Source organism: Symsagittifera roscoffensis, chromosome 10 (genome assembly GCF_963678635.1).
Source record: "Symsagittifera roscoffensis chromosome 10, txSymRosc1.1, whole genome shotgun sequence".
In the NCBI taxonomy this organism is placed as follows: Eukaryota; Metazoa; Xenacoelomorpha; order Acoela; family Convolutidae; genus Symsagittifera; species Symsagittifera roscoffensis.
Window position 1 is genome coordinate 23,547,874 of NC_087071.1, and position 71,060 is coordinate 23,618,933.

A 71,060-nucleotide genomic window follows, 5' to 3' on the forward strand; every position below is an offset into this window, starting at 1 on the left:
TATGTTTTTCTCGAATTGGTCAATAGTCTGATTCAGATTTTCGATTGAAGCAAGCCGCGTTATGTCAAAAAAACACAACGATGGCTTTTGATAAGTCTTTTGAAGCTATTACAATTAACTACAGCAAGGTTAAAGGTTGATGTGGTTACGTCTCCACCTTTCAACCGAATTATTGGACGTTTGAGGTCCACCAGGGTTCGTGCTCCTTGCTTTAGTGTGAGGCCAGCCCTGAAAATTACCCAAAAATTGCATGATATTCTTAATCAGGAGCACAACAACGGTTCTCCTGGAAGAACTGAACAGCTCAAATGTTGGTCTTTTCCCTATTGTAGATGAATCGTCTCAACTTGATAGTTTCGACTATTTTGAGGATAATTTGGTTGGGTCTGGAAACTAAAACTAGTTAGTTCAGTCTTCGAAAAAGCAACTTTGGATTTTTTTGAACGAAAATTTTATGTTAGTGAATTAACTTACGTGGTAATATGCTAATAAGTTAAGCTGTCTGCTGAATTTGATTTAAAATTTCTAGTTGTAGCCAAATTACTGGAACAGGAAATCAAGGGACTCAATCATTCAGCCATCACAGTCGCAGCCGAACTCAATATAAAAATAGCCTATTGAAGTTCGACTGATTTATACAATATATTTAAAGATTGACAAGTTGTGGTGTTTAAGAGAGTAAGAATTTCGAGTTGAGTTCCAGAGGAAACCAGATCTTTTTCAAGTGGTATTCGTAAAAAGAACTTCACTTTCATCAGAAGTTCACCGATAAAAAGTACAAAAATATGCAAGCCGATAGCGCTTTGACTGATCGCGTTCGAAGACCTATAAAAGAAACAATCAATTAGCACGAATAGCGAGTGGTATCTTATAGTTCAACCCGAGAGGTGACAAAATGTTGTCAATGACAATTAGGGTTATAATTGACAAAAGACGACAATCATACTTTCAGGGAAATATAGCTGGTTACTGTGCAAAAAAAAATTAGCACAGGGCTCGTTCCACAGCCTCTGCAGCAAAAGAAAAAAATCTTTTGTAAATGACAAATCTTTTTGAAACTTCGATTTAGAGTTTTTGCAGATGTTTTTGTTGTTTTGCGCGCATTCAGCCCGTTTTTCTAAAGCTGAGCAGGCAAGGAGAATATATAGGAGAATGAAATTGCAATCAATATCAAAGTGTGAACGCTGTGCAAAAAGAAAAATTTAGCTGCGGCGGTTTTATAAAATCGAGAAAACATAATTGACTAGGTTTTGAGTTCCAGATGAACTCAAGATGCTCACTGGGCGAAACTATTTTCTTTTTGCTAAATTCAGGCAAAATATCTGAAACTCAACTTTTTGATTTCCGAAGCTCTTGAAATACATGTTTGTTTTAACCGCGTAAGGCAAAATTTTTTTTAAAAAAAATGTCATTTCATATCTATTGGCTATGGTTTTTTTTTCCAATGAAAATTTGTCTAACAAGTTTTTATGATATGAATTACTTTAGTCAGTTGAGTTCTTTCATCTGTCTTATATGCCCAAGAAAATGTCTGCACAAAGTGTTTCGAACATGCTTCTTCAGTGTAAAAGAACGGAGTAGTTTTTACTGATATAGGTCTTGATGTTGTTTGTTAGTTTTTTTTCAGGAAAAGTCTTAAAATGCACTTAAATTTATAAATGCACTTAGACATAAATGCAAAATTTGAATTCAGTTTTAGTTTCCCAGCGAAAAAGTTGATCCAGTTTTCTTAAATTTGGTTAATTTTATCAAAAAAGTGTCGTCTTAATTTAATCTTAAAATTAAAAAACTTAAATCTGATCAAATTTTTCTTCGAAATTCGAGAAATAAAAATTGTTCAAAAAATTCAAACACAGTAGAGAATCGGAGGTTCGCATCACTTGCCAAAAAAATTGAATGACTATGATTACCAGCTAATGAAAAGCAATTCAAAAATTGAAGAAAAAAAAACCTTCATTCAAAAGTTTTTTTTTTGTAAAACAAAAATATAATATAAATGGCAAAAAATAACAAAAAATGCCTGAACCAAATATTTCTGCACCATAAAAAAATTTACAAAAAGCTTTCAAAGTGATAAAAAGAAACCGAACGTCTCTTCGAGACCTAGGCCGATAAAAATTAACAAACTCGAAAGTCTAAAATATTCGAAATTTTTCAGTTTCCGCAAAAAAAGTTCCCACTGGAAATAAACTTTTGAGATTAATCGTCTCAACCATGTATGTTTCTACTGCACCAAAAGATCAAAACACTACTTAAGTTTAGTTTATAAAGAAAACAATGTCCAAAAAGCTTTCAATGAAAAGCATCAAAAAATCAAAAAACAGCAAAAACAACATGGCAAACCTTCTTGGAAACCAAATAGTTGAGAAAAAAGGAAAGTGCTTTTTAAAATTGAGTAAAAAAAGCCCAAATTCTAGGTAAATTTGGTGCTGCGGGAACTAAGCTGACAAAAAAGTAGACAAACAAATGTCGGACAAATTTTTTTGACGCGCGGACAATTTTCCGCTGACAAAAAAAGGTCCAGGCCGGATTCGAATCATTGACAATTGTCTTCATAGACAGGCGCGTTTGTTCTTCTGTGCATGTGCCAATTAACATTGGTCTTTTCATTTCATATAAGCCAAATGTAAAATACTTATATTGATTCTGTTAAACTAGTTGTTAACACAAAAAGTCAATATTCCGGTTTGATAACGCTTGCTAACCGCAAACTTGATATATATTTTTTCAATTTTCTTGTTGTTTTTAATCTTCTGTTGTCTATGAATTATTTGACTTGTTTTTGAAAAGTGAATGAAATTTTCAGCAACTTTTTTTCAATCATACTGAAACACTTGTTTTCAGTCTGTTACTGTTGATTTATAAAAACAGTTTTTTTGAATTTAACATAATTCAACTTTGAAATTTTTTCCTGATAAAATTTAATTATAACAAATTTAATCATACCCAGGGGCGGATTTAGGGGGAGGGCTTCTTCAGGGTCCCCTTTTTTAAAACTATTTTGAGATATCCATTTTTGGTGACAGACCCTAAAATTTTTCTAAAAGCACCATCGGCGCCAATACCGTCGGCGCCTTCCCTCTCGAGAAAATCCTAGATCCGCCTCTGATTATACACATAGTTTTTCTATGCCAACATGAAGGTGAAAACTTGAAACAAAAATTCCGAAGTTTAATTTGAAGCTTTAATTTTCAGAAAATACTCAGCGTACCTGTGTAGAAATTATTCTCAATATTTCCATTGAAGCGTTGTAAGCACTCTTTCACATCCAAAATGATGAATAGAATTATTCAAAAGCAATTAAAGAGCTCTTACAGAGTGAATGTTATCAATACTGGTTTTACATTCTAACTGTCTTTTTATCAGCTAACAGTCTCTCGTTGTTCTCTGAAAGTTCCATCAATTGAGTCGGAAACTTACCATAATTTTAATTCAGCCCGCAAGCGTGAAATGAATTGCTAACGAAGGTAGAAGGGAGGAGCTGTAAATTAAACAAACAACATTCACGCTCTATTTTCTAAATTTTTAAGATTTTAGGTCAAAAAAAATTTGTGATGGGCATTGAATAGCCCAATTTCAAAGACTATGATTGACGCTATAAAAGATTGAAAATAATTAATTCTCTCTAAGTTGTGGAAAATCTGCAAATTTATACGGTTTGGCAAAAAGAAATAATTTTTGAGTTTTTTTTCCTAGATACCAAAAAGTATTTTTAATATCCGCATTTCCGCAGATTAGTTTCTACTAGTGTGAAATATTTGAAAAATTTTAGCAGCATCTGACATTAAATTCTAACCTGCCCTTATGTGAAACTAACAATTTAAACTGAGGATTTTTGAATTCATTCAATTTTTCAATAAACCAATTACACTTGTTTCCATAATTTTAATGGTTTTTCCAACTTGTAACTTATAAATTTTTGGTACTTCTGTTGAAACTACAAAAGAGGATCTATTAATTCTGAATTGGGGAGATTAAATTTGAGGCCAAGTGTAACAATAAGGCAAGCGATATCGGCTACCCAAGGTGGTAAAATGATAAAAGGCTGGAAAATTAATCTGTCTTCATGTTGGGGATTAAAAAGCAATTCTAGTTGCCTTTTGCCCGTTCTTCGATTACAACCCCAGACGAAGTTGCAATTGCTCTGATTAGCAGAAATTTTACAATCGTCAAATAACCCGATTTGTAGCGTATTATGAGAATCCAGGGCATCTTATTTGTGCGCGAATCACATACAGTTTATGGACAACACCCTTTAATTTTTTGTTTTATATTGAGTCGGAAGTAAAAAATTTAGATTAGAAAAACTAAATTAAATATGCTTAAGACTTTAAATAATTTGAAATCCTTAAAAATAAGCCATTGCAATTTCGGTTCATGAAATAAACTTCTAAATTGATTTTTAATAGGATGACTTTTGTAGGTTCATTTGCCATTAATCAGTTGCTAAAGCGGAATTTAAATATATCCGGACCTTAATAATATTAAGTGTCAGTTTTATATTCAGGATTAAAACATGAAATCACTCATTTTATATATAGCAATCACAAGTTCAAATTTAAGACTGCAAAGTTGCGAGAAAAATTATAATTGCTAATCTTTTGAAAGAACCTGAGGTTGAGCTCTTGTTTTATGAATATTTTTGTAATTGTTTTTTCATTTGTTAAATTTGAGCAATTTCCGTTTTCACAAATTTTACCCTATAAAACTGCCCTTCCTTTGATCTTTCTAATATCCCTGATCACTGGCGCCTACTACTGATTGTCCAGCCTAATAAATTGAGCATAATCGATTATTGAACCACTTTTTGCAACTAGGAAGTGGAGTTCGAGACAGATTCATCGGCTATTTTCTAAATTCGTCTAACAAAACAATGTCCATCTTCAGGTATCTAAATCGGTGGTCCCAGGGGTGTTGCCAGTTGCCGATGGAGGGACGGCAAATTTCAGGTAGAATCATTCACGCCCTAATGAGTTGCTTCTGTATGATCAAACAACACCATTTCACATCAAACCAGCACAGATCCTCCTAAGTCATGATGGATTCTATCACGGTTTAAATCCCATTGTTCACACCGGACTTGAAAGCTTGACCATTATCCAATTTGACATTATGTTGAACCGTAAAGTGATTAACTTCGAGGCACAAGTCAATTTTTTCATTTGAGAAACCCTATGCAGACTTCTCATGTTAATGGTAGCCATTAAGAAAGTAAAATTTAGGTTAGCAACATTCTGAATTTTTCCCTTAAGAAATGGTCAAAAAATTGAGGTTCTATTTGTATAAAAAACATTCAAAGTCAGTTTTTTGGGTCAGCATGGGGTCGAATCCCTGAGGGTGTGCGTCCGCCCCCCGCCCCCTAATTTTACTGGTGATTACAATAACAAGATCTTTAATGGCAACGGAAAATTCTCAAACACATTGTTTTTTTTGATGCGGAGGGAGTATCTCAGATAATTCCGAAAATGAAGATTTAATTTAAAAAATTTTATGAAAATTTTTTTTGTTCTTTTCAAGTGTTTTTTTAATGCGTGTTCTCGCTAGAATTCATAGCGAGAAAAACCTAGTCAGGGCGCGAGGCGCAATCAGGGTTCTTCGCTTTTTTCTATTTGTACGCTTTGCTTAACCTCCTCAAAATTTCATTGTATGAATATAAAACTAATCTACCAAATACCCACCTGGATTCGAACCCTGACATACATCTCTCCAACGCTACAAACTGTTGCGAGAGAATTACAATAGTTTAAACAATAGTTATATTTTAAATACTGATCCACATGAACAATTGAACAATTGACGATAGTGCCTTTGATGAAAAATTTTCTGTAGGGCTGTTTCGCTCAAGCCTTTGCGGTGAAGCTAAACAATTTGATATACTAGTGCAAACTTAAGCACTTGAGAGACCTTACAGGCCTTTTTATTCATAATATTTCAATAGTCTCAAAGCGATCAAAAAGAAATAGTGTAGAAAAAGGTCAGATTTGGCTTATCTTGGACTAAAACTGACTCCTTTGGTATATTGGACCATTGCTTTAAACTTTCACTATCAATTACTGGTATAGCCACAGCTCGTGGCAGTGAAGACAAGAAAAAGGATATATTATAAAAGCATATCAAATCAAATAAATAACAGAAAAAAATAAACAGGGAAAAAATCAATTTCTAAAAATCAAACTTAGCAGCCTCCAATTGAGTCTTATTCGAAACAACAGATGAAACATATGATACCGCTGAAAACCGCAGGTGTTTATCTTTTTTAGTTTAGGAGATATGATATGTATGTTTAAATTCTGACCAAACTGAATATACGTTAAGTGTCCCGCATTCGGATTTCAACCTGACTACTCAGGTCAGTTTGAGAGTGCACGGCATATCCACTCGACCGCCGACCTTTTTTGATAAGACAACAAAGAATTTTTGAATTATTTCAATTCTACTGAATATGCTAGTTGAGAGAATGAAATGTCAGTTTTTTTTGTCTCCGATCAGGATTTGAACCTGTTCATCCGGCGTGGGGGACCAAAACATATATGCTCGGCTTTGGAGTGAGCTAAAATAAAAACGAATCGGTTTTCCTTTTGATTCCCCACCTTTGTCGGGAAAAATTAGGATTTCTCCCAGGGAAATGAATGGGAACTGAACTTCCAATTTTGACTTTTCCCTATCTTGGGAAGCAATTCACAATGGAAAAAAAACAGAGGAAAAAATTACAGTTACTTTGCGAGATCGTCATTTTCCATGCCAAGGGCGTAACGTTAAAAACTCGCGTTTGTTCATTTAGAGTGTCTGAGTTCGCGCGCTTCCGCGCGCTCGTATGGATAGTTGGCAGGAAAACGCTGACCACCACGTGGGGTAGGGCGCGAGGCCCAATCAGGGCTCTCCACTTTTTACTGTTTGCACAATCGAGTTAAACAATCAGTAAACATCTCCAGTCAGTATTTTTCTTGCCGCTCATCACATTCAACTTGACGACAAAATTTGACGACAGCATTTGACGACAGAATCTCAAATCAAAAATTGTCTGTCAGATTGTTCCTCTTAAGCCTCTGCGGGGAATAGGGCAAATTCAATCATTTGAAAAGACATTGCAGAAAGTTTTGTTCAAGAAATTTCAATAAGCTCAAATCGATCAAAGTAAAGTGTAAAAAAAACTTAAACTGGCTTATCTGGGACTCGAATTGGCTCCTCTGGCGTATTCTTCAATTGCATTACCATTTTACTATCAATACTAGTGTAGACACAGCTAATGGCACTGAGGACAAGAGAAGAGATATATTATGAAAGGATATAAAATCATTTAAATAAGAGAGAGGATTAAAATGAAAAAAAAAAAAATTCTAAAAATCAAACTGAGCAGCTCCCAACTGAGTCCTTTTTGATTAAACTAAAAAAAATAAATTCTACCGCTGAAAACTGCAAGTGTTTATCTTTTCTAATTTCGAAGACAAGTAGGTTTAATTTCTAATCAAACTGAACATATGTTCGATAACAAATGATAAAGCTCAAAAACAAATTTTGCCACGGATGGAGATTTGAATTCGACTACTCAGTTTGGGAATGCACCACAGATACACTCGACCAACGAACATTTTAAATCAGAGATCAAGAGATTTTTCAGTATTTTAATTCTGCTGAATAGGCATTTGTCTCCAGCCGGGGTTTGCGTGTGGGATCAAAATATATACAATCGGCTATGGTAGAAGTTAAAGAAAAATCAAAAAATATATATTCAAAAGTTATCCGTTTTTCCTTTCAATTACTATTTTTCCCAGAAAAAAGTGAATTTTCTCCCGGGGACTCGTTTCCACAGACAACTTCCACTTAGGACTTTTCCCTATCTTGGGCACACAGGCAGCATGGAGAAAAACGCATCCAAAAATTATGATCAGTTTAAAATCTGGCTCCACCAGGAGAACTTAGTGATAAAAACCCTCCTCGCCTGTTGCTCGGAGAATGATAAATGTGCTCGCGCTTGCTTCGCGAGCGGCTCGACCTGCCCCATGTGGCGAAAAAATGCCGACAACCAAAGTGGTAGCTAATGAATTTGCTGGTGAACAAAGAACAGTGTCTAAAAAAATCAATAAACTGAAAGATCGACTCAAAGTTCACATGTTGCTCAGGCGCTGTTTTAAAATTGATTGATTGATGTTTTTTTTTTAAATTTTTTGACTTTGGATTCTGGTTTTAAAAACCGAGATTTATGTCAGTTCGATAGCACTTTGTTGACTAGTAATTTCCGATAATTACTGTTAGTTTAGGTATGAAATGAAATGTTGTCGATCAACCAGCTACCCGAAACTGATCTAGACCTCAGAACCGAAACGAGGCAGAAATAATGCGATTGAAAAAGGAGAAAAAAATGAATTTTTGAAAAGAAAAAACCTCTGATTTAGACATGTGAATTAAATGCTCAACGCCGGAATCTTCTGGGATAATTTGCACATCAACCAGTTTTTAAGTAGTTCTGGCAATTTTTCATTTTTTTCCGACAATTTTGCTCCAAATGTCGAGGTTCTCTCTATTTTATAAGTATTTTTGGAATTTTCAACGCATTTTCAAAAATTTTAAAATTGCCTGCAAATTTCTGAGATATTCTTCTTTGTCTAGAAAGGAAATACTGCATTGTTTCATATTAATTATTACAAGGTAAGTTTTAAAAAATAAGCACAACAAATTCATCCATACAATGTCGTCGCACTTTCGAATCATAAAAATTCAATTGACATGCTCATTATAAATGCAAAAACCATGTGTGATAGAGGGTGAAAGTTTCCACGAAAGTTGAGTCATATAATTAAAAAATCTATATCTCATTACAAAAAATCAGCTCAGTTTGTAGGGACTCAATCAATTGCATCCAAACAGGTAAATCAAAATAGTAAAAACGCTTCAATTAAAGAAAAAAATTAGCACTGTGAAAACAAGGCCGACAAAAAAAAACAGTCAACCGATATCCCAACAAAAGATTTTGTATGAAGAACATTTTCAGTTTTAAGTTAAGACTCCTGATTGGGCTCAAGTTCTGACTTTTTTCGTTCCAGGCACGAGCGTCTTTACCTCTGCCAAACCGACAAAATTAGTAGCAGGAACTTGATATGCAAACAAAGAAAGCTGCTGCATTCCGGGATTGGAATTTTTGCCGGGCAAAAAGTCTAACAGCCGGTTGCGTTACCTATGAAAATAAAAAAAATAGTTATCGGTCAAATCAAGAGCGTAGTAGCAGCGAACCATAGAAACCAACTTAGATTTTTCAATGAAAAAAAAATTATCTGAAAGCTTTTTACGATTCAAAAAGTTTTTTAAGATCGAAATTTTGCTAAATAAAGCTACCGTATTGCAACCTAAGATTAAGCTACATTTTCTGCGCCGTATTTAGCAGTTAATTTTTTGATCGAAATCGCATCTACTTAACAACCGCCCTCCCTTTAGTATCTACTTAAGAATTGCCACTCCTATTAATAAAAGCAGTAAATTAGCGCAAGAACTTTGTAATGAGATTTCTAATTTTGCTGCAATCTGATTGGTCAAAAATGCGTTACTTTAATCTACTTAACAATTGCCCCTCCTTTCTTAAAAGGGGGCAATTGTTAAGTAGATCCTAGAAATCAAATGTCAAACATCCAAAAGTGAGCGCGGCCTAGTCCACTCATTTCTTACATTAAACTTGAAAGAAACAATTTTAATTACAACTGAAAACATAGCCCAAGAGAGTTGGAAAGGAGTCAATGAACGCAAGAAAACAAAAAACTGACTTATTTTTCAAAAAAAAACTCAATTTTCAAAACTCGAAGAACAATTTTATGCCTTAAATGCATTTGAGTTTCAAGAACAGTTTTTGATTGACGTTTTTTTAAAAAAAAAAAAACCAATATCAGAAATTTAGATCAAATTGTAAATTTCAGATACCGCTAATTCTACGACTTTTCCTTAGAAAAAATCAACGACCTATATTAGATTCTTCACTAGGTTCAAATACTCTTAAAGAAACAATTTAACGAAAAAAACAATGCTTTATTAGATATTATCTCTATTTAAAAAATAGGTGAAGGTGAGAAAATGTAAAAAAAACCAGTAATTTACACAGAAGCTGCAGCTTTGCAAACCAAGCGCGAAAGCAGCAAAAGATTTGAGCAAGTTTTAAAAAGCCTAAAAACACAAATTGTGCATGTAAAATTTTGGAATGTAATTAACTAAAAGCAACCACACAATATATGCACGCAATGTTTAGGAAAAAACAAGGCTAATCTTTGTATCAACTATGCATTTCAATAACTTTGCAAAAATACTGAGATGAAGTTTTAATGATTGTTTTGTTGCGTGAAACAAATAATTTTTCTCGCTTCAATTGAAGAAATAAAAAAGCATCAACTGTGTAAACTCATTAGTCAAAATTCAAATTGCATAATATTACCGTTCTAATGCAGCCTCTTGATTCAAAGGAGCGACCTCAAAAGCACTTATGAGCCGTTAATTGTAGCATACTGCTTGCAAAAATAGCGCATCATTTTATCGTAAAACGCTTTGCTTTTGTAAAGACGTTCAATTTTAGCATACGAAAAATCAAAGCCCAAATTAATCTAGCCACATTTTTTTTAATGTTACCTTAATTTTTTACGTACGCTTCTCACAGAAATTGTACAATAGCATTTTTAGACCCACTTCTCAGCGCGAAAACAAAAAACTCGCTCTCAAGTTGTTCAGATAAGTAAAACAATTGCTACTTTTAACCCCCCTGAACATAGTCAATAGTCAGTCGTCTGAAACGAGAAAATGAATGCAAGTAAACAGAAAGAAAATGACAAATGGTTTTGAAACATTCTCAAACTTCGCAATTTAGAGAAAAAAAAATGACTTTAAAACTCACTGCAATTCTAAAAAAAATTATGATTTACAATTTTTTGATAAAATGAACTCAATTTTAGAAAATCGGATTAGTAGATTAATTTTTTACTTTACTGGGAAATTGAAAAACAAACTCTTCTTTAGAAACTAGAACTCGATCGCGTTTTTCGTGATCTTTAGGTTTTTGTAATTGGATAACGCAAACTGTCTAACGTTTAGCAGGAATCTGCGAAATGATTGAACTCAATTAGTGTTTATTAAACTACAAACTTCCACAAACGCAGTACCAAATGACATTTTAGAAGAGTCTTTTCATTAAAAAAAAACTATCACTACCTAAGTCTGCACTATGTTCATCGACTCTTAAAAACACCATTCAAAATTTTGAGTCATTTACGTTTTTTTGGATAGTTTACACTTGAGTTAGAAAAATGTGTATTGGTTTTTACAAGCAACTGAATTTGGATTTAAGGTTAAATAAAAATCAAAAGTCATAAAAACACCAAAGTCATGAGATCTTACTAAAGTAATTTTTCTGAAAAATTAAATACAAACTGTCTTTATTTCATTCATGGACACAAAAAACAACTACCACATTCATTTAAAAATGCTACTGACAAAAGACTGGATTCATTTTTTGTGTGAGGGGGAGCAAATTCCAACAGAATTAACGGTTGCGTTAAGCACACGAAAGAACTTCAGGGAGGGATCAATCCGCGAAAATTCAAGACAAACTATATCAATGTTACGGACAACGTCCGTTACCAACACATATTCACGCGGTAGTTTTCAGGATTATTTTAAAATTAGCGTTAAAATGTATCTTAAACGCCTGAAAACTGCAAAAGTTTTTGCCCAACATTGATCACAAAAATTCCTAGGCATCCTAAATAATTTATGCGTTCTGGCAATAAATCTGTATTGTTTCGAATTTTTGTAGATATCAAGCTTTCGGTTTATAATTGATAATATTGCAATTGAAAAAATAGCAAATACCGGCTCTTTTTCCTTTCCCTCCACCTCACTCAAACATGAACTTTATGGTCTAACGAGTGGTTTTGCAAGGTTATTTATGAAGACCAAATTTTTTTTTCATGGCCTAATTAGTCTGCATGTAAATTTTCATGACAATCGGACAAACTTTTTTTTCGAATTACAAAGAAAAAATTAGATAGCCTTTACGCTCTTTGAATTTCAAGAACAGTTTATGTTTGATAAATACCCAATTTGAAAAAAAAACTGAGTCGATAAGTAAATTTTTACTTTGCCAGGAAATCCAAACAAAAAATTCCACTTTCTTAACTAGGAGTCGATCACGTATTTCGTGACCTTTATATTTTTGCTCTTCGATAGTAAAGGATATTATTAACTATTAGAGAAATCAAAATTCAAATCACAAAAAGTAAATTTTAAGACTTCCTGAAAAAAAAGAAAAAAACATCACGACATATATTAGTCTGAACTACGTTCATCGACTCCAAATGAAGATCTGCATTTTTGGGATGAGAAATGTTCACTCGTCCCAGCAAACAAAAAGCTCATACCTAGATTCACTGAGCTTCGATTGAGAAGCGGAAAACATTACGGCTGCTCCCCATGCCGTTTAAAAAAAAACATTTGATATTGAATGATGCATTGGCTTAATTTGCCAAAATTATTTGATTTGATTAAGCAAAAATATATTGAAGCCTAAATAAGTGTAAGCCAAAAACACCCTGTTAATGACAAAAAAAACTGAAATATTACTGAAATTTCCTGCTACATTTATGCTTTTGATTGAACACTTGATTACATTTCTTTTAAAATGGCTTCCAAAAGAACTTCTTCCAACATCTTCATTATACACATCGAGTAAAATGTATGTCAAAAAGCAATGAACATAATTCTTATTTTAAGCAAAAGTATTCATTTCTCATATTTAACTGAATTATACTTTCAGGATTTACACGGTTGATAAAATAGTGCGAATTGAACTTTATTAATAGCAATTTAAATTTATACAACAAAAATCTATGTCAATGGAAACTAAATTAATTAAAAAGTGAGTTTTGCGCACAAATTCGCTTATGCATGTCAAAATAATGTTTGCAGTCCATTTACAATTAAGTTCACTTGTTCGCGCACTTCGTCATTTATGAGTCTATTCACATATCAGTTCATTCACTTCTTTTGCACTCTGATCATTTGAATTCTATAGTTTGATTTCTTCTTCGTTCACGGAACTTTTGCTTGTTCAGGGAATCAGGGAAAAAGAGCCAAGAAGGTGATGCCGCCCATGAACTGTGACAATAAAATGAGTGGAGTGAGTAGTCCGAACACAGGCCACAGTGCCATGTTGAGGAAGAGGGAAAAGAGGAGGAAGGTGGCTGTTGCAATTGGGATGCCAGGCGGGAAGTGTTTCTCCCAATTGTCACTCGACACCTGAAACAATGTATTGCACAACTTCTATACACTTTTCATTTATAACATAAAACAACCCAGAAACCAGGAAAAATCAGAAACTTTCACAATCATGTTTTGATAATCAAGTTTCCAAGTATATCGAAAAAGTGACACTTTTCCATCCAGTTTTATATCTTAATGACAGAATGAACATTTCTAAGCTGGTTACTCAATTACACAGGGTTGAACAAGTGTTTAGATCAACCATCAAGAAGTGTTGATATTTTAGCTTAACTTGAGCACTTTTCAACACTGCTTTCTTAGGTATCAAATGGAGGTTACTTTGTTGATCCAAGAGAGGAAGACGATGAAGTAGGATGCCTGGAGGAGACAGACTGTCAACATGAGGCCACTGAGACTCAGCCAGAACCAGTCCACTCTCTCGTCTGCCTAAACAACCCACCATCTATCTCAAGCTGAAGAGTGAAATCAAACACCACAACGTCCAATCAAAAGGATTTAAAATGACCTCTAGTTGATTCTGAAATGTCGACACAGAAAAAATTGAATCGACTTCAGACTGGGATTTGAACGCCAGTGGAATAATTTAGACTCTCATTTAGATTCTGCTTTAGATTTGTACCAAAACAGAAAATATGCATAAATTACAGAAGTTTCGTTTGAAAAACAGGGGAATTGGTATTATTGAAGACCATAGTATAATAGTATAATCGTCTAAATAGCATAATAACTGATTAGCAACTGTCTACCTTTATGACTATTGGAAGCTGTGTGTAGTAGAGTACATATATGCTGCACACCATCCAGAACACTCCACCCACTGTGAAAGCACCAGACGAAGAACCAATTTGTGATCTAAACAAACAAAACATCATACACAATAGTCTAAGTACCATTTCGGATACCCAAGCCAAAAAAGGACTAATATGTCACAAGAAAATTAAAACTAATAATTTGAAAAGACAAATCTTCGCAATATCGGGTACAGACACTCGGCAGCTAGAAAAATGCTAGGGGTCATCAACAAGTGGACAATGAGCATGAATACTTTTAAGCCTTGTCAACCGAAAAAACTACAAGTGGTTGATTACTGAAATATTACTTCGCTCATTCATTCATTCTTCTTTCATTTTTTTAAACAAAATTCGTCAAAACAAACCAAACTGTCGCATCGAGAGATTGAATCAAAATTTTTTAAAACCTTGAGAACAACTTGATTAAAGTTTGCTCACTCATCTGTCCTTCTAATGAGTTGAATCACAGCCGATGACAAAAAGTGAGCGGAAGAAAACTTTAACCTGTAAAGTGAGAGTTTCTCGAACTCTTCGTCTGTGATATCAAAAGGATCCTTCCTCTTAGCGAGCTCCTCAATGGTAATCGTGTCACTTGTTGTTGGATTCTTAAACCTCACAGATCTTTTTCTGGGTGCTTGTTGGTCCTGGTTAGTATCTCTAGTTATAACTGTTTCTGAAGGGTTATTCGTTTCTCGTTCCAGAAGTGGCACGTTGTCGAACTCTGTCGAATCCATAATGAATCTGAAAGTTAGTTACCAATAGCTGTATTTGTAACTTAGATGCTCTATTTGCGCAGCATTCTTTCAATCCATGTCTTCACATGTCAACACACTGAGTTAATACTGGCGTGGATAAAAATTTGGGTGAACACAAGCAAGCCGAAAATACTGCGCTAAAACGTAGGATCTCCGCAGATAAGTTTTCTACATAAAATACGGTACCACAAATAATCATCGGAATGGTTCGAGTGATGTATCATAATGAAGCCCTTTTAGTCGCGATTAGACATTTAAAAATTTCGAAAAAAAATTTGGTCTCGAGAAAAAATCGGTTTGAAATTTATGATTTTTGGTTTGATTTTGATTTAATAAGCTTAAAGCGGAGTCTTACAAGAGCTTATTTATGATTAAGTTAGCCGTGAAAACTTAGTTTTACTCGAGTAAAGTTAGTTTTACTCGAGTAGAGTTAATTTTTGGGAGTTTGTAAGCGCCATTTTGTGAATCAAAAAAAAATCTGAAAACAATTGAAAAAAGTTTTGAAATTAAAAAAAATTTTATTTTTCGTTTTTCCAGCCTTTTTTCTAAAAAAAAACGGATTTCCAATCGGCCTAATTTACTAAGACTGTCGAATATGCCTTAGTTCTCTGCTCAGATCATTTTACCACAGCGCGCAGAAAAACTACACTAATTTGAAAAAATTGTGTTGTTTTTTAAGATTATGGTCGGAACAATTTGAGCTACTTGCATAGTAACCGGTTACCCATTTTCATTATTTCCCCACATTCCAGGTTGAGTTAGTTTGTTGAGCGAAGGCAGTTTTTTGCGTCTAAAATTTTCACGTGGTACCACTATAGCAGCCGAAACCGGTAGTACGGTAAACCTGAAACGCTTAAGCTCAAATAACAGCTGGTCTTCAATTTTACAGAGAGGCCAAGCTGCGCTTTGCAAACACTAGAAAAAGACAAAAACAGCTCAAGTTATTTTTAAAAAGATAGCAATAAGCCTCGATTTAGTGTGTCACATTCGAATCTACGACCTACAAATGAGGAGACCCACGTTCCCGCATCTGCACCGCGGGCTATTGCAAATTTACTAACACTTGCTACCAATGATGAAGCTATAGATGATACTAACTTGCCAATGCTATGCATCGAATATAAATTTTAAAAAAAGTGCGGCGTTGAACCTCAAACAAGCAGCTTAGGAATCTCACGTCTTTCCCTCTGAGCCACGGACGCTTGACTTACGGCAAACAATAACGACCAATTAAGCAGCGAAGAGAAGCTTGGATAATTTCAATGCTACAGATCGTGATTATAGCAAAAACGCCTCTAATGAGCACTGTTATTTTCTAGAAAAAATCGTATCATACTAATACACTACGCCTGGTAGTGTAAAGAGTTTTTTATCTAAATTGACAGCTTATTTTTTTTTCCAAAGAAGCGTGACTGAATTTAGGCAAAAAACGAGAACTGGTAATAGGCAAAATCTCGCAAGCGTAACCATTGCCGTTGCCATGACAAGAGATCGAACACTCGATCTGACGTTCGCAAAGTGAATGCCTCTCAATATGCCAAAAGCCGCTAAATGATTCTGGCTCCTAACCCAAAATTTCTTTACCTAAAGGACACCCACAAAACATTAAGCAACATAAGTTTTTTTATACTTTCTCTTATACAAAGAACCAAAAATATTACAAATTCAGTAGTTTTGGGCAAATTTAAAGGATAAATCTAATCTAATTTAAAATCGAACAATGCTTAAAATCGAATTTTCCACTTATACTCTCTCTGTCCTGTCAAGAATGAAACGCGTCATCACTGTGTAATTTAATCACACCTACACCGCCGCCTAATCGTCTGTAATTCATAGAACCACACAGTTTCCACGAATTAGATTGGGGATCGTATTCTTCGACAGTTTTTAGATAAGTAGTTCCATCGAAACCTCCAACTGCCATTAGAACGTCATTCACAATTGCGAGCCCGACCCCGCTGCGACGCGACGTCATAGCCACAACATTTGACCACAACTTTGTGAGAGGATTGTATCGTTCGACACTCGATAGTTCGGCAACATCATCTCGGCCTCCGACTGCGTATATCATATCATTATAAACTGCGCATCCAAGGTGTTTCCGCTTCGTGTGCATTGGGGTTTGGGTTGTCCATCTGTTCGATTTCGGGTCGTATTTCTCCACTGAAAAAAAATTAGATCATTAACAAGAGCAACATGAATTCATAAAAAAACTAAACAAGAGCGAATACATATACTTTTTCAAAACTAACTCCTTTCATTTGATTTCTAGCTGATAGCTATGGCTTAAAATTTCATTATCGAAATTGTAATTATTAAATCATCTTCAGGTACTTCGAAGCCAAACTTTCGAGAAAAAAATCGTGCCATTATCTTCTTCATTTTAAAATTTGAAGCTATTCCATGCATATCTTTACTATGTCATCTAATTAGGAAATTGCAACAAAGTAAAACATAGCCAACAGAAAATTGGAAAAATTTGAAAAAAAAGGAAACCGAAAAAAAACTGATTAAAAATTCTTAACGATTTTGTTATCTATCGAACTTCGAGCGCAATAATATATATCAGGTTAGAGCACTTTGAATTCGAGAATAATTTAAAATTGATTTTTTTTGATAAAATTTACCAATTTTAAGAAAACTGGATCAGTGGGTTATTTTTTATTCCGCTGAGAAACCCAAAAATTAAAATCCTTTTTCGGAACTAGAAATCATTTACGTTTGTTCCCGCCATTTCCGCTTTTCGTTATTGGAGAGCACACTTTACGTAATTTTTAGATGAATTTGAATTGAAATCACAGTGCATATATAACTAAATGCATTAATTAATATGTATGAATGCACTTCTGTTATTAGAGCATTTAAGACTTTCCTGAAACAGAAAAAATCACTTCGTTCTGGTACACTTTAAAAAAGCTTTTATGTTGGAGTTAGTACTGACTTGAATCCAAGGGTACTTGTCCTTCGGATCCCCCAACTGCATACATGTGTCCCCCCAGTACAGCCAGTGCCACACCCAGTCTGTTGGTGGCCATGGGGGCACACTTGGTCCATCTGTTCCCATGTGGCTCATACTTCTCCACTATATTTAGACACGAGATGCCGTCTTGGCCACCAACTAAAAACAAATATCTATTTTCAGCTATCTGTTGTTTGCTCTTTTGAGGATAGAAAAATGCACTTAGTTTGGCATATTTAATGCCAAACTGGCGACAATATATTTTTCAAACAGGGTGGGGGTTTGAAACGTTGTCTTAAACAATTATACAATAAAAGCATATTTTAAACGTAGAAAAAAAAGGGGTTTTTGTTTTTTTAAAGCCCTTCTTCTGCTTCTTTCTTCATATTAACAACTTATAAGCATAACATGAAAAAATTGATATCGTTTAACAATCAATTCAAGTAAGTTGTTTATGCAAAAAAAAAATTTTTCACGCTTTTTCTTCATCCAGTTGGTTTCGCAAGGACCTCTAGGTCATCCCAAGAGTCGAATACTGTCGCTCTAAGCCACAAAACTGGTAAAACGTTGTTATTTTTCTCATTTTGTTTTCAATATGTTTTTTTACTCTGTTTCAAACTTTTTTACTCTATTTGTTTTGAACAGTTTAAAATAAAGTCCCCCACCCTGTTTTCAAATATTTAAGTATATATTTTTTGTCACCTGATGTCTTCCCTTTTGGTACAATTAAAAAATCTAATTTTGGCTGAACGACCTGAAAATTTTTCTGAAGTCGCCAATTTATACTAACTTTGAGGGGGTAGCGCGCGCTGAAAAAAGGGATTTTCTAGTCATAATTTTCAGTGTTGAAAAACGCCTTTTTGACCTGTTTTTTTTCTCAAAAACTAGCCAGCAGTGCAGAAAAATTCGTCAGAAAAAAGTAGGGTCTTTATAGCGGCTTGGAAAGCTAGAAAATCAATTTACTCGATCGACAAAAAAAGAGTTTTTGAAAATTCCCAACCCCCTCCCACTTCGCGAAAATCCTAGATCCACCCTTGTTTCAGGTAAACAAAGACGCGCTTAGTTATGGTCTAAAAAATCTGAACGAAGTGAATTATCATACAACTGCTTATTTTAACGTCGGAAACCAATTTCGCACTCATGTCAATGTAGAAACCGTGCCGAAAAGTTAATTTGCTGTGAACATTTTTTCCTGTTTGATAAAGATGCACAATATGACCAATATTGCCGACAACTTCGCATGAACTATAAGATGTATTTCAAGTCATCTGGTTTTTGACAGTCGGGGAAATAAAAACGCGCTTAATTTAAAATAAAAACCATGAAGACCGCCTATAAACTGTCACAAATACAGTTAGTTTTCAAGTTTCAAACTTTTATACTACAGTCACTACAGTCATCCCAAGAGTCGAATACTGTCGCTCTAAGCCACAAAACTGGTAAAACGTTGTTATTTTTCTCATTTTGTTTTCAATATGTTTTTTTACTCTGTTTCAAACTTTTTTACTCTATTTGTTTTGAACAGTTTAAAATAAAGTCCCCCACCCTGTTTTCAAATATTTAAGTATATATTTTTTGTCACCTGATGTCTTCCCTTTTGGTACAATTAAAAAATCTAATTTTGGCTGAACGACCTGAAAATTTTTCTGAAGTCGCCAATTTATACTAACTTTGAGGGGGTAGCGCGCGTTGAAAAAAGGGATTTTCTAGTCATAATTTTCAGTGTTGAAAAACGCCTTTTTGACCTGTTTTTTTTTCTCAAAAACTAGCCAGCAGTGCAGAAAAATTCGTCAGAAAAAAGTAGGGTCTTTATAGCGGCTTGGAAAGCTAGAAAATCAATTTACTCGATCGACAAAAAAAGAGTTTTTGAAAATTCCCAACCCCCTCCCACTTCGCGAAAATCCTAGATCCACCCTTGTTTCAGGTAAACAAAGACGCGCTTAGTTATGGTCTAAAAAATCTGAACGAAGTGAATTATCATACAACTGCTTATTTTAACGTCGGAAACCAATTTCGCACTCATGTCAATGTAGAAACCGTGCCGAAAAGTTAATTTGCTGTGAACATTTTTTCCTGGTTGATAAAGATGCACAATATGACCAATATTGCCGACAACTTCGCATGAACTATAAGATGTATTTCAAGTCATCTGGTTTTTGACAGTCGGGGAAATAAAAACGCGCTTAATTTAAAATAAAAAGCATGAAGACCGCCTATAAACTGTCACAAATACAGTTAGTTTTCAAGTTTCAAACTTTTATACTGCAGTCACTGAAGTTTTGAACACTTTGAGGAACGACATCAGGACTTTCGAATCAGGACCAGTCATGAGTATGAGTAAAGTTCAGTGCACAAATAGTGTGTAATATAATGACAGGAACGGCAACTCACCAGCATACAGATATCCATCTAGAACTGCTACTCCCACACTTGTTCTACATGTGCTAGTAGGGGCCACATCTTGACTCCAAGAGTTAGTGTGAGGGTCGTATCTGGAACAAATTAAAACATTTCGATTTGCAGAAAACTACAATTTGAGCTGGTTACACTGATTGGTAGCTTTCAAATTGTAACCAAATTTAGGAATTAAACAATAACCTAAATTTATCTGAGATAATTTTGAGAAACGAGTTTTATGAGAAACCACCCAAACTAATAAAATGTCACACGTCTAGTTAGAAAAGAGCGCAGAAAATGCAGACTTTTTTTGCTATAAAAACAACACACAATCTAAGAAGTGAAATTGACTTCCTAAGCTAACGCTAAGTTTGAAAATAAAGCGGCAAAAAAACAAACAAACCGATTCATGCATTTCTATATCTCATTACAACTTACCGCTCTATACTGTTAAGATAGCTGGCTCCATCGTGTCCCCCCACGGCATAGAGTAGTCCATCCAGCACTGCCACCCCCACCCCACACCTCCTTTTACACATGGATGTCTTCATCCTCCACTCTTTGGTGACTGGGTCATATCCCTCCACTGAGGAGATCGCATCCCCACTACACCAGCCGCCCACTACAAGTGGCAAAAGTGTGATTAGAAAACGATACAAAAGATACTTCTGCTTATAAAAAAGTACGTTGAGATCTACTGACCCCAGATAAGTATCCAAAAAATATAGATTTAACCCAACCAGTAGCATATGAGGGGTAATCTCTTGATAAATTGACTCAATAAAAGCGACCAGATCTCCCAAATAATTTGATACATATAGATCCGATTAACGAATCCCAAAAAGTGGTATAAAACACACACAAAAAATAGTTTCAAAGAAAAAAATATACCGCATTAAAAGTTGAGATTCAACTACGAGTTTCAACACAGGCGAAGCTGCGCCTCGTAAACACTTGCCAGAACACGACTAAAAAGCAGCTCTATCAAGTGAAATGAGAAAAAGTAGAAATAAGCCTCGAATTAGCAAAAACTCGGCTACGTGTCGGATTCGAATCTGCAACCTAGCAGATTTGAGTCTCACGCACTAACCACTCCGCCACGGATGCTTGAATCTCCAACAAGTAGCCACCAATAACAAGGCTACATATGCTTATAAATTGCCAATTAAATGCATTGAAATAAAGTCGAACGCAAAAAGCCAAATTATGTAGAAAATTTTCTGAAATCGAGCTTTTTATCATTGTACTACTGTTTGAAACAAATAAATTTTTTCGGTTCATTTGATGAATTGAAAATGCATCAGCTGTGTTAACTTTTACTAATCAAGTGTCAATGCACATCATATTATACTGCTACCGCAGCATACCGATTCAAAAATGCCACCAAAAGTAGCACTTTTACTCGCGACTTAGGTTGGAAAAATCGTACTAATACACTTTGTTTCGCAAATGTAATAATCGCCTGTGGTTGAAGTATTTTTGATAAAAACAATCAAATTCGAAAACACCGAAAACCGGAGTTGGTAAATTTACATCTTCAAACAAAAAATTGAGAACACTGGTTAAATTCAACAGACAACTTTTATATTCCGCGGCTTCTTAGACTAAAAGTCATCCCAAAATTGATCAAATCTGAGTTGGTAAAAAATTTGAAACCAACATTATTTACAATTTTCAAATTAAATGGGTATCTAGAACTCCTCAATATATGTCTGTTGACTAAAAAGTTATCGACGAATAAACTCATCAATAATGATGTTAAGACAAACTTGTTAACCTGAAATAGTCTATGTTCCAATTTCGCATGTTTGAAAATAAGCCAAAAAATATCAGCCCAAAAAGATACGAGACTCCGAGATGCGGACCTAGGAGTTGCAGATCAAGAATCACCTGCGTTAGCTGTTTAGTTGCGAATACTTGGAGTTGGCTTTAATTGCGCGGATACGGATATGCTATTTTCCTACGCGAAGCTGCATTTCGAAATTTCATGCAAAAAATCGGCCAAGAAAACTTTATAAAACCATGATAAAAGAAAATGAGAAAAAAATACTGTAAAAGTCTCAAAATAAACCATTTAAAAACAAAATTCGCATACTGGAGATCGCACGCACGACCTGCGCATTCCTGTAAAAAAATATACGACTAGAGGACTTATATAGATCTTATAAACAAAGACCTTCAAAAATGACAACTTATATAAATCTTATACACAAAGACCTTCACACATGCTGTAGTAGTAAAAACCAAAGGTGCCCAATATGTACTTTTTATATAACTAGACAAAATTGAAAAAAAGGGGCCCAAGTATAATTTATAAAAAAAAATCTGAACATGAATACCCACATATTGCAAAAATAGCGCTAAAAACCTCAAAAAACATTTTCACTGGAAAAAAATTGAAGTTTCAAAACTTATCCTTCTATACTAAGCCTGCTAGCTAGCTTTACTTGCTCGAAATTAACCTAACCCAAAAAATTTCAAACCGTTTATTCTCGATACTGGGACAACTTTTTGAAAAATTTTAAATGTGGTTCGAATCACGACTAAAAGTCCTTTAATATAATAAACCACTCCACCCATTACGATGATTATTTGTGGTGAATTCTCGCTCACCTTATTCGCTCGATATTCGACCAAAAACCAAAAATTTCACACGGACTTTTCTCGACACTGAGGAAATGAAATGTTCTCAAAAGTTCACGACTGAAAGGGCTTTAATAGGATATATCACTCAACCCATTCCAATGATTATTTGTGGGACCTGATTTTGCGTGGAAGGAAAAGAAAAAATTAAAACACAACCGAATACAAAATTCAATGGTCGAAACAATGGTCTGAATTTTTAATGGTCGGAACAAGAAATCAAATTATTGTGGTAAAATAGCATTCACTTTTCCAAAAAAAATCCAATAGAAGACTGCAAACCAGTAGGATCTTGCTCAGGGCGCAGCTCTGATTTTGCCTAATTTGATCTCGGATATTAAACTATGTTCATAAAGATACTTGTTGAAACTCACGAGTTCCTAAATTTCCTTTTTCTTTACTCAACGAACAACGATTTTCTATCTTTCTACGGGTCTAACTCTTGCTCAGTATTTCCTTGTGTTATTTCAAGTTGACTAATCTTTTGCTCTTCTTTTATTGAAAAACTCAAAGTCTTCATGGGTGCTTCATCGTCTTTTATCATAACTCCTTCCAGCGATTCCAGCACGGAAGTATTTTATTCTGTTGGTCTCAACTTTAACTCAACATAGCAAATCTAGAAAAACTAGCAAATTCTTTGAGCCGGTCATAATTTTTTAATTAGATTGAAAACAAAAGCCATATCGGTTTCGAAAGAAAATCAACAAAAATTACCGCAATCATTTGACAATCAAGACAAACACCCTCTTGAAAATTTTCCAAGATATTTCATATCTAATTTTAAGCTAACAAACTAAAATCTAAGCAAAACTCGCAGCGCAAAACTCATAACTAGGAACTAAATTGAAGTCTTTCACATTCATTTTTTCATCTGTTCAATCCCCATCAACTTAAAGTCTTCTGAATGAAAACGCCTAATCTCTACTGCAAGACCTCAACACGCTGTACTATGATGTATGCTTGCTCTACTAATCTAGCAGTCTAGTTTAACTCTTCAACTGATTTTTCATCATCATCGATATCATAAGGCTGCACAAAGACTATACTTGAGAAACTTTGCCGACCTTGAGTGAAACCACGATCGTGAACTACATTTCTCTGCACAAAACTATTTTGACCTTGAACTACACTCTGGTTTTGTGCATAATTGTGACCTTCAATTGCACTGTGACCTTGAACTCTGTTTTGAGCCTGTCCGTAATTGTGACCCTCGGCCACGTTGTGCCCTTCAGCTTGAACATAATTAGTACTTTCACTTTCCGGCACCAGGCTTTTTTTAGCGGCCGGTGCACATGAATGGTCTGAAATTTGCGAATTTGACGTACCAGCAAACAAAACTTCTCCTCGCTTCACCGGCTTTCTCGGTCTTGTTCGGGGACCTTCCATCTGAGCTCGTTCGTTCGGCAACAAAAGATAATTCTTCGCTTCGTCCACCAAATCCCGACAGGACTCGTCGTTTTTCACGAGGTGATCCGAACTCACACTGACGAGGAACTTGGGGGACATCAAACAAAACCTGTTGGTAGAATGATATAATTAATGGCGTTTATTCCTTTCTTGATGACAAAACTTAAAATGATTCAATATAATCAAATAATTGTTCATACTACAACGATGATCGTAATTACATTAAGTGATATTTCATTTTAACGGATACAAGCAAATTAAAACCAATTCAGGGTTTTTTTTAATTCAAGGTGTTTTTCATTTTTCAAAAGTAGAAGTTTTAACATCTTTTACATGGAAATCAAATGCTCCAAATATTTGTTCATATCATTTCACACCAACCTGACATTTCCGAGAACTTGTGACAAAAATACCCTTCGGTTTGTCAAGTCATACTTGACCCATTGCATGACGGCATTGAACACTTGCTCTTCATTTCGCACATTGATTTCGTCGCTCGATATTATTCCGATTAATTGTTCTTTGGAGAGAAGAAGAAACTCATCGCTTTGCATGACCTGAAAGAAAAACGAGTTAAACACAGGCGAAGTTGCACTTCGCATACACAAGCAAAAATATGACCGATAACGTTACTGGGAAAAACTGAATGAGTAAAACTTTGAGTCTTCAAAAATTCTTAGGCGACGCAAGCCAATTATGACGCATAAGCAGTACCAGTCAATTTGAAAAAAAAAGAAATTTATCAACTAACATGTCTCCATTTATAGAGCAGTCTATGGAGCAGTAATAACATGAAAAAAGTAAATGTAATAAAAATGAAATGATTTTTTTTAATTGGAGATTTTTTCTAAAAAATCATACCCCATACGCCATATCAAGTACAAAGTGATAAATTTCGCTCCTAGTAACCAATCAATTATGGCAAATAAGCTTCCTTCAACCAATTTGGAACGATTTCTATGACGGATTGAATGTGCGCTTACGCGTTAATAGCATGTAATAGATCGCGCGTTAATTTTCCCAAATTGACCAAAATGGAAACTTTCATACCCCCATAACTTTACGAAAAACGATCACAGCTGAAATATTTTTCCAAATTTGAGTTCAGGACAACAATATTTTTTGAATGACATAGAAAAATCCTGTCAAAAATGGCTAGTTATAAGTCGAAATTTGTCTGAAAAAAAACACCCCGAGCACAAATATTCGTCACTTTCGTTACGAAAGTCGGAACAATAATAGTCTGTGTTAAAAGCCGCAGCATAGGCTGTACTTAATGGCTGGTTATTGATTAAATTGAACACTTTCAAAATAAACACATTTTATTGCAACAATATTTGCGTCACAACAAAATTTGCAACTTAGGTTGAAAAAAAAAACGATAGTTCAAACTATAACACAAGCATTGCTTGTGTAAACAAACACATTAATTATTGTAAGGACAATGGATGGATTTTTTCAGCTTTTAAAGAACTTTTTCGTTTAAAAATGAAAAAAAAAACTGCAAACCCTAATTAAGAGAACATTTACTTCGTCCATTAACACATTGTTGTTGTTGCTAGCCCCATATAATAATATTTATTAGTTTAAGTAAAAATATTGCTTCTCATTACTTAAACGAGGGTGACTAATTACATTTTAGCATATAACCAGGGTGACCACTTTTTTTTAGGTGTAAATAGTGACTTTTAGTGACCATTGAAAAAATAGTGACCAATAGTGACTGGTCACTAAAATAGTGACCAAGTGGTCACCCTGCATATAACTGAGAAGGAAAACCTAAATTCCTCTTGGAAACGGAAATTGAATGAACTATTAAGTCTTAATCTCCTGAGTTTTAAATGCACAACATTGACCACTTCTGTTCAAGTAAAGCCTCGAATAAACTATCATTATGTTTTAGGGTGGGCAATTGACCTGTAAGCATGAATAAGTATAAATACAACTTACTTCTTGTATCTTGTCGTACGTGTACTTGTCAGCCACTCGGAGTAGCTCCCTGCACGAGTGAGTGTCTGCGAATGCCCTGATGCCCAGACAGTTGGTGGGGTCTAACTGCTTCTTCAGAAACTCACAACACACCTCCAGAACCTAAACGAGGAAAATCTTTGAGTTATAATGGTGATGTTCTTCCTCAATTTTCACACTTATTTTAGGTATTTTTTGAATCATCATTGTTACTCATTGCTTGAAGGTGAGAGAACAATTTAGGTATTATTGGACTCAAAGTTGTTCTTTGCTTCAAGCCATGAAAAACAATGATGATGCTCCTGGATTCCTCAAATTCTTCACGGATTTGTTGTACAATTAGATCAACCTATGCTTCTTCCTTACAAGCCCAAAACTTTCAAAAATCCGCCTCCTGACAATCTGATGCTATTATTTACAGCAGGTTCATGTAATAACAATAATAAATTGTTTCAAATATATCTAACATTTTATCACTTTTTTATATAATACTTCTACAACACGCAGATCATTTTAGAAGATCGCCGCATTCTCGGTTAGACATTTATTTCATTTCCTACCTCTTCGATTTGTAAGAGACATGCGGCTGGGAGAAGAACTTGTACGTTTGTGATCTCGACCACGATAGATCCCGTGTAGCAGAAGTCGATGAGTGCCTCCACGGCCGCAGAGTCCACTTCGTTCAACACAATCGCGTCCTGATGAGTCTCTGAAACGTGAACAGATAATTTTCGACGTCTGATTTTTAAATTGGAAAAACGGAAAAAACTCACCAGTTTTTTTTCGACACTGAGGCAACTGAACTTTTTTGGAAACCAATTTACAAATTAAAAAGCTAAGAAGTACTATGCTTGAAAAAGTTTCAAATTGTGTTTGAAAATGTAAATCGTGGAACAAGAAAACCGTCAACTTCACATAATTAAAAAAATTGCTTAAAGACAAGAAGCAAAATAAACACACTTACTTCAAATCGGTCAGCTGCACTGATATTTAACAAAGAGACGAAGCTGAGCTTCGCAACCACTTGCGATACACAAATGAATGACAAAAATTAAAAACAAATGAAAAGAAACAAAAATTTTGAAAAAAAACTTTTTGTCAATAAAAATTACAACAAAAACTTTACAAGGAGCTTTCAGACTATTAGAAAGAAGCGCTATTAGAAAGAAGCGGTATAGAAAGAAGCGGTAAATTTTTATTTTGCAAAAAAAACAGGTCTTGACTGGAATCGAACTTCCGGGCTTTGTCTCAAGCATGGGTGTTACTACAATTTCGAAGAACCCTGAACCTTCAAAAAAATTGGGCCAAGTGGGGCTACGGCAACTAAGCCCGCAAAAAAAACAGACGGAAGAAAGTCTGAAAAAACACAAAAACTCGTTTGCAAAAAAAACAGGTCCAGGTCGGATTCCAACCACAAGCCGTGCCAAGCCATTGAGTTACCTCAATGCTAAATGCGCCCGATGGTTGATTGAACTTGAATTTATAATTACTGAGAGGTAACGATACCTGAGCAGAAACCATTCATGCCAAAAAAAATCAAAAATTCTTATCTGATAAAAAATAAGTCCTTTCCCCTAAGAACACACACAGGCACAAAACATTTTCGGTCATCAAACGATGCAATAATACTCTAAGTCGATATAAATACAGATGCGATGTTGCACTTCGCATACACAAGCTAAAATATGACCGATAACGCTAGGGAAAAACTGAATGAGTTAAACTTTGAGTCTACATAATTTCTTAAGTGACGCACGCCAATAATGAGTCTAAATAAATGCTAAGTGACGCAAGCCAATTATAACGCATTAGCAATTTCAATTAATTTGAAAAAAGAAATTTACCAACTAACATGTCTCAATTTATAGAGCGGACGCATTTTAACTAGTATACGAAAAAGTTCATTAAAACCCTCCGACCCTGCCCAGTTTCGAACTCTCTGATTTTGTTCCGAGTATCCTTCCCTACCTCTACGCTACAGGTCCATGATACCTTGAAGCTAAAGTGCTATTTGTAAAATAATAGTCTGTATTAATATCGTTAGCATTGGCTGTACCTAAAAGCTGGTTATTGATCTCATGCACATACTGCAATAAAAGAACACTTTCAAAATGAACGCTAGAGTTTGCCACTTAGGTTGATAAAAAAGAGAGTTCATAATTATCACACAATCTTTGCTTGTGTAAATAAACCAAAGCCTATTAAGCCGAAAGGAAGACAAAAAAAATGAAAAATGAAGTTTGAACAATTCGAATTGGTCAAATTACAACCAATAAAAAAGTAAATTTCGATAAGGCCAGATATTTAAAATGCCAACAAACTAAAATTAAGTATGTTGCAACAGAAAGGTCCAATAGATGAATGAGTCCTGGAGATGAATGAGTCCTGTGAACGAAGTTATTTACGGGAAGAAAGTCTAGTATCCGATTGCAAGGGTAAAAAAGCTTGGAACGCTTGAAATTTCGAGCCTATTTTTCCGCACTCCTTCGCTCTAGTTAGTTAACCAATTCCTACATTGAAGAACTCACTTCACTGTCTTCGAGCCCAAAAAATGAAACCCAAAGGCGACTCTTGGTAATAAATTTTAGGTGGAGGGGCATCGGGTTTTCCTCACAAAACTTTGCTCCAAAAAGTTGGCCACATTTAATTGTTATCAACTATTAAATTGCTAAATACTTGTTTTGTTGAAAAGAGGTGACATGAACAAATAACTTAATTAGTTCTTTGAAAACTGTTACTCAAGCAATATATTTTAAACGCAATTCTTTTTACAACCAACATGTAAAAACCCCTTTGCAACCCCAGGTAAAATAACAGCATACATTATACACTATAGTTACTAACCAGCCAAGTTGTTGGTGAACATGGCTTTGAAGTATGGCGAACAGCCAGACAAGACCAGCTTGTGGGCCATAATAGTTGTCTCATTCACTCTGATAGTCACATCGCACAAAGCACCACTGCGTCTCATTATGTTGAGTTCTTTGAGGAATCCTCGAGAGTGTTTCTCAGAGGTGTACGCCATTTTCTAAAATAACAGATACAAACCATTCCTACATTATATTACCTCGAGAAAATTTAAAATGAAACAGTTCAATTAAATGAGTCCAGACCCTGAAGTGATCGAAGAAAGCCCCAAATAATGCTCCAATTAGTTTTTGTGAAGGTAGTACATATTTTTTAAAAGGTGCGGGATATACGTTCAAAGCGTCACCCGCTCATTCATTTCCACAGACAGGAACTAGGAGAGGGTGTGTTTTCCTCTCTTGATTTTGATTACCTCAAAGAAAGCTGATTAACGCTCTTTCAACTGTCTAATAAAAAAAGTTCCCCGGTGTCAAGAAATTAATTGTTTTCAGACCAAATTAGACGAACACATTTCATGAGAGACTGGCCTCCCAATTTAATTCTACTGCATTTGTAACGATGTTTTAGCTATTTTGAACACTCATTTTCATAGTTTTTCACATGATTCAGTCGGACTTTACAAAACTAACAGCAACTTCAGAAAATAATCGATTTTTTATCTCATTTTTTTTTGAATTTCTGCTCTTAAATCATTAGGATCGGAATATTCTTTGCTACTTGCACAGCCAACGACTTTCTTTGTTTGTAAATTGAATTTATTTTCTTGATGCAACGGATTTCCTGAAACTTTTGAGCCAAAGCTAGTTCTTAATCCTGAAGCAGCCATCCTACCCCAAAAATGAACCACTAATAAGTTCAGAACAAAAATCAGTTTTTTTTTCAAAACTAATGGTAATTTAATACATGGTTCATAGGGCATTAGAATTGGGTTTGCCAAATTAAATCTTTTGATTGAAATTTACCTGCTGATTTGACGACGGTTCGACCATCGTCACATCACAAGCTGACAAATCCACCACTGGTGACGTCATTTTTCACGACGACAAGACCAGATCAGACCCTGGAATTCTCTTGTACTGTCACGTTTTCTTGAGTTAAATCTTATGTTGATTCAGAATTTGGAGATAAACTGTTGTGAGATAGATTTGCTTGGTAGATACCGAGAAAACCCGATTTAAAAAACACCGGGTTCAAAGAATCTGAAAATAAAACACAGGGTTTTGGGTCCCAGCACCAAATTCCCAAACCCGAAACGATTACTCATCATTAGTCCTTTAATCATTCTTTCTCAAAATAAAACTAAACTTAAACAGTTCATCGACTCATTTTTTACACACTTTCAGTCTCTATTCAATTAAAACGATAGAAGCCTTTTCAAAAAATGACACAAGTTCTCTAGACGGATGATAAACAACATAGTTTTAATTTGATCAGTTCACTTTTTATACACTTTTAGCTTCACTTTCGACTTAAACGACTGAGGCCGAACTCCCGTCGGGTATTTCTGGATCTGCTTCGCCAACTGCATCGAATCCAACTCCTCCCAAGGTACGAAATCTTTTCCTTCGCTACCTCGTTTCTTCATCAACAACTTCTCCAAATGTTGGTTTCGTGTTTGATGTACACATTGTTCTAGCATACGGTAAATTAGTACAAACTGGGTCAAAAAAAAACTGTAAACAAAAGGGACAATTAGATGCAGCAGAAAAAAATCTATTAAATTACACTAGTCATCAGCCAAAATCTTAGGTACTTTAAGCGTCTTTTTCTGAAGCGTCTTTTTTTAAGTCAACACTCAAATTTCCAGTTCGTTGCTCGAAAAATTACAGATTTGTGACCCAATTTCAACTAAATAACCAAGAATTCTATGTTCTTTCACGCAATGTTCCACTGCAAAGTCAAATTCTTTGAAGCAGTTTAAGAGAGCAGCCATTTCAGTGTTGCATGGGAGTTGTCGTCCTTTGGTCTTTGAGACGGCACGCACGTTGTCGGCTAGTCGACCCGGAGGAACTCCTGAAATAATATCGTGCTTATTCATTTCTCGTATTAAAATAACTTTGCAACACACAAACCCAAAACTTATCTAGCATTTTTTGGTTTAATGCTCACAGATAAAGCAAACAAAACGATTGGGTCACTTCGATCTCGGACAGTAGATTCACAGTTTCATCCACCTCAAGGCGGAATGGAACGCCTATGGCACAGCGGATGACACTCCACTTCCTCCAGGGCTATTTAAAAAAATTGGCACACGTTATCCGGACTGGATGGAAAAAGACACCAAAAAATCGCCACCCAAATTTCAGATACATATCATAAGAGTGTAGTAAAGATTATTTACAACTAACCTCTGACTAACTGAGTAGGCATCCTCACTCCTGGAATGGCCATCCTGTTCAGAGGTCTGGGCTTGTAAATCTTGGCGGGTCCATGTCTCACTACATTTCCATTGTAATGATTTTCAATGCTACTCTTTTGCAGGGGTCGGCACAATCATATTTTTTTTATCAAGATTAAAACTACTATTTTGGTTCTAAAAACCTCAAAAATTGTATAAAACTTCTGAAACTTTTTATTGATGCCATTTCCAATTTAGGAGCTGAGCTGACTTATTATTGAAAATTTGATGTACTTAACTTGCTCCGTAAAGTTTCGCTTTTAAAACAGTTTAAGAACACTAACTAAAAACAATTTGAGCCACTCATTATTCATTTGTGCCAACCTTGCTCTTCTCTCTTTGAGGCTGAAAACTAAACTTTTCACTCCAAGCTGAAGTATCGAGTAGAAGATTAGACTGCGTTTGTGACGTTGAGGCGTTATTTGAGGTGGTTTGAGAGGTGGATGGTAGTTTAGCTAGCCCTGCTCGGGCTAAAATGGTTGACCACATTTCACATAAATATCATGTTCAATATCTGAAATTGATATGAGGACTATCCTATGTCGGTTTCGAATTTGTATCAAATCAAATTACATATCATTGTTTAGTCCAAAATATCATTAAATAAAGAAAAATAATTATTTAAACTATTTACTTAAAACTATTTCTTCTAGGCTTTCTCAAACAAAAAAAAACTTTTCAAATCAATGATAGAACACAAAAAATATTGATCTCATCCTTTATTCGACCAATTTTTGGTAATTTGTAATTCAAGGCAATAAATTTTAATCATCTTTTAGGCAAAATAAATCCCCTTCGAGTTAAATGCCAACAATAAATTCAAGAAATCATCCAAATCTAAAGTCCTTGCTCTTTTATCAGCCAATTTGACATCAACCAAAATTCCTTCCACAAACTGTTTGAAATTCAAGTCTTCAGGTACTGTTTGGTTTTTCGTTGCACAAAACGTTTTGTAATTTTTCTCCAATAGATCCGAAATTTTGTTGTTCTTAAAAATCGCTCGTAACATTTTCAGTTTTCTGCTGAAGCATATTCTGACTAAACCGTCCCATTGTTGGTAGTCAATTTTAGGCGGGGGGTTTATGGGTTCAATTCGCACCACTGATGAGTCGACTTTCGGCGGGGGTTTGAAATTGTTCTTTCCGATTTTCATAATGTGGTCTACTCGTGCTAGTATTTGGGTGTTGACTGATAATCTGCAGTAGTGTTTTTCTCCTGGCTTTGCCACTAAACGAAGGGCGAACTCGCGTTGGAACATGATGATTGCACATCTGAACAATGGTCGATGAAGGAGCAATTTGAAGACTGAAACAACGAATTGATTCACTTGAAAGACCGAAATAAGGGCATGATTTACAATTCATTTACCAAACACCGAATGAATTTTGTCAAATTGACGTTAGGTTACTTTTAGTAACACTTATTATGCAGCAAGTCGCATAATACTCAAATTGACCTATTGCCCAAATTAGTCCAGAGCAATGAAAACGTTCAAACATATAGGCTTTCGGCAATACCAAGAAAACGAACACCAAATACAACAATCTTTTTCTCAAGATCGCAACGATTGGCTTCTCATCTTAACACAAACCAAAAATAGCTAACAGAAAAAATAGAAAATACTAAAATGAACCAGAACTAAATTTTCACACAAATGCAGAAAACACGACCAACATAAGTGAAAATTTACTTCGTTAATTAACATCTAAAACTGACCCAAATCACAACTTACTTAACGGAGACGAAATTTGGTAGGGTATGTTAGCCACACAGAGATCAAAGAACGGCAAATCCGCCTTGATCACATCTCCAACTATGATCTGCAGTTTGGAACTATGGGCAGTGGGCTGTACTCTCTTCCTCAGTTCAGCCACTAGTCTGGGGTCCACTTCACACGCTACGACCTGTTTGGACTTCTCCAGTAGTTTCATTGTCAGATTACCAGTACCGGGTCCAATTTCTAACACCTGCAAATAGAAAGAACACTTGAACTCTTACTGTCCCGACAATTTCACGAAAAAAAGGGAAGAAACTATGACGTAAGCTGAAGGTTTTCGTCCGGATTTTGACTAAATCAAGGAAAGCTGGTATGTTGCCAAGTGCCATATCATACTAAAGTAATTTGAAGAAATTGACAGAAATTTCCTTATTTTCAGACCAAATTTCACGAAATTTGATGGCACTTGATTTTTAACGAAAAAAAGTTTCTCTTTTTTGACTACCTGCAGTTCAGTTCAGATTGATGACTAGAAGCTTGGACAGACAACTCACCACATCTGTAGGCCTCAGTGCCGCTTTCTCCACCATATCTGCAACGACCAGAGGATTCTTCAGAATATGCTGGCCAAAGTCCTTGTTGAACCTCACATTCGTCGACTGACTGGAACACTCTTTCGCTACACTCTTCTTCTTCATACACCTCGAGAGTTGCTGTTGCTTCTCTTTCTTCTTCCTGATTGGGGCCATAGCGAATTATCTTTAAGAGCATTAAACTTCGTTAACTAAATCAGGCAATTCTAAAAGTCACAACAGTCAAAAAAAGTTTTGTGAGACTATTTTATTCAATCCCATACTAAAAAATTAACCGTTTAAGTTTTCGCCACCTTCAAATTATGATAAACTTTCGAATTTAAAATAGCTACCAATTCTAGACACAGCTCGTCTTCATACCCCACTTGAGCTAGTTACACCGCAAAACTGACGTTTGTAAGGGGCGGGGCTGTTGTTGTCAGGGGTGTCTTAAAAGCAAGCTTGCCAATCGCAAAACACATTCAAATAATCATTGTGAAACTAAAACTATAGCTCATGAAGTTTGATTTTTCAAAATATAAAATTACTTAAACTATTTAGAGAAGCTTGAGCAATTAGATGATTTACTTTAGCAGTATATTCTTTATCATTTGGTAAATAAACGTATTCTATGAACTGTAAAAAAGAGCACTGTAACAGTTAAAGCACAATTTAAAGCACAGATGTAGTTCTAAAGACGAGGTTCAAATTTTACATCCGGCACAAGTATAACCAAAATGTTCCGACCGCTGAATGATTTTGACGTCATAAAAGAGAAGCGATAACTAAATTGTTTAGGTACGTATTGCAAAAAAACAAGCGAGTTTATTGACTATAACCTTGCATAACCATAATTTAACGATGACTGTTGACTCACAAATATAAGAACTGTGCAGACAACAAAATGATAAATGTGATTAAAACGCGAAGAAAAACTAAGTGTGTTTTGGATGCTTGGGCAGGAGACAGAGCTACATTTTAACCTCTTGTGAAAATGAGGATGTAACAGAAGACAAAACCAAACAAGGATAGCCGGTTACTCTGGAGCAGCCGTGGTCGAGTGGGTTAGGCACATGTCTCTCAACACGAGGGTCATGCATTCTAATCTCGCTTGGGTCACGGTTGGAGGGGTCCCAGTGTCATCCGCCTCTTCAAGGTGGGACCGGCTGCGGCGAAATGGATGACATCTCCCCCTCCCCCACGGTTGGTCCTGCACTGAGCAGGCCGGGGGCTAATTAAAAAAACGAATAAAAAAAGCCGGTTACTGTGCAAGTAGCAAAGAATGTTCCGACCATTCAAAATAGTGTCTTTTTTTCTGCGAGGTAAGATAAAAAGATCTGAGCAAAAATTAAGAATTTAGGCATATTCGACAGTCATAAAATTTTTTAATATTGTTCGAATTACGACTGAAAAATCTTAACTATGACATATCACTCGACCCATTCCGATGATTATTTGTGGTACCTTATTTTAGAATCGGTCATGTACTAAACTTCTTGCTCCCTGTTTCAACACACGCCATCCTCACTAGACTATCATTTCGGCATACGCATATTTATGAATCCGAGTGACCATGCTAAGAGGGGTGTTATCATCTTCGGTTTTGTATACTAGTTCTCCATTTTTCAAACTTGCTTTTCTACACGACTCTTGTTGCGTTGTTACCTAAGGGCTAAATACTCAAATCTGCTTTTTTCCAGAACTATGCAGTTAGCTTTTGCCAGTAGTTCAACAATTTTATAGGGCAATTCTTATCTTCATTACGCTCAGCAATAGTAGGAGCAGCTACAATGGGCATATGGCTTAATGTTAAGCCAATTAACAGCATCAATGGAGTGAGCGGAAGTGTCTTCGGTATCACCCGAAATTGTTGTGGTCTTGATTTGATTATAGCATCTAGAAAATTTGAGACATGACTTGCCAAACAGCCCTTGCAATACATCAGCTTCTGAATCGATCGATGATAGGCTCTTACTGTCATGGGCAGTACATCGAAACTGATCAATGAAGCTGAGCTACCGAAATAGTAACTGAAGCTAGAAAGATTGGTCTGCGGAATAATTGTTGAGATCATGGTATGTTCGATCCGTTCAATTGTCTTGGTTACAATTGAGGCTAGCACAAAGTGGGCTGACTTGTGATTTCAGAATCCGGAGAAAATTAGAAGCTTCCCCGTATCTGATGGAGTTTGACCTTTTGTAGTACTCTCAGCTAGTGTGCTTGGTCTCCTCAAATTATGAGGCGGCCAGAATGAATATTTCGTGATAGCTGGAAAGTGGCTCGATCAAACTAAAAATGAATTGCGATGATTAGGTTATTAGAAATTTTGAGTGATATTAGTTAACTATGGAAATATAGCCAACAAAGAGTTGGAAAATGGACATAAAGGCCGTTTATGATTGACAATCTTTTAATAAAACGAACTCAATTTGAGAAAACTGGATCAATCGGTATAATTTTTTATTCCGGTACGAAATCTGTAAAATAAATTCCGCTTTCTTAACTAGAAGTTGATCACGTTTTTCATGACGTTTATACTTTTACTGTTCAATAGTGGAATTTGCCTTCCTGTTAAAACAATGGAATCAACCTGAAATTAAAAAGAAATCAAACCGCGAAAAATTAAAATTTAGCGTGAAAATTTTTTAACTTTTTCTTAAAAAACCAAAAAAAAATCACTAAGACCTATAAAAGAGCATTCACTGCAATCATGACGCTCAAAAATTAAGATTCTTTTTAATGTACTTACAATCTCATCATTAAAAGAATGCTTTATTTGCTTCAAGAACTTTTTGTTTGAATTTTTAAAATGAAACTCTAGCAATGTGTTCACAATAGATCAATTTCTTTATTGAGGTGTCAAAAAAACGGAAACAACGTTGCGTAACAGAACTTTTAAATGCAATTGATCGATTATTTGTTTCGCTTCAATTGTTTTACTTTATCTAGCTACGATACTTTTCTCCTCCAGTATGCTTACAATCGAATATGATATAAGAGTTAAGAATCATGCTGCCTGTTGTAGTATAGACTAATTTAGCGTGATCCAGCGATTTAAAAAATGAAAAAACTCAGACAAAGGTCCGGTTAACGGAGATTGGGCAGTGTTATGAAGAAACGCGACTCGAAAGTAAGTATTTCATAACCCTCAACAAACGTTAAGTTTCAGAACCACAACTTATGCTCAATTTATGGCAAATAAAATATTTTTTTCCGGTCGGTCGGAACAATAATTGACGAAATTAACGTAACTTACATCGTGTTTCAAACACTATAGCAGATAGAACTTTAACAGAACTAGATTATTAATTTACTCAATTAAAAAGAAACACATTTGATTCAAATTTTCTGGAAAAAAAATCATTAGGGGAATTTAAGAGGGCTAACACAACAGAAAGCTTAGATACAATCCTTGATCAGCATAATCAGAAAATGAAACATTTGTCAAAACTCATGGCAATCAATTCAACTAAAAACACCTATTTAAAAAATCAATTAAACGGCACTTTAATTAAAGCAAAAAGAAAAACCTAATTAAATAAGCAACTAAACGGTACTTTCATGAGGCGTCAGTTCCTTTCTGGATCCATAGCAAGATCTCTTCATAATGGTCCAGCATTATCGATTAAATTCTGAAACACGTTTGTTTCTTGTCCCAACTCTTGAAGCGCCACATAATTTTTCCTCACGTCTCCTGCTTTCATATCGTACTGATTGAATGGCACCAAATCCCACTTTTTAAACGGACGAGATTCAAACCTCTTGAAATCAGTCAAACACTTCTCACAATTCGACGAATGTTCTAGAAGGTATTGGTTAATAGAGGGGTTAATCAGTCCACAAAAGCCATACTTGAAAAGCTGTCCGAGTTTGTTTTTACAATTGAAACAATACAGTAATTTGTTGCTTTGTATGTTTTGTGATTCGAAGTACTTCTGCGTTTTTGGGGCAACTGTATACTTCTGTTCTCTGAACTTTTTGGCGTAATCAGGAGTTAACACAATTCTAAATGTCCCTTTAAACAAATGAACTTCGCTAGATTTGAACACCTCTTTTGTACACTCTTTACAATGAAACTGAAACAAATGACCATCAAATTCTTTGCTTTTTGCTTCCATTTTACTAAGTTTAAATTTCTCAACCGCCACTTTCTGGTGAGCTGACATTTCCTGTAGCATGGTAGCTTTCTTGGTTTGATTTTTCATTTCTGCGGTTATCTTTGCGACCGCGATTTCAGTCAACTTTTGACGCTTTTGATTGGCAGTAGCTAGTTCGTGAAATACCATCGAACACGAGATTACGTAATACTTTCCGTGATTCATCCTAGCTCGACCTCGTTGCTGTAACTGCTGAATATGATTTATTCGATTGTTGTAATTAACAACTAGCTTACAATCTGGTATATCAATACCTTCTTCAATTACACTAGTCGCAAACAAAAGCCGACAACTGCCTTTCCGAAAGTTTTCCAAAAGCTCCCTTTGGTTCTTTGTATCGGCTGTGATGAATTCAGGCTTCAAGATATTTTTGAAATCGTCATCACTAGCAGCCCAATTTTTCAGGATTTCCGCTTCGGTTTTCTTCTGAACAAAAACGATGCCTCTATTTAGAACTTTGTCACCACTTTCATTGTCATTTAGAAGCTCTTTCAGAATTGTATCTTTCAGAACATTCATCATTTTATGATCGTTATTTTCTCTCGACATTCGGGCAGACTTTTCTAGTTCTTTATCAAGAATACTAAATACCTTGTCGAAGGTATCGTACAGTTCTTGTAATTCTGGGTTCACGGAATCGCTGTCGTTAGGAGACAAAAGACCTTCATACACACTTTTGATTTTTTCATACAAGATAGAATAGTCGATAGTTTGACAGAGCCCTAAAATTATATTCAGCTGAATTAGAAGTCGAGATACAAAAGTCAGACAAACTTGAAATTTTGGGTGATTCGAGTTAAGTTTTGATATTTCTCGAATCCACTGTTCAAATTTTTGGCTCTCTAAAGGTTGAGGGCACGCTGTTAAATCGAGCAAAAACGACGGTTTACTTGCCAAGATTTCTTTTTTGAAGTTCTGGTGTGCACGACGTAAAAGCTCGAGCTGAGTTGTCATTAACTTTTCGACGTTCTTTTCGAATTCAGATTTACCTCCAATTTCAATCAGCTGAATGTTGTCTTCTGGAACTTCACAATAACTCCTCAAGTCTTCCATTTGTTCGACTACAGAAGACAGTTCAGTGATGTCCATATTTTGCAGCAACAAAACCAAATTTTTTCTTGCATCTTCTTCATCCAAGATGGTATTTTCAAACACGGTTGGTGACGCGGTCAGGCCAAGAATCTGAGGCAAACTGCTCTTTTCAGTTCTTTCGTCAAACTTCAAAGCCAAGTAGTTCAGCATAATTTCATTGAATGGATGTTTCAAATCAGTATGATGACATTCGTCAAATACTATCAAAGTGAAATCAGTGAGTTCAAATTTAGCTTTCAGCCGTAGATTGACAAAAGTCTGCGCAGTGAACACAAAAACTTCTTTTTTCAACTTGGATGCCTTTTCATAGTCAGGATGCAGAAAGACGTTTTGACTAGTGGTAGTTTCCCCATGGCAAATTGCAACAAAATCACTCGATATATAACTGCAAACTATTTCATATTGTTGTTCACATAATGCAACTGTGTGTGTTATGAACGCAAATTTTCCCAATGGTTTCGGGTTTTTCTGGCGCCATGTTTCGATAGCATGCACTGCTACCAAAGTCTTCCCGGAGTTTGTTTCGCATGTTGCCAGAGTATTAGGTCTTGAGTCTGAACAGACAGCTGCAGATAGTTCTTCCTGATACTTTCGCAGTTCTAATGGTTTAATAGCAATGCTTTGTCTCTTCTTTTCTTCTTCGGGCTGAGTTGATATTCTGAAGAAAAAACAAATTGACAGAAGCCGATAGTTTCGCAAAAAGAACACCGTTTAAACACTCAGATCACTTTTTTTCAATGCTGACAGAGCGTTTCAAAGAAAACTTACAGCAGGAATTAAAATCACGGCTGTTTACATTAAACCCTGTGGTTATTCGTATACTCGTTTTATGAAATAGAAATGCTTTGGACTGTAGGATACATACCTTACGTTTGAATCAAAGCAAAAGGTAAATTATAAAAAGGGCCCTTCCGTTTAGGTACGGTCGTGCACAAGCTGGATAGGGCCCATACCAGCATTATATAAATACATCAAAAAACAATATTGCAGGAATTAAGTCAAGTCAGCATTTAATGCATTGTCATTAAAAGTATTTACTTCAACCGTCGCTCCTGTACAACAGCACTAATTGACTTGTCTATGAATTGCATTTTACGCAATGATCTCCAACCCCGTATACAAAGGATAGCGCTCCTGAGCAGCGCGAAGCTTATCTTAGTTCTTATGTAGTTTATTGTTTCTGCGTAGCTTTCATGCCTTTTTTCACTTATTTTTTCAGCTATAAGCTGCATTGTCCGAGCAGCTGCTGGTGCGGCACCACCAGTGCAGCCAAAAATGAGCGGCCAGAAGCTGCTCTGTTCGACTTGTAGAACTCTGTTAGTATTTTAGTTTTTTAGTGATTCGTCGTACTTATAGACGTCTTTCACTAGTCTTCATGAAGTTTTTGCGTGCGGGTTGAAGACTTTGACATCAAAAAAGGTTCGGCTAAACCTTGAGCCCCATAACCCGTTTGCTTTTACATCTAGTCGAGCGTCTTCATCACGTGTGGTTGAATTGATGACAAAGCTCTCGCCTTGCAACGACAGAAGTTTCGGCTCGATTTCAACATCAAAGCAAACCTCGCTCATGAGGTTGGCAAAGGTATCTTTGATTTCGTTATGACTCATGTGAGTGTATCCACTTTTTGCACAGTGAAGAGCGTGGGTAAAGTCAAAAGATTGACCACATGCACGTGTGAGTGGAATGTTGGTTGGTTCCCATCCATATCTGAGATATATTCCATCCCGGAATTCGGATTCATTCAGGTTAAAATTATATCTGCTAAGTGGCAAATCAGTTAACCAGTTTGAGTCTCCTTTTTCGGAGGCCCACTTAAGCGCGTATTTTTCATTGTCGCTCAAGTTGTTCAAAATGTTAGTTCTCTTTTGGTTTGTTCTTTCAGTTTTAAGTGTTTTAGATTTTTCTTGTTCACATATAGCTGTCAATGGGTCGTATGTGTCTAGGACTGAAGATGTTTCAATTGACTATTCTAAAAATTTCTCATAGTTAGAAGGTAGCTTGATATTTAGACCACCCATTTTCAGTGGCAAAGAAGCGATGTCTCTATGCTGATGGCTGATATTATCTTTACCAATTAAATTTGGAATGAGATTTTCCTGCGGTATCTTCTCGCAGGCCTGCATGTTTTCTGTGGTATTGGTGGTAGTTCTAGCTAAAAACGATTTTTCTTGTAAACCTTTGGTGTAACAGGAGTACACGTTTTCTGGTGATGTTTTCGCGATCTTGCCAAGTTTTTTCAGTATTTTAATATGTTCTTATAACTGAGTTTCTAAAAAAGTTTCACATTCAGTCTCGGATCCTATTACAGAACCAAGTATTCTGGCCCCTTTTTTCATTTCAATTGCGGTATTCTCGATTATTTTTCATCTTTTACAATGAGCTGGCATTTCGATGCCTTTAAATGATATCCAAAATATTTTCCGTGTTTGATAATGTTGTCAAGAACTCTTCGCAGGCTTTTCAAATTTCCGGCTGCGTTCTCACAGTATGCAAACCATTTCTGTGTTAGGCTTTTATCGTTGACTAGTTTTATTAAAGGTAAAGTGGCTAGCCCGTACATTGCCATTGCTAATGGGTCTCCTTATGTGGTTCCTTCTCTAGATAGGATTAATTTTTTATTTGCTAAGAGTTGGGATGGATTAGAGTATGAGCTCTGTATAGCGGGTAGTATAGAAGGGCATATATTTGCAATGTTTTTAAAGCCAGGTTCCAGTTTGGGGAGTCAAATGCATTTTCGGCGTATATCAGTAATATAGCATCGGAATCTGTTTTCTCGTATTGCTTCCTAAGCGTATGAATTGCATATTCGATGCCGCATTTTTGACCAAGGCATAGTTAATAATTCGATCCGAGTACCATAAGTTCGCTTTTTAAGCACTTTGTGATCGTTCTACCTATTATGACTTCGCCTATGCCGATTGGCCTAACTCCCGGGTTTTTATCAAGTGGAAGTAGTCGATAGGCCTCATATGGTTCAAGAAGCTCATGACTTAGTATTTCTGTCGATATTTTCTGTGCGATTTTGGCTAGTGTAATTGATATTTCAACTGACTGTTGACCAAAGTGCGTTAGTATGCATCTCCTCTCATTTACATCCAAACCTTAGGGTCCATGAGAACCATGTGTTGTCATGGCAGCCTTCCAAACTTTCTGGGCGTTTATTTGGCCGAATGTGGATGAGTGGAAAGGGATGGTATCTTCGGAGCATGATATATGGTAGCTGATTACTGGCTCCGCGGGAAGGTGTTTCTTGATGAGGACTTGCTCAACAGTTTGACCATAGACGGTTTCCTCGAGTGAGAACTCCCTTGGAGGTATCAGTTAATTTAGCTCAACAGTTTGACCATAGACGGTTTCCTCGAGTGAGAACTCCCTTGGAGGTATCAGTTAACTTAGCAATAGCACTCGATATTTTTCCAGTGCTCAATAATTTGTTAAACAGCTGTGCTTTAGTTTCTACTTTCTTTTCTTACTCTTCGCCAAGCGCAGTTGCAGAGCTTTTCCCTCGTTAAAAACTTCAATCAACCAAAGCTGTTGACCTTCCTTTCCTTAACTGGTGCCAGGAGAATAATCTCCAACAAGTTCTGTCCTTCCCGACCCACAAACAAGGCAATCTTCTGGATATTATACTATTAACCAACACTGATATAATAGAACACATCGAAAACCCGAAATGGAGCAACCTATCAGATCATGCTGGTGTACTGTTTCAACTCTCGAAAAGCCACTACAATACAGCCGTCATCTCCAACCAACAGCTAGCCTGGAGCTCCTTCAATCCTGAACGTTTCGCCCTATCCCTCCCACCCATTACTCGTGTGGCACAGGCCATTGACTGTATGTCTCAGAATGATTTTAGTGCAGAATGGACTAGTATGGTCCACAATGCACTTTCTTCTACGGTCCCTCGTAAACGCAAGAAACGAGCCACTAGGCCTTTTAATTATTCCTCTCACACAATGCACATGCTTAATAAACTAGAAACCTTGGAGAGGAAGCAGCACAAATTGAACTCAATCTTCAATGAAGAGTTCCTACACGCTACAAGAAACAATTTTCTCGAGTCGGCAGAGCTCGATAAAGTCGTTCTGCTAAAAGACATCTGCTGGATGTCTACATCAGAAGCTTTTAAGTTTCTGAAACGATTCTCAGGGAAAGCCCCCTGCCATCTAAACTCACCTAGGAAACTAAATTCGCAACAGATGACCGGAACAAAGCCGATCTTTTCAATGGATTTTTCGCTTCCGTGTTTAATCCAATTACAACAGATAATCCTGAACCACCTGGTGACCAACAACCCAGAATATTTCTGAATGATTTAAACTTCGGTGTAAAAAAAGTTGAAACACTCTTGTCGAAATGCCCTGATTCACATTCTCAGTCTTCCGATGGCCTTCCGTCCTGCCTGTATCACAACGCCTCAGCAGTATTAGCCCCTTTTGCTTACATTCTTTTCTCCTTTGTTCTATCCTCTTGTGTGTGGCCCACTACATGGAAATGCAGTTACATAACACCAATCTTCAAAGATGGCTATCGGTCTCTTATTTCCAATTATCGCCCCATTAGCATTCTACCTCGGCTCTATCATTCTGGAGCGACTAATTTTCAACTTTCTTTATCCTAGAATAAAGTCGCAGTTGGCCAAGCAACAACACGGCTTCCGAAAACATCGATCCACGGTTACTCAACTACTAGCCTATCTTGACAATATCTACAATCAACTTGAGAACAATAAGAAGCCCTCCGCGGTATACTTCGATTTTCAAAAAGCATTCGACAAAGTGCCTCATGTCGTTTTATTGCACAAACTGAAAAAAATGGGCCTCGACCCAAGTTTCATTGAACTCATCCGGAGTTACCTCGCTGACAGAACTCAATGTGTGAACATTAACGGGGTTCTCTCTTACATTGCTTCGGTTACTAGTGGTGTTCCTCAAGGGAGCGTCCTAGGTCCGTTGTTATTCATTATATTCATTAATGACCTCCCAGACTACTGTAAATACTCCGACTGATTTCTGTTTGCCGATGATAGCAAAATGATTTCGACAGAATCACCCATAGCAAAGAATCTACAACACGATATTGATAATTTCCTCGCTTGGTCTATCGAGAACTCAATGACTTTTCACCCAGACAAGTGTAAAACGATGTTATTCGGAAAAACTGACGACACATCAACTCACAATTGCAAATCATCAGATATCGACCGTCTCTTGCATCAAAGACATTGGTGTATGGGTGGCCGATGATCTGTCGTGGAGACCGCATATTGAAAAAAAGTTAGCTTCAGCCAACAGGAGTTTGTTCGTGTTGAAAAAAAACATCCCAATTACCTGCCCCACCACTGCCAAACTACAACTTTATAAGTCATGTGTTCTCTCAGTTATTCTTTATGCTTCTCAAACCTGGTTCCCAGACCTTACCAGTATCCGCAAGCTAGAAGCGCTCCAATGTAGAGCGCTCAGATGGAGTACACGCAACTACACAGCTCCTTGCAACATTCTACTCCGTGTGACAAATATGTTGCCTATTTCTCTCATCCACCAACTCAATGATCTCACCCTTTTCAACAAACTTCAACGACAAATTAGATTTTGATTTGTTCCACTTTGTCTCTTATGCACCGGAAATGACCGGTCACCGATCCTCCGATACAGTTATGTTTGAGATCCGACGCAATAGGAAACGACGAACTGGGGAGTCCTTCTTTAATCGGGTGGTGAAACTTGCGAATCATTTTCTCGCCCATCCTGGTCTTGGAATCGACATTTATGATAGTCCCGCTACCTTCAGGAGAAACATTAAAACATTTCTATTCAATATCACAGCGAATGCATACTCAATGCAAAACTCGTGCTCTTGGTTTATTAACTGTAATTGTTCTACTTGTACGTCTTGATTTTGTTATTACATTTCTTTATACCTTCATGGAAGGAATTTAAGTCTTTCTGTTGTTGTTGTTAAGCCTTCTTGCTATAGTTTTGGAATTCGAACCATCACTCTCTGATTTGGTTTTACATAGCATGAGGTGAGGGAATATCATTGTTGCATGCATTGCTTATGTGTTTTCTTGTGTTTTAATTAACGAGTTGAGGGTTCTATTAAGAGTTTCTCTAAAGTTAAACCCAATTCTGTTTTTTGCGAGGATCATGAAGACTGGTTTCCAGTGCACTTGCCTGTAGATTGTTCATATTTTATCTTTTAGTTCAGGTGTGGGATTTGACCAGGGGTCGGGTGTGGCTGTTATAGTTTCGTTGCTGTTTGCAATGACAGGATTTTGATCGTTAGTCGAGGGAGCTTGTTGAGGTTGAGTTGGAGGGGCTTGAATGTCAGTTGCAGTGTTGTCTGTAATCAGGGAGGTGCAGCGAATGCAGCTGAAATTTTCATCGTGGTCGTTGGCTCGGTTGAGGCCGCTGCATTTTCTCTCCAAATGTTTCTTTGAATGTAATTGTTTTTTTTTGCATCCGGAGATGACTGGAGAAAGTGGAGAAGAACTTTGTCTTCTGGAGTTTTAGTTTCTTTCTACCCAAAGTTTTCATACAAAATTTCCATAGAGTAAGGTTTTGAAAGGATAGATAATTGGGTATCTTTTTTTTTTTTAATAACGAACTTTAGATGGGTTGCAACGTTCTGATGGGCGTTGAAATTTCGTGCAAACTTCAAGAGACTTATGAAGTACTTCTTTAAGAACGGCAAAAACCTGTGAAACAACGAGCCGACTAAGATTGGAACAAACATATCAACAACACAGTTCAGATCCAAAAACCGCCGACATACTACAATTATATCAAAAGAAATCAGGACTTCAATTCTTATTCAATTCAAGAGTTCAGTTCTTATTTCGTATTTTATTTTGTGTAAACTATGGCGATTAACATTCACTTTTTTCGTTATACTTGATATTAAACTTAGGTTGTTTTTAGCGGCAATACTTATTTCTACACTAGAATTTTACAGAACTGTCATTTAATCTCATACAATATGTTTACATAGAAATGCATTCCATGAGTTTCGTTTTGAACCCATAAATTCAGGCTTTACCCAACCTGCAAATTCATAAATTCAGGCTTTATCCTACCTCTAAATTGTGAACGGACTGCCGAATGACGGAAAGTCCCCTTTCAATTTACTTTTTTTGAATTTGAAACGATAATCAATCTTAAACTTAAATTTCTCTGCTGTGTGCGCGTTTAGATACAAAACAAATCGAAAAATTGATTAGTCATCGGGATATTTAGGAATTAAAATTGATCGCTAACTTACGAGTCGGTGTCAATCAAAAATCTTTTAATGTTGGTGTCAAGGGAGCAATTTTTTAGCTATGAAACGCGGTGACGCTCATATAGTTTACATATAGTACACTTTTGGGTAACTTATTATTAAAAATGTACAAACCTAAGTATTGTACACAGTCGATGCTGTTGGTTTGATGCAATTACTCAAAATTTGATTAAAAAACCTTGCTAGCATTGAATTTATATTACTACTTTCCGCAATGTACAGACACTAACCCGAATTTCTGGAAATCTTCCGTCAGCGAGTTCAGCTTATCCAGGCACTCTGTTCCGTCGTCATCATCTGCAGTTGTTTCAAAAACACCTTTCAGAATATCATCCAGATTCATAACTCTGGCTTTTTTGGCATTAGGTTCTTCGGTTTCAATCATTCCAAAAAACCATTACCCCTTCAACAGTATTACCCTTTGCGAAAACTTCATTTGGTTAAAGAAATTAAAGATACTCAGAAGGTCAAGAGTATCATAGTAACCGAGGTTTCAATCAGGAGTCATCACATATTCCAGTCAAAATCCTAGAAACTTTCTAGATATCGTAGAAACTTTCTAGATATCGAAGAAATTTTTGCTAAGTTCAGCAAGTTGTTATTAAGGGATAGGCCAGGAATTGCTGTAACAAGGCTCTCGTATTGCTTTTTTTCCCCTGTGTTAAGGGTGTTGATGCTGTGGAACAGGGTGTGACAGTATGTTAACTCTGTTGTTGTATTTCAGTGATATGTGTCCGGTGGGGTTTCAATTAAAGTTCTACAAACCAGTGTTTTACATGGTAGCAGGAGGTAGACGATGGCAAATACGAGTTATAAAACCCCGCCGCAATGGAAAGATGAAATGTCTTTTGAAGCATGGAAGACAGAAGTGGATGTTTGGAATGCTATCACAGATTTAGCTGACGGGAAGAAAGGCCCTTGTGTGGCTTTATCACTTGGTAGTTCGAAACGTGAGATTGCCATGTCTATTCCACTTGATGAACTGAAAGCTAATGATGGGCTCACTAAGGTTCTTGCGCAGTTGAAGTTATCATTTGGGAAGGATACTGCAGACCAGTTATTTTCGGATTATGAGAAGTTTGAGACTATTCAACGGAACAGTATGCCTATAAATGACTACATCACCGCTTTCGAGAGTGCGAATCAACGATTAGTGAAACATGGGTTGGAATAACCTGATGGTATCTTAGCTTGCAAGCTATTACATTGTGCTGGTTTGGATGATCGCGATAAAAAGTTGGTTTTGTCGGCGACAGGAGACATCCAGTTTGTTAACATGAAAAAGAGTTTGAAGCGTATTTTTTCCACTGAAGTTTCTCAGAGGAACTCGTGTGCTCCGGTTGTGAAAGATGAACCGGTTTTTGCTGCAACAGGTGGTTTTCAACCAGGAGGATGGCAAAACCGTGGGGGACCACGGAGAGGAAGAGGAGTTCGTGGTTCTTTCAGGGGTGGAAGTTCTGGACGTCGAAATACAGCTGGGTCAAATCCCGTGGATAGAAGTACTGGAAAAATCAGTGTTTGTACCAACTGTGGTTCACGGTTCCACTGGGTTCGTGAGTGCCCTGATAAAGAGAAACAAGTTTTTGCTTCACAGGCAGAAACAGAAGAAGACGAAAAGGTAGATGAGACAGTTTTCTTGAATTTTGCGATGCTCACTGCTGCTCTTCTGAACGAAGCGTTTGGCAAGGCGGTTCTAGATTCAGCGTGTACTGCAACTGTGTCTGGACAAGTATGGATGGAAAACTATATTTCCCAGTTGCCGGATTATTTACAAGCTTTAGTTGAGCGTGAAAAAGTCGATACCCATGTTGTGTTCGGTGGTGGTGAGCGGATCAAAGTTGAACATAAGTGTTTCATACCTGTTAAAATCGGCAATGTTACTTGTTTTCTCGGAGTATTGGTTATTCCCGGTCAGTTGCCGTTATTGATTAGTGTTGCGTCGGTGACTAAAGCAAGATTTAGTATTGATTTTCACACCAGTATGTTGAGTACATCAGATGGAGGAAAAATCCAGTTACAATGTTCGAAAACTGGACATTTGTTGCTGGATATCAGTTTTGGAAATGAAGAGTTCTGTTGCCTGAGTTCTGGTAATTTGAATTCTCAGCAAGTTATGAAGTTACATCGTCAGTTTGCTCATTGTGGTTCGACCAGACTAGAGAAGCTAATAGCTAAATCTGGTGCTAAAGTAGTGAATTGCACCGTTGCTGAAGTCGTACGTGACTGTGAAGTTTGCCAGAGGTTCGGACGAGCTACTCCGAAGCCAAGTGTGTCTTATCCTATCAGTATGGAATGGAATAATACTGTGGCTATGGATTTGCACGAGATGGCCCAGTCGGGACACACTTTGTGGTATTTACACGTGATTGACTTGTTTAGTCGTGTTAGTGCAGCTGTGTTCATTACAAACAAAAGACCGAGTACAATTATTGAAGGTTTTCTTCGTTGTTGGTGCTTGGTTTACGGATATCCGAAAGCTGTTTTAACTGATAATGGTGGTGAGTTTGACAAGGCTGATTTTCAATCATTTGCTCAAAATAATGATATTATCGTGAAGACTACGGCAGCTTTTTCACTCTGGTCCAACGGCGTTGTTGAGCGGCACAACGCAGTTCTTAGAGACATGCTGGAGAAATTACTGGCCGATGAATCAGTTTCTTTGAGTAAAGATATTGTTTTACAGCATGCCGTTTTTGCTAAAAATAGCTTGGCTAACAACGATGGCTTCTCACCGTTTCAAGTCGCGTTTGGTTTTGGACCGCATGTCCCATCTGTTCTTACCAATAAACTGCCAGCTTTGGAATGCGAGACCACTTGCGAAGTTGTAGCGCAAAACTTGAATGCGTTGCATAAGTCTAGAAAATTATTTATCGAAGCTGATTGCAGTAATCGCATCAGACGGGCTCTCAAAGCCAAAGTAGTGACTGACAAAGGGCCATTTGTTACTGGGAATAGCGTGTTTTATAAAAGGGACGGAGAACTGAAATGGCGAGGTCCTGCAAAAGTTATCGGTCAAGAAAGTAGTGTTGTTTTTGTGCGACATGGTGGCCGTGTTGTAAAAGTACACACTTCGCGATTGAAACGATGTGCAGATCAATTTCAACAGATGTCAGAAGCAGAAGCTGGATTCGAGGAGAAAAAGGAAGTTTTTGGCGACAGTGGTTCAACAGACGCTGATCGCCAGGTTGTTGTTGATGAAACTGATGATGAAGGCGAAAATACAGCTACAATTGAACCTGGTATCGAAAAAGGACTCCGTATTGATGTACCAGGCGATACAGCAGTTAATTGTGTTCCAAACGACGTTGCTGAGACTATTTCTGAGGATTTATCACGAGAGTGCTTGAAACCTGCCGCTGGTCGACGGATTCGTTTTGTTTCACGCCAATCTGGGTTTGAAGGAGAAGAAATTGAAGCGATTGTCAAAAGCAGAGGAGGAAAGTCGACAGGTGTTCATAAAGACTGGTGGAATATTGTTTATGAATCTCCCAAAGAAATTAAAGGGAATTTGGATTGCGTTGACGTGTCAAAACTGGAGGATGTAGAAGTCAGTGCTCTGAACGCGACTGCAGATGTCTATTTTGAAGCGAAAATGGATGAAATGAAGAGTTGGAAGAAAAACGAAGTATTTGAGGAAGTTATCGACGAAGGGCAAGAATATCTGTCCTGCAAGTGGGTGCTCACTCAGAAGCCAGATAGAAAGAAAGCACGACTCGTAGTTAGGGGTTTTGAAGATCCAGATCTTCATAACGTCATAAAGGATTCTCCGACTTGCTCCAAAGATACTTTCAGGATAGTAGTATCACTCTGTGCCTCCAAGGCGTGGAAATGTAATTCGATGGATTTAAGAACGGCGTTTTTACAAGGAAAACCTCTTACCCGTGATGTATATGTTATGCCACCGCCGGAAGTTGGATTATCGGGGAAACTCTGGAAATTACGAAAATGCGTTTACGGGCTTGTTGACGCGGCTCGACACTGGTATGATAAAGTTAAAGACGAAGTATTGGCCACAGGATGCTGTGTTTCAGAGTTTGATCCGTGTTTGTTTTACAAGAAAAATCAAGCGGGTGAAATAGTTGGACTGTTAACTACCCATGTTGACGATTTTTTGTGGGCTGGCACCGAACAGTTTGAATATTCTGTGATGAAGTCGCTTGACGTGGTTTTCGACATCAGATCGACAGAGACAGCTCCATTTCGTTATCTTGGGTTTGACTTATCGCAAACGGAAAGAGGAATTAAACTGGACTTATCCTCGTATGTAGAAGAATTGCGGGAGATTATTGTGCCAAAACATGATTTTGTGGTCAACAAGTTTGCTAGGCGTGATATGCGTGCTATTCTGGGGAAGTTACAATGGGTCGCATCACAGGTTCGTCCTGATGTGTCTTTTCAAGTATGTCAATTGCTTGGTTCGTCCAAAGATTGGCAGCGCTCACATTTCTTAGCTGTCAATAAAATTGTGAGAAAATTGAGGTATTCTGCATCTGATTCATATTTGATGTTCGAGAATCTTGGAAGTGCAGATGAGTGGAAACTGAACGTTTTTACCGATTCTTCTCTTGGAAATTTGCCTTGTGGTGGCACCCAGTCCGGTTATTTGGTCTTTTTACAGGCGTCTGACAAAAGACCTGCTCCTTTGAGCTGGAAGTCTCAGAAACTGAGACGTGTTGTCAGGAGCACTTTATGCGGAGAAACAATTTCTTGTGTAAATGCAGTTGATGCTGCATTTCTTTGTCAAAAGATTATTTCTGAGTTAACGGGGGAAAATGTCAATATTCGAACATATACGGATAATCTTTCTCTAGTGCAAAACGTTTTCTCAACGAAAGTTCAGAAAGACAAGAGACTGAGAGTGGATATAGCGTATTTGCGTTCTTTGATCAATGATGGAATTCTACACCAGTTAAAATGGGTTCCTACAGACGAGGAATTGGCAGATTGCCTAACAAAGTTATCTCCAAAGTCGTCGGAAAGTTTGCAACAATTTATGTTGGGCCAGAAAAGTATTTAGTTATATCGAGTGACTGCTCATGATAATATTTTTCTTGCCACCAGAATGTCTCCGTATAGCACTTGTTATTCCTTTCTTGAGTTATTTTCATTACTCTCTTTTTGTTCACAGCTGGATAATTCGTTACTGGACAACTATTCCAATATTCAGTAATCCATTCGCCGATCATTGATGATCCATGCGAACTCAATAAGAAAGTCTGGGGAATATGTGACAGTATGTTAACTCTGTTGTTGTATTTCAGTGATATGTGTCCGGTGGGGTTTTAATTAAAGTTCTACAAACCAGTGTTTTACACAGGGAGCTAGCTACTACAATATGAAACATTTTGGTAACCCAAATAAAAATCGGCCATATTTTACGTATCGATAAAAAAACACTATAAAAGTTCCCTATACATTGATGAAAATCATTTAAAAATTTTATACTGGCCCTTTAATGGGAAAACAGTTGGAATTTTAAGCTCTTCGCTTTTTGGTTTATCACGAATTTACAGGTAAAATTGAAGAAATTTTTGCTAAAAAGTAATATTCGAACGTTTTCGCAACTATGTGCATCGTCAGGATTTTTACAATAAACAACTCTAAATGACGATAAAACATCAATTTACAAATGTTATTTACAATAAATCACATACAATTTGGTTCTAAACCATCATGATAAAAAATTAGCCAATCACAGTTGACCTCTAAATTACTATTAAGATTAAAATACTTTTAACCTCTAAAATTAATTAAACATTTTAAAATTAATTTGTCTGGAAGTTTCTGAGTCATAATTTCGATTTAGACATGTACGTTTTGAATAAAAAACCAAAAATATTTTGGGACTAAATTTTCAGTGTTAACTTCCTGCTCCTAAACTCATCGCGCGTGTTCAAGCCCGGTTTCTCTTTCCTGATATGTATTGCCTCTAGTGTTAGCAATTTTGTTTGGTTGTTTGACCTATCTATAATTTCCCAACTAAGATCTGCGCTATTTCCCTCAAGTTGGCATTGCTGAAGGTGGAGGCCTACCGGTGAGTCTGCTTTCTTATGTTCCTCAATTCTAGTGGTCAAATGTCGAACAGTTTGTCCGACATAGGTGGAAGTGCATCCACTACATGGCAGTTTATAAACCACTCTTGACTTGAGGTCATTAGAAAAGGCTGACTTCAGTGATGGTAAACATGATTGTAGTTTTCTTGTGGTGAAAACCACTTGAACGTTCGTTAATTTTCGTAACCTGTTAGCAAAATATTGGCTCTGGTTACCTCTATATTGCACCATCAGCATTGGGGGCTTCTCATCCTTTGGTGATTGAACTGACAAACCCCTGTCACTATCCAGGGGCTTGCCTTTACCCTCGATGATCTTGCACAAGGCGTCTGAAGCCACCTTTGCGGACCAATTTTCAGGGTACTGATTTGTCAGCCATTGCGCCCTATTAGTTTCCATAGCCTTATCAAATTGCTCCCAGCTAGATATATTCCTAAAAACCCTGTGTACAGTGCCTTGGATAACACTACGCTTGTACTGAGTTGGGGCGCAGCTTCTATAGTTCAGTATAGTCCCTGTATCTGTTGGTTTTTGATACCAACTGCAAGTTACACGCCTATCCTGCGATACATTTATGTTCAAATCCAGGAACGGCAAATTCCCCTCCGAATTAGTTTTCTCTAGAGTGAACTGCAAATTTGGATGAAGAGAATTGGCGGCATCCTGAAGACAACTCGGCTCCCCTCTGACTGTTCTAACAATGTCATCCACATACCTGAGGAACGATTTCACCTGGGGAGTATCCTTCTCCTTGTTCTTAGCTCGGCAGCAGCTTTCACAGTACCAGACTATCTCGGTTATTGATGCGTATACGTCATCGGATATTTTTCCGCATTTTTGATGATACCAGTTTCGGCAACTCTCGCATTCAACCCCCTTTGATCTATACGTGACTTTCCTGCTGCAACATGGGCACAAGCCGTTTTTGTCATTAATTTGCTGTACCCCCGTTCCCACCGGTATTTGTTGTCGTAGAGCAAATTCGTATTCTTTCAGCCATAAGTTTGCCAGAATTACGGCGAGGGACGCGCCCATTGCTAAACCATCAACTTGTACATACCTTGAATCATTACACTTGAAATATACTTTGCTGACCGCCATATTCAAAAGCCTTTTCATGGTTGCTCTTTGAATTTCAGGAGGAGACTCCTGGCTGTACAGCTTCTGTAAAGCAATTTCAATTGCCTCCTTCAGGGGAACGTTGGTGTACAAACTTTTCACATCAAGAGATATTATGGTTTCATCCGGATTGAGAGCAATGTTTTCTATTTTTTCTCTAGCCTCTTTAGTATTGGTTTCTATATTTGCTCCATCGATGTTGTCAAAAACTTTGCAAGCATTTTGTTAAGAACCTCATACGAGCTGCCGGGAAGTGATAGTACAGGTCGTAGGGGTGTCTCATCCTTGTGTACCTTAGCTAAACCGTACAAACGGGCGGGTTGCCCCCCTGTTGATCTCATCTTAGAATATAACTGATCACTTATCTCGTCTCTTTTGTTCATGGCTAGTAATTCTTTGTTAAGTTTTTTCTCAATTTTCAGTATGACCTCATCAGTGGTTGCATCTTTTTTCACAAACTGAGCAGATTGCAACAAGGATTCCAGCTTTGATTCATATGTTTGTTTCCTCATTATGCAAAAACCAACCCCCTTATCAAAAGGCACAGCCAGCAACCCATTATCTTTGAGATAATTCCTCGTTTTTTCAACGGCTTTGTCTCTTGGGGTTTGCCGTACGTTTTTTGCATATGCCTTTGGCGCGGCTTCTATTTCACATAACGTTTCACCAGATGTTTTTTGATTTTTCAATTGTGAGAGGAAAATGTCGATATCCGCCAAAAAATGTGTATCGTTAAATTTGTCTCTAATTGGATGCTTGGGGCCCATTGATAGCACTTCATATACCCATTCAGGCAGTTCAATATTATCAAGTACCTTAACTGATCGCTCATTTCTACCCCAAGAGGTTTATCTTGTCTCTCGGACAGTTTTTCTAACTTTTTTCTATGGTTTTCTGATGTTGTCTTTAAGCTTGCCTCAACTTAACGCCTCACGAATCGGAAAATGGATGCCCACCACTGTTTGTCAATTTCTTTTTGCACCAGTGATCTTGCTTTCCTTAGCATCTCCTCGTACCTTTTCCTATCCTCATTTGCCCTAGAAGTTTCAGTCCTTAGTAGTTTCAATTGAAAATTATGCACAGCTTGGTCCAAAAAAACCCCGTTCTCGGGGACCCTAAACTTCAAAAAGTCCGGTATTAGATCGTTTTTCAGACATTTTCTCAGAAACTTCAGTCTATGTACAGATACTTGAACTTTTTTAAAGAATTTTAAATAGTCTAACACAATTTTCCAAGTTAGTTTCCTTTTCAAAATTTGTCTGAGCCAAACAGCAGGCAAAAGTACTGTGGTCATTGTTTTGCAGGCCACGAGTAATGAAACTCACAAGGCACAAATCAAAACAAATCACACTCTTCTCACCCCTGTCTTTGAAGCGCAGACACTTCCTCTGCCCTCAGCTTCTGCTCACGTCTTGCTTTCGCCTTCCTCCTTGTCTGTGATGGTCTCTGTTGTTTGCCCCTGATATTGCCAATCAGCTCTGACAGCCTTTCTTTGTGTGCCACTACCAATCGCAGAGATTTCAGCTCCAAATCAGCACTCTGGTGCAGCTTCAAATATTCCTTGAGCTGCTCCGGGTTGTTTTGCTTGCTCTTGGAGAGTAGTCGTTTTGTAGCTGGAATAATGAGCACCCCTGTGCCGAGAAGCTGACTAAACAAGTCGGGCGTTCCTTCCCTTCTGCAATAAACGATCGCCAATATCTGCTGCTTCTTCGTCTTCAAATAGTTTGTCAGCTCCTCGACACCGGCTGGGCGATAGTTGTTTGTTCTGTGGCTGCTAATGGTGTTGTTCACCACGTCGTGCCACACAACCACTTTTTTCTCCTTCAGTGGACTGTCTTCCAGTAGTAGTCGGAGGTTCTTTCCTTGGTTCAGCAAGTTGTTATTAAGGAATAGGCCAGGAATTGCTGTAACAAGGCTCTCGTATTGCTTTTTTTCACCTGTGTTAAGGGTGTTGATGCTGTGGAACAGGGAGCTAGCTGCTACAATATGAAACATTTTGGTAACCCAAATAAAAATCGGCCATATTTTACGTATCGATAAAAAAACACTATAAAAGTTCCCTATACATTGATGAAAATCATTTAAAAATTTTATACTGGCCCTTTAATGGGAAAACAGTTGGAATTTTAAGCTCTTCGCTTTTTGGTTTATCACGAATTTACAGGTAAAATTGAAGAAATTTTTGCTAAAAAGTAATATTCGAACGTTTTCGCAACTATGTGCATCGTCAGGATTTTTACAATAAACAACTCTAAATGACGATAAAACATCAATTTACAAATGTTATTTACAATAAATCACAAATAATTTGGTTCTAAACCATCATGATAAAAAATTAGCCAATCACAGTTGACCTCTAAATTACTATTAAAATTAAAATACTTTTAACCTCTAAAATTAATCAAACATTTTAAAATTAATTTGTCTGGAAGTTTCTGAGTCATAATTTCGATTTAGACATGTACGTTTTGAAGAAAAAACCAAAAATATTTTGGGACTAAATTTTCAGTTATCATTTCTAGATATCGAAATGATAACTAAGAATTCAGTGAGCTGGCTTGCAATGACAACCCATAAACTCAGGCTTCATCCAACGTTAAGTACCACATCCTACGTGAAAACTTCCAAAAAAAATTTTTGTCGTTCTGCGAGAGCCAAAAGCATCCTATTTGGCTCTGCGACAGCCAATTATACAAGTGGCCAAATGTGACATTGGACCAGAATGTACGAAAATGCAGTTTCGCATTCGAAATTTTATCGATCATAAAAAGAACAGAAATTTTTGCCAAAAAGTAAATTTCGAACGTTTTCGCAACTATTTGCATCGTCAGGATTTTTACAATAAACTAATCTAAATGACGATAAAATATCAATTTACAAATGTTACTTACAATAAATCACATACAATTTGGTTCTAAACCATCATGATAAAAAATTAGCCAATCACAGTTGACCTCTAAATTACTATTAAGATTAAAATACTTTTAACCTCTAAAACTAAATAAACATTTATAAATTAGTTTGTCTGGAAGTTTCTGAGTCATAATTTCGATTTAGACATGTACATTTTAAATAAAAAACCAAAAATATTTTGGGACTAAATTTTCATTGTTAACTCCCTGCTCCTAAATTCATCGCGCGTGTTCAAGCCCGGTTTCTCTTTCCTGATATGTATTGCCTCTAGTAACACCAATTTTTACAATAAACTAATCTAAATCCGCCAACCCAGTTCCATATCAATCAGTGTCTATCGCCCGCTCTACTTCCATCTGTTCATGGTTCCCGAGTACCACAACTCGGCCTGTCGTTGCACACCGTTTTGGATGGTTTGATGCTGTGCATTTTTACTATATTGAAATTGTCTGTTTCTGTTCTGTATTTTTCAGATACAAATTTTAATTAACTGTTGCCATGTTTAAAAAAAAATTTGTTTGGTTGTTTGACCTTTCTATAATTTCCCAACTAAGATCTGCGCTATTTCCCTCAACTTTGCATTACTGAAGGTCGAGGCCTACCGATGAGTCTGCTTTCTTATGTTCCTCAATTCTAGTGGTCAAATGTCGAACAGTTTGTCCGACATAGGTGGAAGTGCAACCACTACATGACAGTTTATAAACCACTCTTGACTTGAGATCATCAGAAATTGCTGATGGTAAACATGATTCTAGTTTTCTTGTGGTGAAAATCACTTGAACGTTAGTTAATTTTCGTAAACTGTTAGATAAAAAATTGGCTCTGGTTATCTCTCTATTGCACTATCAGCATTGGGGGCTTCCCATCCTTTGGTGATTGAACTGATAAACACCTCTCACTATCCAGGGGCTTGCCCTTACCCTCGATGATCTTGCAAAAGGCGTCTGAAGCCACCTTTGCTGACCAAATTTCAGGGTACTGTACAGCCATTGCGCCCTATTAGTTTCAAATAATTGTCAGCCTTATCAAATTGCTCCCAGCTACGTGTACTCCCAAAAACCCTGTGTACAGTGCCTTGGATAATACTACACTTATACTGAGTTGTGGCGCAATTTCTACAGTTCAGTATAGTCCCTGTATCTGTTGGTTTTTGATACTCCAAATCTGCCCCTAAGTTACACCCCTAATATGCCATAAATTTATGTTCAAATCCAGGAACGGCAAACTCCCCTCAGAATTAGTTTCCTCTAGAGTGAACTGCAGATTTGGATGTAGAGAATTGGCGGTATCGAGAACACAACTCGGCTCCCCTTTGACTGTTCTAAAAATTTCATCCACATACCTGAGGAACAATTTCACCTGGGGAGTATCCTTCTCCTTGTTCTTAGCTCGGCAGCAGCTTTCACAGTACCAGACTATCTCGGTTATTGATGCGTATACGTCATCGGATATTTTTCCGCATTTTAGATGATACCAGTTTCGGCAACTCTCGCATTCAACCCCCTTTGATCTATACGTGACTTTCCTGCTGCAACATGGGCACAAGCCGTTTTTGTCATTAATTTGCTGTACCCCCGTTCCCACCGGTATTTGTTGTCGTAGAGCAAATTCGTATTCTTTCAGCCATAAGTTTGCCAGAATTACGGCGAGGGACGCGCCCATTGCTAAACCATCAACTTGTACATACCTTGAATCATTACACTTGAAATATACTTTGCTGACCGCCATATTCAAAAGCCTTTTCATGGTTGCTCTTTGAATTTCAGTAGGAGACTCCTGGCTGTACAGCTTCTGTAAAGCAATTTCAATTGCCTCCTTCAGGGGAACGTTGGTGTACAAACTTTTCACATCAAGAGATATTATGGTTTCATCCGGATCGAGAGCAATGTTTTCTATTTTTTCTCTAGCCTCTTTAGTATTGGTTTCTATATTTGCTCCATCGATGTTGTCAAAAAACTTTGCAAGCATTTTAATGATAATCTCATACGAGCTGCCTGGAAGTGATAGTACTGGTCGTACGGGTTTCTCATCCTTGTGTACCTTAGCTAAACCGTACAAACGGGCGGGTTGCCCCCCTGTTGACCTCATCTTATAATATAACTGATCACTTATCTCGTCTCTTTTGTTCATGGCTAGTAACTCTTTGATAAGTTCCTTCTCAATTTTCAGTATCACCTCATCAGTGGTTGCATCTTTTTTCACAAACTGAGCAGATTGCAACAAGGATTTCAGCTTTGATTCATACGTTTGTTTCCTCATTATGCAAAAACCAACCCCCTTACCAAAAGGCACAGCCAGCAACCCATTATCTTTGAGATATTTCCTCGTTTTTTCAACGGCTTTGTCTCTTGGAGTTTGCCTTACGTTTTTTGAATATGCCTTTGCCGCGGCTTCTATTTCACATAAAGTTTCACATGATGTTTTTTGATTTTTCAATTGTGAGAGGAAAATGTCGATATCCGCCAGAAAAAGTGTTTCGTTAAATTTGTCTCTAATGGGATGCTTCGGGCCTAATGATAGCACTCCATATACCCATTCAGTCAGGTCAATGTTATCAAGTACCTTAACTGATCGCTCATTTCTCCCCCAAGAGGTTTATCTTGTCTCTCGGACAGTTTTTCTAACTTTTTTCTATGGTTTACTGATGTTGTCTTTAAGCTTGCCTCAACTTGACGCCTCACGAAGCGGAAAATGGATGCCCACCACTGTTCGTCAATTTCTTTTTGCACCAGTGATCTTGCTTTCATTAGCATCTCCTCGTACCTTTTCCTATCCTCATTTGCCCCTAAGGGACCCTAAAAGGGACCCTAGAAGGGACCCTAATTTTTCAAAAAGTCCTGTATTAGGTCCTTTTTCAGACATTTTCTCAGAAACTTCAGTCTATGTACAGATACTTGAACTTTTTTTAAAGAATTTTAAATAGTCTAACACAATTTTGCAAGTTAGTTTTTTTTTAAATTTGTCTGAGCCAAACAGCAGGCAAAAGTACGGTGGTCATTGTTTTGCAGGCCACGACTAATGAAACTCACAAGGCACAAAGCAAAACAAATCACACTCTTCTCACCCCTGTCTTTGAAGCGCAGACATTTCCTCTGCCTTCAGCTTCTGCTCACGTCTTGCTTTCGCCTTCCTCCTTGTCTATGATAGTCTCTGTTGTTTGCCCCTGATATTGCCAATCAGCTCTGACAGTCTTTCTTTGTAGTATACCACTGCCAATCGCAGAGATTTCAGCTCCAATTCAGCACTCTGATGCAGCTTCAAATAGTCCTTGAGCTACTCCGGGTCGTTTTGCTTGCTCTTGGAGAGTAGCCGTTTTGTAGCTGGAATAGTGAGCACTGCTGTGCCGAGAAGCTGACTAAACAAGTCGGGCGTTCCTTTCCTTCTGCAATAAACGATCGCCAATATCTGCTGCTTCTTCGACATCAATTAGTCAGCTCCTCGACACCAGCTGGGCGATAGTTGTTTGTTCTGTTGCTGCTAATGGTTTTGTTCACCACGTCGTGCCACACAACCACTTTTTTCTCCTTCAGTGGACTGTCTTCCAGTAATCGTCGGAGGTTCTTCCTTTCGTTCAGCAAGTTGTTATTAAGGGATAGGCCAGGAATTGCTGTAACAAGGCCCTCATATTGCTTTTTCTCGCATGTGATAAGGGTGTTGATGCGGTGGAACAGGGAGCTAGCTGCTACAATATGAAACATTTTGGTAACCCAAATAAAAATCGGCCATATTTTACGTATCGATAAAAAAAACACTATAAAAGTTCCCTATACATTGATGAAAATCATTTAAAAATTTTATACTGGCCCTTTAATGGGAAAACAGTTGGAATTTTAAGCTCTTCGCTTTTTGGTTTATCACGAATTTACAGGTAAAATTGAAGAAATTTTTGCTAAAAAGTGATATTCGAACGTTTTCGCAACTATGTGCATCGTCAAGATTTTTACAATAAACTAATCTAAATGACGATAAAACATCAATTTACAAATGTTATTAACAATAAATCAAATACAATTTGGTTCTAAACCATCATGATAAAAAATTAGCCAATCACAGTTGACCTCTAAATTTTTATTAAGATTAAAATACTTTTAACCACTAAAATTAATTAAACATTTTAAAATTATTTTGTCTGGAAGTTTCGTTTAATTTTGTCATAGTTTTGTTTTAGACATGTACGTTTTACATAAAAAACCAAAAATATTTTGGGACTAAATAGTTGCAGTGAAAAAAACTACGAGAAAATAACGACAGATTGAAGTTATAGCTGGAAATTGTCAGGAACCATTCCGAGTTGTGACGATTAAGCCGCTACAATCGTTAAAACCCGAATCCCGAGAACAAGGAAGGAAGTTGAGACGACGTGTCTAGTCTTCTTGAAAGAATTACGGACGTTATTTTCCCGGATTCCAGAATCCAGAGGGGTCTCGGGCCCAAGACTCAAACTGTTTAACAAAAACTTTTAGCTTCGTGGTCATGCCCTGAGTTGGATTTAATTAACATCCAGGTTCATTTTCAGATAATAAGAAGCTAAGAGTTGAGGGAAAGGGTTGATCCATCTTCGATGGAGATGATGATTTTTATCTACTGAATAAAAACATTAGTAATATAATAAATGCTAGCAGCCCTGTTTTTAGGAGTGACCTCGTGATCTGGGGATACTGAGACCCAGCCATGAGCTCACTATTTTTGCATATAACTAAGTTCATATGAGCGTTCTGGTTGAAGCCGGAAAGCAGTAACGTTTTGTCGACCCGATGTTAGGAAAACGACCAAAAGAACTGGCTTTGGCAGAGACGGTGAAAAGCATGTAGAGCTTTGCTTAGACACTAGCCAGTCGTTTTATAGCTTGGCTCTATTTTCCGTCGATATGTACTTCCGGGCGAATGTTACAAAAATTAAGCGCAATTTCAGGATTGTACCCCGTAAATAATCATAAAAAAATCATAATAATAAACAAGAATTTAGGAAAAATAAATCCAAGGGAGTTATTTTTCCTAAGTTCTTGTTTATAATTATTTTTAATTATGATTAATATTATGATTATTTACGGGGTAAAATCCTGAAATTTCGCTTAATTCAGTTTTTGTCAAAACAAAAGTTTTAAAATTTTAGTTTTCTAATGTTTTCACAGTTCATGCTTTGGCAGTCAATTTGCCACAAGCATGGATTGTTTTTGTTGATTTTTTCTTTAAAATATCTCAAGAAAGTTATTAGTTCTTTCATGTTTTTGTGCTCCATGATATCGAATTTGAGGTGTTCATTAAAGGCGTTCGTAAAATTGCAGGCTCTCAGGAAAAAGTCAGATTCTGAATTTAATGTGCTAGTGATTATATGACCTAAATCTTTCATTTCTGCTGTTTCTTCAAGAACAGTTCCATTTATTTCAATTCCTTACACAGCAATTCCAAATTCTCTTCGAATCGATATTTAAAAAAATGGGTTATTGCAAACAATTTTGTAATCGTCTGCGTAGCCAAAACTTGCTGACATTGCACAACCTGTTAGGTTAATTATATAGAGAATAAACATCAAAGGTCCGAGAATTATTGACCTTTGAGGCACAACACTGTGTGATGGTAATGGCTCGGATACTGCTTGTCCAATGCGAACATCTTGTTTTCTATCTGTTAGATAATTTTTTTAGTACCTTTAAACATTGTCCTGTGAAACCGAAGCTCCTAATTTTTTTAAATTATCATTGCATGGTACAACTTGTCGAATGTCTTTTGGAAATCTAGGTAGAGGCAAGCCAAGTGATTTGTTTCAATATTATCATAGTAAGTATATACCTTATGGAGATACTCAATGAGGTTTGTAACAGTAGATCGTTTTTCTCGGAAGCCGTGTTGTGAGTTTGAGATGCTAAAATTTACTGATGAAATCATTTTATGGAAAATTAATTTTTCTAACACCTTTGAGATAACCGTTAGCAGACTTATTGGTCGGTAGTTTGAGACAATTTGAATGTCTCCCTCTTTGAAGATACGAACAATTTCGCTTATTTTCCATGTTGACGGAAAAACACATTAATTATCAATTGTGTTAAAAAGTAGATACAGAGATTTAGAGATAGAACAGCTTAGTTTTTTCAAAAGAATGTTTCCTAGGTTATCAGGTCCTTTGGCTTTGTTGATATCCAAGTTTTCAAGGTTTTTTTTGATTTCCGTTGTGGTGAAATGGAGATTGCTATTTTACATTCATGAGATGGGTTATTCTCGCCTACATAGAGGGAGTGGCTAAAAACTGACTGAAAGTATTTATCATACCTTTTTGCTTTATGGATATTTGACGTAGCTCTTCAATCATCCAGGTAGACTTCACCTGGGATTTTATCTGTTTTTCGAATACTTTTAAAGTATTTTTGCAATTTTGAGAAGTTACCATCAACAAATAAGTTTTCTACGTATGCTCTTTGGTCTTCGCTTAAGTTTAGATCGAGGTGTTTTTCAATTGTTTTCAGTTTGTCTAACTGACATTCGGTCACGTTTTTTTTCACATTTTCTGCGCATTGTTTTCAAAATTTTGATGGGATTTGATGTTTCAGATGTTACCCAAAGTCCCAGAGGACTTCAATGTTTTGTTTTCCTGCGAATGTGCTCTTGGATTATTTTAAGTAGCCAAGTGTATCACAGTTCAGTGAATAGATCAAAATTGCTGTAGCAGTATGGGTTAAATGGGTTTTCATTGATGTATTGATTTATTTCGTCCCAGTTTGCTTTCGAGAATGAGATGGAAGCCATTGCAGTCATTCACTTCTTTTTCTCTGATGTAATCAATTTTTAAAATTAGGTGGAGTTTTGCGTGGTAAGGAGGATGATCCGTTTTATACAAGGACGTGATTCTATTGTCTTTTTTCACGGAGTTAACAAATCTGGGTAGTTGCAGAGTATTACGTCCAGTTGTATTTCTTCTTTTCCCGTTATCATTTGTTCGAAGTTAAGTTCTGCAAGATTTTCCAGGAAGGCCTGTTCGTCTTCATCAGAAGAGATTAGGGTCTACCAGTCCGTTTGAGCAAAGTTGATGTCTCCAGTAATCATACTTTTACTTTCTTACTTTTAATTCTATTTGTTTTTGCCTAATAAAATACAGAAAACTCAATAGGGTTTTTGACGACCGGCAGTATTCGCTTCCTTTGGGGGCACAGTATATGCAAGCTATAATGACGGGGTTTTCGATCAAGAGCTTGACGATAAGGCAGTCCTTGAAAGTTGAAGGTATGCAGTAGTGAGGTATTTCGTAGTTTATCCCAATTATAACACCTCCGTGTTTTGATTTGCCGTTAACTCTTTGCCTGTCATTCCTTTGGATGTTAAATTTGCCAAGAATGTTGCTCCTGTCGTCAAATTTTCAGTTAACCATGTCTCTGTTAGACAAATGATATCGTAGATGTTTTTAGATTGGATGGCATTCGAGAAGAGAGTTCTTTTAGAATATTCTAAGATGCTTCTGAATTTATACAGTAATAGATTAGCTTTTTGTCTTAGTTAATTGTTGTCTGTTGTTTCAGATTTAGACGATATCACTATCCATTGGTTTTCCTCCATTGGTTTTTATAGCTTGCCATCCCTTACACTAAATTTTTCCGTACTTTGCCCCTGATCTATAAGTTCTCTTATTTTCTGTAAAGATTCGTTTTCTATCGCGGCTTCTTCGTTTGTTAGTTCCTTGCTTATGAATACTGGAGCTCCGTAGTTTTTCAGTTTTCGTGCTGATGATAAGATCAACCGTTTCAACCATACATTTGGCAGTTTAAGAAGTATCGTTCTGTCACGATCATTACCTCTTTGGCCTAGTCTAATCAAGTCGTTCAATTTACATTTAACCTCCGTATGAGTCAGGATTTTTGTACTTTGCAGAAGTCGTGTTCTTGGCGCTTTCTAGGATTCTTGTCATCGCTCTTTTTTACTCTTCTTATCCTTATTCCTAATGTCTGGTTATTGTTTTTGTTTTTGTCCGATGTGGTTAAGTTTGATTCCTTTTTGATTTGTTTTTATTTCTGGTTTTGCTGGTTTTTAATTTCCGAGACTGTCTCCTTAAGTTCTTTCATCTCAATTTACTTTTTTCAAGTTTCTCCTCCTTCACTGGGCCTGGTTTTGCCAGTAGTGACTTTATCTTTTCTTGATGGTTTGCCGAAACGCACGTGTTTCACAGTAAAAGTATGTTCATGCCCAATTCCTTTATACCTGACAATGCGTTGTTACTAAGTTTGGTGCACTTTGTTGTCAGATGCATTCTACATCCACATGTTATGCAATCAAAAGATTGTTCTCTTGCATTTATATTGTTATTGCAAGTTTTGCATGTATTTTCCGCCATATGGTGGTAGTTTTTGATGCCAGTTTTCAATGTACATATTGGACAACTTTTTTTCGACGTTGACAAAAAGCAAATAATCAGAGCTATCATCTATGAAAAGATTAAAATTTGAAGAGATTTTTGCTAAGCAGTACATTTTGAACGTTTCCGCAACTATGTGCATCTTCAGGATTTTTACAATAAACTAATCTAAATGACGATAAAACATCAATTTACAAATTTTTTTACGATAACTTACATATATTTTGGTTTTAAACCATCATGTTAAAATTTTTATTACCAATATTTGTAATTAAAATTTTATACCGAGTTATTATCGCTAAAGCTACTTAGGAAGATTTTGGTGTAAGTCTGGTGTTTTTGTTTTGGAATATTCAAAATTGTCAATGTTATCGAACAACCTCCTAAGTAAATTCTTTGTGATTATGTTCATTGACTGCAACGAAATAAGAATTTTTTGAGAGTTGAACAAACGAGAAAGGTAATAAATTTCTATGGGTTGCCGTTTTTTTCCATTAGGTCAAATTGGTTGCCTCTCAAGCGCACTAATGGGGACCGATCGTTTAGCAGACCAATCTTTTAGCGTAAAAAGTGAAAAATGAGTTTTTTAGCAGACCAACGTAATAAATTGATGGATGATTATTTGACAGACTCAAAAAAAGTTTGCAGGACTTGATTGACAGAATCAAAAAGACAATACAGAAAATGGCAATGCAGGACTTGATTTTCTGAAATTGCTTACTAAGCTGATAAAACTCATTGGAGTTGGCGAAAATTCCGAACTTCTCAGACCTTTCTTTTTTGGCGCAAAGCTTATCGCCCTCATAAAGATAGACGGAGGGTTAAGACCGGTTGCCATAGGCAACAAGCTGAGGCTTATCGTGTCCAAATGCGCTGGCAGCAAAGCCCTCTCCGAGCGATAAAATTTTTTCGGAATTGTACAGGCAGGATGCGGTACTAAACGAGGAGCAGAAATAGCTGCACACTCGTTTTGAAACCTATTTGAATGCGACGACAGTCCAAAATGCACTGTTTTTTTAAAAAGAGATTTTAAGAATGCCTTTAACTCTCGAAACAATGCTAATCATATTTTTTCAAATCGCCCCGAAATGTATATTTACACTCATAGCGCGTATAGTAAACCTAGTTACCTTTTTTACGGAAGCTCTATCATAATGTCCGAAGACGGAACTCAGCAAGGTGATCCTGAAGCCCCACCCCTTTTTGCGGAAACAATTCATACACTAGTCAAACTGTTGGAGTCGAAAATTAACATCTGGTATTTAGATGATAGAAATTTAGCCGACGACTACAAGGTAGTACTCCGGGACCTTAAAAATATTCTGAAATCGGAAAAAATTTACGGCCAGAGCTTGAACACTGAGAAGTGCGAGCTTTGCTTTTTGGGACCGACTACGAGTACGCGATATAATTCAATCCTAACAACAAAAACAAAAGAAGAACTCCACATTTTTGGATTTCCAATCGGCGAACTTTGCCGAAAAAAAATGCTCGACGAAAAGATTCGGGAGCTTGAAAAAATCTCGGATGTCATTGACAAACAAGACGTCCATTATGGTTTTAACACCTGAACAATTGCTTTATCATGCCAAAACTCATATATTTTTTGCGTATGAGCCCTTGTTTTTTGCAAAGTGATTTTTTGGAACGCTAAGACAATTTACTTAAAAATTGGTTATGCATGGTCGCTAATGTGAAAATGGATAATAACCAGGTTTTACAAGCAGTTCTCCCGGTAGCCAAAGGTGAGGTGGGCGTTTTTTCCGCTCGTCTACTAGCTTTACCCGCTTTCTTAGCCTCAGCAGTAGGAGCGAAAAAAGCCTCAAGCTAAGTTTTTGGTTTGGAACATGTTGATGGAACCTATGATGATGCGCTTAAACGGTGATTCGAACTTGGAAAAATTGAATTGGCTCCGGAAAACGAAATCCAAAAAAAAGTGGACAGAGCCAACTTTTGACAGCGAAATCGCAGACCTGATTTTACGACTCGAACCAACGGAAGTAAAACGATTCAAAGCGTTCCGAGATAGGTTTGGCTCCCAATGATTGAGCGTCATCCCGTGCAAACACTTGAAATTAAAACTGTCGAATTAACAACTCAGAATTGCGATAGGACTTCGATTAGGCTCAAAATCTTAAGAGCGGCATAAATTCGTGCGCGGAAAAAACGTTTCCGAGGATTGTTGGCTTGGTCTTTCTTGTCTCAAACGTGCATGGAAATTCTTTAGGCATCCAAACCTGAATGCCCCTATTAAGCAGAGTTTATCTCCTGCTCACATTCTGTCTGTTTTAGAACCCTGGCACCTCTACAGGACCCATCAGAAGCGACCAGACGGTTTGACGCTCGTTCCATGGCCTGTATGTAAGCAGCTCTTGTGGGATTGAGATGTAACTGTTGTAGACTCCTTAGCTCCTAGTAGGATTAGTGCCGGGTCTGTTTGTAACCCTGGTACGGCTGCCGCTGAAGCGGAAGAGCAAATAAATTACAAGTAAAAAGACTTAGTAGATGATGGGTATCTTTTTCAACCGCTAGCTTTTGAGATTCAGGCCAAAAATTTTTTTGAACAAGCTTTGTAAGAAGCTAGCAAGATTCTTCCTGGCAATACAGAGCGAACGCTGCTTGCGTAGTTGGAACAATAAATGACAAAATAACACAGTACAGTATATTTTCTCGTTTCAAGTTGCATGTTCTTATTGAAGAAACGTAACCCGTATCGAGTCTAATTGTAAGGACATCAACACTTGTCATCTTCTTTTATCATTATCACTAGAAATTTCCAAGGATTTTGACTGGAATACGTGATGAAGGGATTCCTGACTGTAACCTTGGTTCCTATGATACTTTTGACCTTCTGATTATATAGAAAAGACGCACAGTCTGGGGCCAAGCTTCCCCATTTAAGTGAATTATCTCACAATTTGTCAACAAAACTATCAACTTCAAAAACACAACAGCATAACTTAGCGGCAAAACAAAGATTTACGCGCACAATAACACTCGTGTTGAAATTAAGAGCAGCAGAGCAAGCGGTCGCTAATCGCTAATGCCGCGTTTGAAGTTAGCTATCACACTTTATAATTATTTTGAGTCTGCTAAAGAACCCGTCTGCTAAAATCGCTAGCACCCGCACAAATAACATCACTATAGTGCCAGCGCACACTATTTTTATCTTTTTGTTAATTATTTTATTTTTACTAATGTTAATACTTCTCATTTTAATAATTTTTTTGTCAAATTCACTTTATTGCTGCGGCGACATCAACCCAAGTCCAGGTCCATTCGTTCAATTTAATGAAATATCGGATCGACTAAACGATTACAAAAACAACATAAAGATTTACACCTAAACTGCAGGAGTTTATAAAAAAAATATAGAGTCTAAGGAAACTAGTAAGCAAGTGTGTTAAACACAATTATGGGTTCTCTGAAATCTGGTTTAAGAACTCTAATGATAACAAGTTATGGACACTAGATAGTGATCATTTTGTCTTCTATAGATCAGCAGTCGCAAGCAAAAAAAACAAAAGGAGGGGGCGTCATCCAATCATTTCTAAGTTCTTGAACCCTAAACTACGCACAGATCTATACCTATTTCTGGGTAGAATTTAAAAATCAAAAAACAAAACTGAAAGATCAACATTGTTAAATTTTTCCTATAATCCAAATAAATCTGACAAACAGAGTTTGTCGACGAACGTGCTCTGTTAGTTGACTTCGCATAATCTTATAGTTCATATAAAATTCTCTTGGGCGACTACAAACTTAACTGTTTGAATACTGAAAAAAAAATCTTTAACGCCCTATAATTTAGAATTTGTCCAATAAATCGACACCAACTCATGTTCAGTTCAAGGTTCTAACCAGCATTAACTGCAATAACAAGCTTTAAACATGTTCAAAGTTCTAAAATCCATTATAGTAAGCTGCCTGGAAAGAAGCGCACCACACAAAACAGTCTAGAGACGTAATGAAAATCAAAAATTAACCTGAAAGACGATAATTCTATATGAAAACTGTTCAATCCTAAAACAACTGAGCGACAGAAAAAGAATACAAAAAATGACACAAGAAACTCGAAAAGATCAGCAAAACAAATCACACTGCTAAAAATTTCATTTGGTGAAGCAATAACAAACAACTTTAAAACAAAAAAAACTTCTCGAATTACAATTTTTCTAGACTCGGATGTTTTTTTTTAGGTAAAAAAATTAAAAAAGTAATTGATTCAACCATCATAAGCGCGAGGACAAAAATGAACTCAAACAAAATTTTATTTTCGGTTTGTAAGAGAAAAAGAATGTAACATAAAAATAGTAAACTTTAAAACTAATAAACCAACCGGACCTTCTGATGTTCCAGCTTGGGCTCTAAAAGATGGGTGTAATGAAACATATCCACACTTTACAATTCTTATAAATGAATGTACTAAGTACATTTTATTTCGAGCTAGGCTCAAAAGAGCTTTTGTTACCCCAATATACAAAACATGACCCAGAAACTGCAGAAAACTGTAGAATAATCTCTATAACAGCTGCACTCTCTAAAGGTTTTGAGAATTTACTATACAAACAAATCATTGAATACTTTTATCTAATAACTTGCTCAGAAAAACCGAATTTGGTTTCAGAACCTCATATTCAATGATGGGCGCCATCCTTTATTGCACTGAGTTCTTCCGCAAATCGATGGATGAAAATAAACATGTTACCATATCTTTACTAGATTTATAAAAAGCGTTCAATTCTATCAACCACGATCATTTAAAGAACAAATTGTATGATGTGAGATTCTCCTAATCAGCAATTGAAATTATTCATAGCGTTATAAACAAAAGAGAGCAGAAAACTGTAGTAAATAATACTGAATCCAATTGGATCTCTTTTCGCCAGGGTGCACCTCAAGGTACTGATTTTCATTCTATACATAAATGATTTGAACAAAAATTTAACTGAATCTTGCAAAGCGGTACAATATGTAAATGATAAACTACTATTTGTGATGATAATGACATCAAAAATGCTCTACAGCTATTGCAAAGGTCCTGTCAGAGTTCTTCTCTGTTCGTCACAAAACATTCTTTAAAACTTAATACAAAGAAAACTGATCAAATATCATGGCCGAAACCACAATTTGGAAATCTGGTATAAGTTTATTGATAACAAAATGGAAGAAAAGCCAGCAGTTAAGTATTTGGTGGTAGTTCTAGATCCATTTGTAACCTTTCAGGGAGGAGTTAAAAATAAATTAAGAAAAATAGCTTGCGGTATCAAAACATTACAATCAATAAGAAAACCACTGACAAATAAAAACCGATTACTATTACTGAAATCTTCATTCATAAGCCATCTGCACCACCCAGGAAATTTGTTAAGCAGTTTGATTTCTAAGAAAACTGCTCAAAAAACAACTGAGTTTGGCAATAAAGACCTGCTGTGACAGAAGAAAAAGTGATTCTTCATCCGCTCCTAACCTGGAATACAAGATACTTCAAGTTTTCTTGTTTCTCGATTGGAAAACAGTTTGCCATCTATGGAAAAAAAACATAAACTACTACCGACATACACAAATATCAAGTACATGAACAACACAATTGACGAGAACAAAAGAACTAAAAAACTACATTTTCAAGCAAGATTTAGCAGTCATTATATCGAAAAAATGTTTTTCAGATAATCAGTTCTTATTTGGAGCCAAATTCGAAAAACAAATTCAAACATACATAAACAGCAGCAGTTTAACTTAGAAGACTTTGAAACTTATATTTGAGGAATATTTTCTATCTAATTTTTGTGAAGATCTTTGTATGGCAACTTATGGAAAATCAACATGGAAACAAATTAATTTAATTGAAGTTGAATTTTGAACAATTAGTTTACATAATTTGTAGATAAGTATTTAAACCAGAAAATTTGTGACTTGCACTTGCTTAATAATATTATTATCATTTTCAAATTGAGAATTTCATTTTTTTAAATTAGCCAATCACAGTTTACTTCTAAATTAGTATTTAGATTAAAATACTTTCAACCTCTACAATTAATTGAAAATTTGAAAATTATTTGCCTGGAAGTTGTTGAGTCATAATGTTGATTTAGACATGTACGTTTTGAATGAAAAATCGAAACTATACTGGGAATAAATCTTCAGTGTTATCTTCCTGCTCCTAAACTCATCGCGCGTGTTCAAGTACGATTTCTCTTTCTTGATATCTATTGCCTCTATTGACAACAACTTTGTTTGGTTGTTCGACCTATCTCTAATTTCCCAGCTAAGGTCTGCGCTATTTCCCTCAATTCTAGTGGCCAAATGTGGAACAGTTTGTCCGACATAGGTGAAAATGCATCCACTACATGACAGTTTAAAAACCGTTCTTGACTTGAGGTCA

General features: G+C 36.6%; 6 protein-coding genes across 6 annotated transcripts; 1 reads left to right on the forward strand and 5 right to left on the reverse strand.

The window, feature by feature from the left end:
* Nucleotides 1-12,746: 12,746 nt before the first annotated feature.
* LOC134855532 (transmembrane protein 128-like) lies at nt 12,747-14,780 on the reverse strand. Its single transcript, XM_063872076.1, has 4 exons — nt 14,544-14,780; nt 13,995-14,100; nt 13,567-13,674; nt 12,747-13,263 (listed from the first exon to the last, which is right to left on the reverse strand). The coding sequence occupies exons 1-4, from the start codon at nt 14,771-14,773 to the stop codon at nt 13,084-13,086; spliced, it is 624 nt and encodes a 207-aa protein (XP_063728146.1). The 5' UTR covers nt 14,774-14,780; the 3' UTR covers nt 12,747-13,083.
* A 1,619-nt stretch (nt 14,781-16,399) lies between these two features.
* Nucleotides 16,400-30,231, reverse strand: LOC134855329 (kelch-like protein diablo). Its single transcript, XM_063871827.1, has 10 exons — nt 29,999-30,231; nt 29,013-29,196; nt 26,729-26,877; nt 26,151-26,291; nt 24,582-24,757; nt 24,119-24,309; nt 20,589-20,772; nt 20,145-20,245; nt 17,736-17,912; nt 16,400-16,957 (listed from the first exon to the last, which is right to left on the reverse strand). The coding sequence occupies exons 1-10, from the start codon at nt 30,065-30,067 to the stop codon at nt 16,557-16,559; spliced, it is 1,773 nt and encodes a 590-aa protein (XP_063727897.1). The 5' UTR covers nt 30,068-30,231; the 3' UTR covers nt 16,400-16,556.
* Nucleotides 30,232-30,341: 110 nt separating this feature from the next.
* Nucleotides 30,342-31,944, reverse strand: LOC134855648 (uncharacterized). Its single transcript, XM_063872214.1, has 4 exons — nt 31,759-31,944; nt 31,385-31,508; nt 30,894-31,049; nt 30,342-30,668 (listed from the first exon to the last, which is right to left on the reverse strand). The coding sequence occupies exons 1-4, from the start codon at nt 31,921-31,923 to the stop codon at nt 30,472-30,474; spliced, it is 642 nt and encodes a 213-aa protein (XP_063728284.1). The 5' UTR covers nt 31,924-31,944; the 3' UTR covers nt 30,342-30,471.
* Nucleotides 31,945-32,128: 184 nt separating this feature from the next.
* Nucleotides 32,129-33,962, reverse strand: LOC134855649 (probable dimethyladenosine transferase). Its single transcript, XM_063872216.1, has 3 exons — nt 33,706-33,962; nt 33,167-33,401; nt 32,129-32,739 (listed from the first exon to the last, which is right to left on the reverse strand). Exons 1-3 carry the CDS (start codon nt 33,898-33,900, stop codon nt 32,210-32,212), a joined length of 960 nt encoding a protein of 319 aa, XP_063728286.1. The 5' UTR covers nt 33,901-33,962; the 3' UTR covers nt 32,129-32,209.
* Nucleotides 33,963-36,422: 2,460 nt separating this feature from the next.
* Nucleotides 36,423-46,652, reverse strand: LOC134855651 (interferon-induced helicase C domain-containing protein 1-like). The gene is made up of 2 exons (XM_063872217.1): nt 46,484-46,652; nt 36,423-39,630 (listed from the first exon to the last, which is right to left on the reverse strand). The coding sequence occupies exons 1-2, from the start codon at nt 46,636-46,638 to the stop codon at nt 37,326-37,328; spliced, it is 2,460 nt and encodes an 819-aa protein (XP_063728287.1). The 5' UTR covers nt 46,639-46,652; the 3' UTR covers nt 36,423-37,325.
* A 950-nt stretch (nt 46,653-47,602) lies between these two features.
* On the forward strand, nt 47,603-51,423 carry LOC134855012 (uncharacterized). Its single transcript, XM_063871391.1, has 3 exons — nt 47,603-47,785; nt 47,848-50,628; nt 51,382-51,423. The coding sequence occupies exons 1-3, from the start codon at nt 47,603-47,605 to the stop codon at nt 51,421-51,423; spliced, it is 3,006 nt and encodes a 1,001-aa protein (XP_063727461.1).
* The last annotated feature ends 19,637 nt before the right edge of the window (nt 51,424-71,060 follow it).

Coding starts and splice junctions, on each gene's coding strand:
- LOC134855329 (XM_063871827.1), bottom strand. CDS start 30,067: ATGACGTCACCAGTGGTGGATTTGTCAGCTTGTGATGTGACGATGGTC. Junction 26,292..26,728: donor GTCTCTTACAAATCGAAGAG/GTAGGAAATGAA, acceptor TTCCTCGTTTAG/GTTCTGGAGGTGTGTTGTGA. Junction 24,310..24,581: donor CAAGTTCTCGGAAATGTCAG/GTTGGTGTGAAA, acceptor TTCTACCAACAG/GTTTTGTTTGATGTCCCCCA.
- LOC134855649 (XM_063872216.1), bottom strand. CDS start 33,900: ATGGCCCCAATCAGGAAGAAGAAAGAGAAGCAACAGCAACTCTCGAGG. Junction 33,402..33,705: donor CACTGAGGCCTACAGATGTG/GTGAGTTGTCTG, acceptor TTCTATTTGCAG/GTGTTAGAAATTGGACCCGG. Junction 32,740..33,166: donor CCAAATTTCGTCTCCGTTAA/GTAAGTTGTGAT, acceptor TCGTTGTTTCAG/TCTTCAAATTGCTCCTTCAT.
- LOC134855648 (XM_063872214.1), bottom strand. CDS start 31,923: ATGTGGTCAACCATTTTAGCCCGAGCAGGGCTAGCTAAACTACCATCC. Junction 31,509..31,758: donor CTCAAAGAGAGAAGAGCAAG/GTTGGCACAAAT, acceptor CCCCTGCAAAAG/AGTAGCATTGAAAATCATTA. Junction 31,050..31,384: donor GCCTACTCAGTTAGTCAGAG/GTTAGTTGTAAA, acceptor ATATTATTTCAG/GAGTTCCTCCGGGTCGACTA.
- LOC134855532 (XM_063872076.1), bottom strand. CDS start 14,773: ATGGATTCGACAGAGTTCGACAACGTGCCACTTCTGGAACGAGAAACG. Junction 14,101..14,543: donor GAGAAACTCTCACTTTACAG/GTTAAAGTTTTC, acceptor TTGTTTGTTTAG/ATCACAAATTGGTTCTTCGT. Junction 13,264..13,566: donor TCCTCTCTTGGATCAACAAA/GTAACCTCCATT, acceptor ACATTGTTTCAG/GTGTCGAGTGACAATTGGGA.
- LOC134855012 (XM_063871391.1), top strand. CDS start 47,603: ATGAACCGGTTTTTGCTGCAACAGGTGGTTTTCAACCAGGAGGATGGC. Junction 47,786..47,847: donor CAGTGTTTGTACCAACTGTG/GTTCACGGTTCC, acceptor TTTGCTTCACAG/GCAGAAACAGAAGAAGACGA. Junction 50,629..51,381: donor TACAATGGGTCGCATCACAG/GTTCGTCCTGAT, acceptor TTTTGTTCACAG/CTGGATAATTCGTTACTGGA.
- LOC134855651 (XM_063872217.1), bottom strand. CDS start 46,638: ATGATTGAAACCGAAGAACCTAATGCCAAAAAAGCCAGAGTTATGAAT. Junction 39,631..46,483: donor GAAGATTTCCAGAAATTCGG/GTTAGTGTCTGT, acceptor TTTTTTCTTCAG/AATATCAACTCAGCCCGAAG.